This window comes from Adiantum capillus-veneris, chromosome 10 (genome assembly GCF_014529385.1).
Source record: "Adiantum capillus-veneris isolate H3 chromosome 10, ASM1452938v2, whole genome shotgun sequence".
Taxonomy (NCBI): domain Eukaryota; kingdom Viridiplantae; phylum Streptophyta; class Polypodiopsida; order Polypodiales; family Pteridaceae; genus Adiantum; species Adiantum capillus-veneris.
Genome location: NC_140940.1, coordinates 37,010,718 through 37,082,806, shown reverse-complemented (window position 1 = coordinate 37,082,806; position 72,089 = coordinate 37,010,718). Strand labels below are relative to the sequence as shown.

At 40.1% G+C, this 72,089-nt stretch overlaps 2 pseudogenes; one reads left to right on the top strand and one right to left on the bottom strand.

Moving 5' to 3' along the window:
• Window positions 1-33,054: 33,054 nt before the first annotated feature.
• LOC147448699 (uncharacterized) lies at window positions 33,055-34,142 on the bottom strand (annotated as a pseudogene).
• Window positions 34,143-37,458: 3,316 nt separating this feature from the next.
• LOC147448698 (uncharacterized) lies at window positions 37,459-64,255 on the top strand (annotated as a pseudogene).
• Window positions 64,256-72,089: the final 7,834 nt, after the last annotated feature.

The window sequence follows — 72,089 nt, the reverse complement described above, 5'->3', positions numbered from 1 at the left end:
ACCTATCCTCTTGGGTTTGGTTACGCTTTAGCCTTGCCTCGTAAGCTTTCAGAATTGCGTCCAAAGGTTCAACCACCTTGTTTACTAAGACTGACCCTCTTGATGGAAGTTCCAACAGTTTCTCTGCCTCGTTGTTGCCCTTAAGATCTCTTTCCCTTTGAAGTTTCTCCTCTCTTTTCCGCAATTTGGTTCTCAATGCCGTTTTTTCCTTTTCTCTTTTGGCTTTCATCTTGTTTCATTTCGCCTTCCAAGATTTCCTAGGGGTTCGGACAGAAAGTTGTCTATCTCTGTTTGGTTGGCCGGAACATTCTTTGCTATCTCATTTGCTTGAGCTCTAGTGACCGCTTTTATTGGAATGTTCCGTTCTATTTTTGATCCACTTGAGCTTGGTACAATCCCTATTTTGTTCATGGTTGCTTTTCCTTTGTTTTCGGGGTTTTTTGGGTAGTGTGGAATAAGATGGTCGGTCGTGCATCCGTCACAGAATCCAAAAAATTTCACCCGATCTCCTTTGTTTGGACACACTCTAGCCTAGTGATCACCGCCACATTCATAGCATGGTCCTACAAGTGGTGGAGAATCTTGTGGAGCTCCCATCGATTATCTTGTTCAAGGAGGGTAGCCTCTAGGTTTGTAGCTCTGATTTTCCATAAAAATGAGCATATTCTCATTGACCAAGTAATGATTTTTGGTTGGTTGTGCTATGTATGAGGGCTCGGGCATTTCTTCCAAAATTATCCATGGATTATATACCTCTGGAGCATATGCATTCCTATCAAGCTCCCTTTCATAAGTATTGTCTGAAGCTTCTCGGTATGAGACTACCTGGGTCATACTCTGATCAAAAGATGGTTCAATGGGTTGCGAGATCCTTACCATAGCCCTATTTTTCATGGGGTAAAGGAGGTTGATGTCCCAACACCGGTTGAGCTTTTTCCTGACCCAAGATTGCATTATTTGGCCCCACTTGGTACCTGGGAGGGGGCGGAAGTGGTTGTCCCCCATGTGGTCCGTATTGTCTCTCTCTAACATAGTTCCGATTGTAAAAACATGCGTGAGTTTTGTGGTTTGTCCATTTTTGTTCTCTAGCATACCATTTCAATATCCGCTGTGCATTTGCTCTTGGCCTTTGTTGAAGGTTGCACCACTGGGTTGGATGGTCACCTCCACAAGTATCGCATTTTCGGGTGGGTGGTTGTCGTGTGTTTGAGTTCGTCCTGTTTCCTTGGTTCATCCTCCTGATCACTTCCTCGATCACTCGATCAACGTCCGGCACAGTTGGGTTTTTCCCTCCCAATTTTGTCGTGGACTCACTCATAGTTGAAGAGGTGCTACTAGTCCCCTGATATGTGTCTTCAGTCACCTCCCCATATGCTTTGCAGTTATCTACAAGATACAACGCCTCTTTTGTGATTTTCTCAAAGGTTACACAGTCACCTCCCCATATGTCTTCAGTCACCTCCCCATATGTGTAAGGTTTTCAGTTTCCGAAACCTTCAAAACTGTACTAAGCTTGAAAAACTTAATGGAAAATACTATTGCAGGACTCCAAACACTATTAATTTTGGTATTTTTAGAATTATAAGCAGAGCGTTACTATGTCTAGAAATTTTCAGAATCTGATTTCGATAAAAACAGGAACAGTTACGGGATCTGGAAAATTATCATAGAAATTTAATTAATAACAAAAATTGGATGGTTCATTATTAAACATTAGCCAAGACTTCTTTACACTAAGGTTCTAGAGTTAAATAGGAAATTCCAAATTTCATCATAGAAAATCTGCAAAAATCAAACAGGCAAATTCTGGAAGGTATGGGGTGAGTGTGGAAGCTGGGGAAACTTGCCAGGTGCAGTGATGGCTGAAAAATGCGCCATTTTCAAGTTGGGGGGCTGCTTGGACTAGGGGAAAGTTGCCAAAAGCTGCCAGATGCCCAGAAAAAGCTATAAATAGGACCATTCTCTTCATATTTTGTTAGACTCGGAGCCTTGAGAATTTCTCTCTCATCTAGGGAGAAACACTACGCAGAAATCATTAGAGTTAAATCTCTAATTGATTAACCCTAATGGTAATTAACCTAATCCTTCTTAATTAGTAAGGTTAGATTAAGATAAATGGTTAATTAATCAAAGATTAGGCCTATATATGCTTCTTAAACCTATTTAAATTAATTAATCTCTGTTGATTATTATAATTAAGCTTAGTAATACTAAGCTAATAATTTATCCTCTCATATTAGGGTTGAAATTAGCCAATTTAACCATGAATTAATGGTAAAAATATTAATTAGGATTAGATTAAGTTGAATTATTTATCAGAGATACATTAGACAGTTATTAATCTAGAAAAATTATCCTATAATTTTCTGAGAAGTTTTCCTAATTAATTAGGCCCAAGTACCCTATTTTTTGAACAATTTCAATAGGCGAAATTAGTAAATGGAATTCAAATACTTCCATATAATTATCAGTGGTTAATTAAGTGTTCAAGTACCTGTGATAATTAGGAGAAGTTCAGAAAAATAATTTAGCTAATTACTTTAGCTAAAATACCTTGTTTTTTGAGAAATTTTAATAAGGGAAATTAGTAAATGGAATCTAAACACTTCCATATAATTATCAATGGTTAATTAGGTGTTCAAAAACTCATGATAATTAGGAGAAGTTCAGGAAATTAAATTAGCTACTTACTTTAGCTAAAATACCCTGTTTTTTGAGAAATTTTAATAGGGGAAATTAGTAAATGGAATTCAAATGCTTCCATATAATTATCAGTGGTTAATTAAGTGTTCAAGTACCTGTGATAATTAGGAGAAGCTCAGAAAGTTAAATTAGCTAATTACTTTAGCTAAAATACCCTATTTTTGAGCAATTTCAATAGGGGAAATTAGTAAATGGAATTTAAACACTTCCATATAATTATCAATGGTAAATTAGGTGTTCAAAAACCCGTGATAATTAGTAGAAGTTCAAAAAATTAAATTAACTAATTAATGTAGCTAAAATACCTTGTTTTTTGAGAAATTTAAATAGAGGAAATTAGTAAATGCAATTTAAATGCTGTCATATAATTATCAGGGGTTAATTAAGTGTACAAAAGCTGTGATAATTAGGAGAAGTTCAGAAGATTAATTTAGCTAATTACTTTAGCTAAAATACCCTATTTTTGGAGCAATTTTAATAGGGGAAATTAGTAAATGGAATTCAAATGCTTCTATATAATTATCAGTGGTTAATTAGGTGTTCAAGAACCCGTGATAATTAGGATAAGTTCAAGAAATTAAATCAGTTAATTACTTTAGCTAAAATACCCTATTTTTTGAACAATTTTAATAGGGGAAATTAGTAAATGGAATTAAAATATTTCCATATAATTATCAGTGGTTAATTAGGCGTTCAAGAACCCGTGATAATTAGGAGAAAGTCACAAAATTAATCTAGCTAATTACTTTAGCTAAAATACTCTATTTTTTGAGAAATTTTAATAGGAGAAATTAGTAAATGGAATTTAAACACTTCCATATAATTTTCAGTGGTTAATTTGGTGTTTAAAAACCCATGATAATTAGGAGAAGTTTAGAACATTAAATTAGCTAATTAATTTAGCTAAAATACCCTGTTTTTTTAAAATTTTAAATAGAGGAAATTAGTAAATGCAATTCAAATACTGTCATATAATTACCAGGGGTTAATTAAGTGTTCAAAAACCTGTGATAATTAGGAGAAGTTCAAAAGATTAATTTAGCTAATTACTTTAGTTAAAATACCCTATTTTTTAGCAATTTTAATAGGGGAAATTAGTAAATGGAATTCAAATGATTCCATATAATTATAAGTGGTTAATTAGGTGTTCAAAAACCCGTGATAATTAGGAGAAGTTCAAAAAATTAAATTAGCTAATTAATGTAGCTAAAATACCCTGTTTTTTGAGAAATTTAAATAGAGGAAATTAGTAAATGCAATTCAAATGCTGTCATATAATTATCAGGGGTTAATTGAGTGTACAAAAGCTGTGATAATTAGGAGAAGTTCAGAAGATTAATTTAGCTAATTACTTTAGCTAAAATACCCTTTTTTGGAGCAATTTTAATAGGGGAAATTAGTAAATGGAATTCAAATGCTTCTATATAATTATCAGTGGTTAATTAGATGTTCAAGAACCCGTGATAATTAGGATAAGTTCAGGAAATTAAATTAGTTAATTACTTTAGCTAAAATACCCTATTTTTGAACAATTTTAATAGGGGAAATTAGTAAATGGAATTAAAATACTTCCATATAATTATCAGTGGTTAATTAGGTGTTCAAGAACCCGTGATAATTAGGAGAAAGTCATAAAATTAATCTAGCTAATTACTTTAGCTAAAATACCCTTTTTTGAGAAATTTAAATAGGGGAAATTAGTAAATAGATTTAAATTGAATTGAGATCTTTATCAAAGGTTTATTAGACCTCAAGGAACCTGTGGTAATTATGCTACCATTAGAAAATTAGTTTAATTATATATCCCAGTAAAATTACTCCAATTTTTGGGAAGAATAAAAAAGGGAAATATAGTAAAGTAAATAGAAACCCTTTGATATCAATACCAGAGAAGGAATATACCTTGGGAAATCTATTATAATTATCCTAACCTTAGATAAATAGTTTAGGTACGTATTTTGGTCAAAAGTAACCAATTTTTGTATATAATGGATAAGAAAAATTAAGAAATAAAATTATCTAAGTGCCAAAGAATTAACCGAGGTCCAAAACCCTTATTTTTGGGTAAACAAGGAAAAATAAATGTTATTCAATAAATCCTCTAATGGATTAAGTCTTTTTATAAGGCTGTCGAAATGGCTCCCAAGAGAACCAAGGGGAACCCTTTGACGGAAGATGAAGATGTTAGTAACAAACGCAACACAGCAACTAACGACCATGAAGCAGGGCCTAGCCATAGGCCAATAGAGGAGAGTTTACGGGCACCTGCCCCACAGCAGATGGACGACCAGTCCCAGGTGGATTTCAATTATGCCATTAATAAGCTTTTAGATTTCATTTTAAATTAAGCATTGCATACGTAAGATTAGTAGGAAGGAAAAAAACTGGCTGTAAATGGAAGGTAACTTCCACGAAACCCGCGAGCAATGATTGTAATTAGGAAAGGACTATTTGGGTTATGACTGGTTGAAATAGGAAAGAAATGTTTGGCCATCCTTAAGACAGCTTGTCTCAAGACACCTCTGATTCCTTGGAAATATTTTACTCCAGGTAATGAGTAATGATGGAGATACCATCATGGAGGAGTCGGTTACCTCGGCACGTGTGGAGTCTTTACCCCATGCTTGTTTATGTTTATGGATAGTACTTTTAAGTTTATCCTAGAGGAACCGCCCGGTTGTATGGGCAATTGGTTTTGGCGTATGGGCGCCCGGACTTTGGGTGAAGACCTTCCACCCCGGTTATATAAATAAGGAATGGGTGCCATTTTTCACCCTTGTATAGGTGGTCTTGAGACAAGTTAGTACTGGTCAGTGATACTTAGAAATGACAGTACCTTGTCTTAAGTTTAAAGATGTCTGTTTTTTGAAAGAATGCTTTCAATACTGTTTTTCAAAGATTGTCTTAAGGAAATGCAATTTGAAAAATTAAGAAAGAATCATTATTTTAACTGTGAAAGAATGTGGTAGTAATTAAACAACAATAGAATCATGTGTGAGTGCGGGGTGGTAAGTGGGGATTGACTAAGGTTGTCAATCATGGACGGGTGGACCTGATTAGTCAGGTAACTATCCATTCCCGTGCACTAAAACGATTAGAAACGTCTTCACTTGGACAAGGAATCCATCGGCGGTTGTGCCCTCACATATGCTAGAGGGAAAAAAAGCGTTGGCTAAGGAAACCTTAATCTAAAGGATGAAGATTTAGGGCCAAAATTTTTCTTTTCTAGGGTCCCGTTTCCACTGCGAGACAGGACTAGGTCTCTTCTAGGGCTATAAACCTAAACCATTGTCAATGGTAAGGGTGAATTCCCAGGAACTTTTTAAAAAAAATACTTTGACCTTAGTAGGCCTAGAGACCTATCAAAGGTTCCATCCCGCTTTTGGAGCTGTTACAATATGCTTTGCAGTTATCTACAAGATACAACGCCTCTTTCGTGATTTTCTCAAAGGTTACACAGGCTTTCAGGTGCAAGTCCTTTTTGAGCGTGTCATTTCGTAGTCCTTCTATGAAGATGATTGATAGTCTTTCATCCTAAGGTAGTTCTTGAGCAGGGAATCTTTCTATGTACTGCTTGAAACAAAGCGATGCTTCCTTCACTTTTTCCTTTTCCTTTTGCCTAAATGCATAGATCTGGGAGACAGTGTTATGCTTGATCCCTCTTTTTAAGAACTCCTCAGTGAATTCTCGGAGAAGTTGCTCAATACTTGGGAATTCTAAGTTGTTTATTGGTTGAAACCAAGTCACGGCAGCAACTTCCAATGTCAACCCAAATCCTTCATATTGAGTGTGGAAATGAGTTACCTGTTCCGCTCTCAATACTTGTTTGAAGATTGAAACATGGGCATATGGATCTCCAGATCCATTATACTTTTTGGGCAAGCATTTTTCCACTTGAGATGGTCGCATACGCCTGGCCTCTGCAACCATTCTAGCAAATCCTGGTCCCCCTGGGATGGCTTCTCTTGGTTCGTAATTTCCTCTTGGTACTAATAGTGTTATCCTATCCACCCGTCATTCATCAAGTCGATATCGTGTGATAGTCGGAGGGATTCCAGTGGTGTAAGTGAATTCAGGAACAGAGCTGCCCCTATGTGTGTTCACGGAAGCCCTAGTCGCCGTCAACCCTAAGGGTTCTGTTCTCGGAACTCGTTCATGTCCATAAGAATCCTCCACTCTGGTTCTCAAGGGGTTCTCAAGTACAGTCTCAAGTCTGATGTGAGTAGTCGTGGTTTTTTCAGCTTTCGGATTTACATAGTATTGGTGGAGTGGCCCTCCAAAATATGTATATCTCTCTAACTCCTTCTGATCCATTGGGGAGTACTTTCGGCCATACTTATCCATGATGACCACCTGAATACTTCTACCCTCCATGTACGTGTAAACATACAAGTTTTTCTGGTCTGTTAATTCTTTGATGCGGAGCTCGTCACATTTATAATAGAGTGTTTGATCTCCTTATTGAACTTATAAAGCCCCACATATGTGTTGTCCGTGTTAAGGCGCTCTGTCTCATTGGTTCATCTGAGTACTGCGTTTTGTTTCTCCATTTTGGGTGGTGCATTGGCTGGTTCATTATCTACTTTGTCCTTGGTGCCGGTCATTCCCCATTTATCCACAATATAAGGGATATGAACCACTAGGTACATCATTCCCTCTCGATCGAAATATCTATCCTTGTCATAATCAACATCTACAAGGTCTCTGAACTCGCTCGGCTTGTTTTCCAACTTAACACACTAGCGGTCCATTCCATCCTTATAGATTTTGGCTTTAAGCACATTTTCAAATTGAAACTTCAAATACAACAACTTCACATCAGATGTAGGCTAAGAAGGACCTGCACCCATCGAAGCTGTTCCCTTAGGGTTTGACTTGTTAGAATCTTTAGTCATGAGACCGTATGATCTCTCAGACGAAGTGTCAGAGAAACTCTCCTCTTAAATGGGTTCCAAAGGCGGCAATGGTCTCTGATTCACACTTTCTTCCATTGAGTGATTACTCCCTTGATCAAAGATGTTGTGGTTCCTATTCTGGTACAATCTTCCCGATCGCACATTCATGAAGAATTGGTAACAAGAAAAATCCAAACCGAGTTACCTCATTAAAAAGTTTGAATCTCCCGTTTGCTCTTGCTTGCTGGGTAGTATCTTCTAGTACCTGCAACCCGTCAAAAATGTGCTTGATAGCTGTAAGCTTATAGTTGTTCTTGTTAGTTCTTGCTTTTGTTCGACAAAACTTAGCACACAATTCCCTACACCACATCAACAATTTTGATCCAATTTCAATTATGAAAGAAGCACTTGGTTTCTATGGCCTAGTAGCTTGAAGTCAGAGTCATTGTTGTTGAGCAAACGCTTATGAAACCTGTTATCGCTTTGTCATCGTCATTTTTTTGTGTAAGTGCATGGGTGGAACACAAATCGTGTCAAATGCAAATGTCCAATGATGGGACATTATATATGCTTGCACAGATAGATGCATTGGAAACAATATGTTGTGCGAGAGGAGTTTGAATGGGTGCTTCCAGGAGTGAACGTAGCTATAGAAGCAAAAATATATTTGACTTCAAGAGCTGCCATTAGTCACAAGAAGGGTTGTTGATGCTCGAGGTTTTTTTCACTCTCCTCACTATGTACATGTGCGTGAGTGTTTTGTGGATTACTCCGCCTCTCCACCAAATAAAATTGTTAGACTTTGACTCTTCTGCTCACCTATCCAGCATGAGCGACTCAATTTTACAATATGCTCAACTCTTCCAGCTTGAGCTATAATCTAAATATCTAAACTCATAGAACACAAAAAATATTAAGACATGAAGCTTGGGTCTGTTTCTTGCTCATTTAGTGGCTCAGCTGCCCGACTCTTGACTCTTATGCCATGATTTTTATGGCGACTTGACTTACTCTTGGGAGCTTTCGACCAAGAATAGGTTTTGAAATTCAAAACTCTCATCCTTGAAGAGAGGATTTGTAAAGGACCATACTGGCAATATTGGTTTCTTTTGCCATACCTGGGTGACCTTGGTTGTCAAAATTTCTTTTTGTTGTTGTTGGTCCCTTGGTTGAGAAGATTGGCTCGCTCCATTCTCTGTAACACTTTGTCTATCATGTCTTGACATTTCTTGAGAGCTAGAGATGACTTCAATCTTCTTCGGTATGTGTTGTTCTTTTGGCACCCATTTGTATCTGCATCGTGTGATTAGCGCGTCTTTGCAGATATCCTTTGCCTTGATTGTGACATTGTCCTTGATTTTGCCTTCCGTAAAAATTGCGATTATTTCAAGCTGAAGTCGTTTGATTGAAGAATGTTTACCTGGCATCTTTGGTACCCAGATTCTCCGATTTCCTTGATAGTAACCCTGTGCTTGAAGAATTGTAGATGGCACTTCCCATGATGTTTTTGATGTCGTATTGAGATGTACAAGAGTTCCAGTTTTGGGATTATTTACCGATGAAGTCCTATGTTGGTATGAAGGCCAACTGGATTTGAAATTTCCTATGTACCTTTGGCGAGCCTTGTTGGTTGGTCTCCTTTGGCGATATAAATATGAGATTTGTTGCTTTTGGGGACGCTTTTTGAAACCTTTATCCACCGCATAAGCCGACGTCTGTGGTTTTGGTAACCAAAGTTTCTTTTGACCCTCATAATAGCCTTGCTCTGCTTAGCTGTAGTGGGAGGCTATCCATCCCATGTGTTTACCTTTCACCAATTGGCTAGGATCATTTAACCATATTGGGTCCTTGACCTTTATTTCTTCAGCTTTAATGTAGACCTTTGAAAACCTTTGGCGGTGGTGATCTCGCAGTGTAGTTTGATTGAAAGATTTTCTTTAGAGTCTACCTTTCATGTATAAGCATGTGGTCAATTGATATAGAATCTCTGTCTTGAACTTTTCTGGGTTGGATTGAAGACTCTGATTTAAGGGGCTGGTTCTATTGGTAGGACATTTGTGCGCTCATTTTGGCTTTGCCTTTGTTGGCAGCCGATAATCTTGGAGCGGTAGTAGGCTGGCTTTCTTGAGAGCTAGTCGTGATGACCATCATTGAAGATTCAGATTCTTCTTCAAGTGTTTTTGCCCATAGCTTGGACAAAATCAAATGTGTACTCATTTTGGAAGAATCCACTACTAGGAAGTTGTCTTTAACTATCTTTGACCGTAGTTTAAGGGTAGCTTCTGCAATCCGCAAACGTGTGACCTTAACTCCATTTGATAGGGATACATGTACCTGAATTTGATACAGTTCTAGCTTATCTAGAAGTAACCATAGCCCATAAGACATGACATTAGTCGTGGCAGTGCAATCTATCTCTGCTGTAAAATTGAATTTCAGTTTCTCATGCGCATCCAAGAAGAATTTAATCTTCTTGTTGGCTGCCAAGTAACTGATGTCCTCTTTGCTTTTGGTACTTGTCTTGGACTTTTCTACCGTGGAAGCTTTGTCATCCTCTTGTATGTTAAACTTCTTTGTCATTTGACTGGTTGTAGCATGTCCCAAGTTCTTACTATCTTCTGATATATAGCTTTGGGAAAGGTATATAGCCTGAGCTGCTTGTTGGTCTTCATTGCTAGTTTCTGACTGTGACGCCTTGATTCTTGATTTCAGAAGCTCTCTGTCACTATTTACTTCTTCTAGCACTTGAAGGTCATTCAATGGTGACTTTTCTTCTTGGAAATCTTTTGAAGCTCGTGTAGCAGGATGTTGAGGTTGACTCTCTTCTTCTGATGCAAGGGTCGCCGTGGCCTTTGGTTCCCATTGTTCCATGGGTTTTTGTAGAGTCTCTTCTCAAAAATATTCATTCATATCCTACATTGTTTGTCCTTGGTAGTCAATTTTGGAGTTGCTCATTTCCCTTTCTTCTGTGGGTTCTAAAACTTCAACTACATCTTCTTTTAGCTTCTTTTGCTCTTTGATTTCTTCAATCATCCTTGTAGAGTCTACAGTAAAGGAATTCTCTTGTAGAATTTCAGCTTCATCCATTGATTCAACTTGCATGTCTTTGTCTCATGAGGTGACACTAAGTTTTATTGTTACCTCTGCCACCCTTTCTTGGGTTTGCTTACCATCTTCAGAATCTTGGCTTCTTTTGCTCTCAAACCTTGAACTATGAGCTTCATCTTCATCACCTTGTGGATGCTTTGACTTGTCCTTACTTAGATTCTTCAAGCGATCTTGAATCAGCTGATTCACTTGATCTTTTTTGAAAGCCTGATTCTCTATGATAATGTCGTTGACACCCTTGACTTCAAGCAACTGTGTCTTGAGCCTATCTTTTGTGCTTTGCGACAAGATCTTCTCCTTGTTGTCACTGTCTGAACTTTGCTTTTGGCTTGTTGCCTCTTCTTTTCCATGTAGTGCTTTGCTGGGCAGTCCTTCACTAAATAACCAATGGCACATTGGTTGCAATATGTCACTATCTCAACATGTGCATCCTTTGGACGAGGCATCTCTCCATAATATTGTTGATACTGGTATCCTGTGGTATCTAGATACAGATATGACCTCTTCTTTGCATGCATGAACCTGTAGATTACGATTGACTTAGGTGTATCCACTGGCTTCATCTCTTTATCCTCCATCGTCTTGTCCTTGAGAAGATGAAAATAGCTTCCATTATTGCTTGCATACACGATCAAATCACTATCCGTGCTTTCTAGGAGTCGTAATGCTAATTCTTCCATCAGCATATGGTCTTTGACGTGGGGATTCTGCATAGCCTTAGGGCTATGTTTCAGAGTTGATTTTGGCGAGGTCTGCACCGAGGGTGAAGATCGAACTGAATCTTTGTTGTCCGTTTCCCTGGATTGTGCTTTTAGACGGGGTCCAAGTATGTGACTTACAGGTTGCCCACAAATGCTAAACTCATCCATATTTTTCACATCGGCTATTTCATAGTGCCTACCGTATTTGTCGACCACAATGACATCTTGACCTGTTGGGTTCACAGATTCAAACCAATATAACTTTTTCATTTTACTTAATTCTCTAGGTTTGGGATCTAAGCATATGTAGTATGTAGTAGACTTAGTCTCAGAATTCCAAAAATTGTATAATCCCAGATCCTCTTGATCTAAGTCAACCATATATAGATCGCTTGACCTTCGACATTTGGCATTGTGAATTTCCGGTGGTCTCTCCTTCGGCTCGGCATCTTCCAATGCTTCTTGAAATTCCACTTGGGCTCCTGAAAAGGACACTGCTTCTTGTAAAACTAGACTTCTTAATCCCACTCTTGAAGAGATAGGGTCTCTTTGTTGAGTTTGAACTCCCCCCATCTGAGAGGGTTCCATATCTGATGTTGGCATCTGTTGAATGCCTGATGATATGACTTCTTGTGCTTTGTTAAGTAGCTCTTGAGACCAAGCTAGTTCTTTTTGAAGTTGTGCTATCTTCATAGCTGGTACTTCCGACGTATTCCCTGTTTGTGCAATTTGTTGTGTTTGTGCTTTGTCTTGTGCTCGTGCGGTTCACGAGACTTGTGCCGTGTCTTTCCATGTTGTGCCTTGTGTTGTGCCACTCATTTGTGCAGTGACAACTATAGTTGTTAACTCTTCTAGTTGCGTATCAAGAGGTAAAGCCATGACTAGATGATAAACATTGCCACCTTCAGATTTGTAGTCTTCCCCTCTTGATCCAAATATTTTAGTTGCAAAATATTGGTTACTCTTTGCAAGAACTTCATGATTTGTGGCAGCTTTGTAGTAGCGACCGTCCTCATCTACATAGAGGGTACCAATTTGCCGTTTCCCATCTTGAGCTTTGTACAAAAAAATATTTGGAGGATATGCGTAGAGTTCTGTAAGTTGATCCTTGTACAACATTTCTATCTCATTGTCGATGTATTTTCCGTGCCTCATGTAAATTGATCCCAGAAAGTCTTCCATGAAATCTGGATGTGGGTGTAGTACATTCTTCGCCGTTTCAACTTCCACATATTGAGATGTCCGAGTTTCCTCTGTATCTTTCTTTGTCTTGATATACAAATTCCGATTGACATCCTCATAGCATGGCAATTTTTTGTAATTGCCAATTAAATAGAGCCCACTTTGCTCTCTTGTGATTCCTGTGGATGTACGGCTCACTAGCCCCTCTCCTAGGGAAAAGTCAAAACTATGTTCAAAACCGTGACCGTTTTCTCACAATTCTTTCGAACTGTTGGTTTTAGACACTCCTGACTTCCGGATCCATTTTGAGGCCTTAAACGAATTTTTTTTTTCAAAGTTGACCTAAATGGTTGCCAAAGTCGTACATTTAGTTCAAGTTTTGTAAGGTTTCCAATTTCTGAAACCTTAAAGGTTGTATAAAGCTTAATCAAACTGATATGATTATTGAAAAAGAAATGTAGAATTGTCCGACCATGGAAAATATTGGTAGTTTTGGAATCTTAAGCACAGCAAACCCCGGGCTAGAAATTTTCAGAATTGAATTCCGATAAAAATTGGCATAGTTATGACGCCTGGAAGTTTACACTGTGAATTGAGTAAAATAGGTAAAATTGAAGGGTTGCAGTAATCATTTAAGCATAGACTTTATTAAAGGCCTCCTATATATTTACAAGATATTCACCAATTAAGCAAAAATAGGTCAAAATATAGAAGAATTGATATTTTAAAAGCTCGCAGGTAATGGGAGGGTCATCACTGACCTGCCAGGGACTCATTTAGCAGAAGGGGGTGTTTTTTGACCCGTAGGGGACTGCTTGAACTACAAGCAACTGCCTTTTTCAGCCGGTGAGAGCTTATGAGTGCCCGAAAACTATAAATAGGACCCCTAGCTTCACATTTTACACAGACTCGGAGCCTTGATACTCTCTCTCTCATCTAGAGAGGACACTACGCAAAAGTCATTAGAGATTAATCTCTAATTGATTAACCTAAACGGTAATTAGTCTAATCCTTCTTAATTAGCAAGGTTAGATTAAGCTATTTTGCTAATAAATCAAAGATTAGACCTATGTATGCTCATAAAACCTCTCTTAATTAATTAATCTTTGTTAATTATTGTAATTAAGCTTAGTAATATTAAGCTAATTAATTATCCTATCATATTAGGACTGAAATTAGCCAAATTGACCATGAATTAATGGTAAAAATATTAATTAAGCTTAGATTAAGTTGAGGTAATTATCAGCATTGTATTAGACAATCATTAAGCTAGAAAATTATCCTATAATTTTCTAAGTAATTTTTATAATTAATTAGGTAGAATTACTCTGTTTTTTTAGCAAATTAAATAGGGAAAATTAGTAAATTGATTTCAAATTTGGTGATATATTTATCAGTGGTTAATTAGGTGTTAAGAAACCCGTGATAATTAGGAGAAGCTAAGAAAGTTAATCTAGCTAATTATTTTAGAAAAAATACCCTATTTTTTGAGCAATTTAAATAGGGGAAATTAGTAAATGGATTTTAAATGCTGTGATATATTTATCAGTGGTTCATTAGGTGTCTAAGAACCCGTGATAACTAGGAGAAGTTCAGAAAATTAATCTAGCTAATTATTTTAGCAGAAATACCTTCTTTTTTGAGCAATTTAAATAGGGGAAATTAGTAAATGGATTTTCAATGCTGTGATATATTTATCAGTGGTTAATTAGGTGTTTAAGAACCCGTGATAATTAGGTAAATCTCAGAAAAATAATCTAGCTAATTATTTTAGCAGAAATATGCTTTTTTGAGCAATTTAAACAAGGGAAATTATTAAATGGATTTCAAATGTTATGATATATTTATCAGTGGTTAATTATGTGTTCAAGAACTTGTGATAATTAGGAGAAGCTCACAAAGATTAATTTAGCTAATTACTTTAGTAGAAATACCCTATTTTTTGAGTAATTTAAAAAGGAGAAATTAGTAAATGGATTTCAAATAATTTGATATATTTATCAGTGGTTAATTAGGTGTTTAAGAACCCATGATAATTTGGAGAAGCTTAGAAAATTAATCTAGCTAATTACTTTAGCTGAAATACCCAGTTTGTTTAGTAATTTAAATAGGGAAAATTAGTAAATGGATTTCAAATGTTGTGATATATTTATCAGTAGTTAATTAGGTGTTCAAAAACCCGTGATAATTAGGAAAAGCTCAGAAAATTAATCTAGCTAATTAATTTAGCAGAAATACTCTGTTTTTTGAGTAATTTAAATAGGAGAAATTAGTAAATGGAATTCAAATGTTGTGATATATTTATCAGTGGTTAACTAGGTGTTTAATAACTTGTGATAATTAGGAGAAGCTCATAAAATAAATTTAGCTAATAAATTTAGTAAAAAAATTCTATTTTTTGAGTAATTGAAATGGGGGAAATTAGTAAATGGGTTTCAAATGTTCTGATATATTTATCAATGGTTAATTAGGTGTTTTGATATATTTATCAGTGGTTAATTAGGTGTTTAAGAACTCATGATAATTGGGAGAAGATCAAAAAATTAATCTAGAAATTACTTTAGCTGAAATACCCTGTTTTTTGAGTAATTTAAATAGGGGAAATTAGTAAATGGGTTTCAAATGTTCTGATATATTTATCAATGGTTAATTAGGTGTTTAAAAACCTTTGATAATTAGGAGAAGCTCAGAAACGTAATCTAGCTAATTAAGTTAGCAGAAATACTCTATTATTTGAGTAATTTAAATACAGAAAATTAGTAAATTATGTGCTTTAAATACATGCTATTTACCAGAGATGTATTATAGGATAACAAGGCTGTGATATTTATGCCAAGGTTAGAGAAGTAGTATAGATGTTTATCTAAGTCAAATTACACTATTTTTAGCTAAAAACTAAAGAGGGAAATTAGTAAATCATGCTATATGATTACATGCTATTTATCAGAGCTATATTATAAGGTAAAGAGGCTGTGATAATTATTACAAGGTTAAAAAAGTAGTATAGATATTTATCTAAGTCAAATTATACTATTTTTAGCTAAAAACTAAAGAGGGAATTTAGTAAATCATATGCTATAATTACATGCTATTTATTAGAGTTGTATTATAGGATAAAGAGGCGATGAAAATTATACCAAGTTTAGAAAAGTAGTATAGATATTTATCTAAGTCAAATTATACTATTTCTAGCTAAAAACTAAAGAGCGAATTTAGTAAATCATGTGCTCTAATTACATGCTATTTATCAGAGCTATATTATAGGGTAAAGAGGCCATGATAATTATGCCAAGGTTAGAAAAGTAGTATAGATATTTATCTAAGTTAAATTATCCTAATTTTAGCTGAAAACTGAAGATGGAAATTATATAATTAATTTGGAAAATAATAAGATAATTATAAGAGGTCAAAAATATCCTTATCTACTTGTGGTAATTATACCATAGTTAATTAGTGAGGTTAGTAAATTATAATTGACCAAAAAACATATTTCTAGCAAATGATTAATTAAAATAAATAGACTGTGGTTAAAAGTTTTTAGAAAAATTATAGTAAGTATAAACCTATGATATCAAGTTTATGAAATTAAATCTTTAAGAGAAATTAAATACAGTAAATACTAAGCCCAAAATAAGTAGATTATTAGCTTAAAAGTTGATGGGAAAATTAGGAAAAGGATATAGAAAATTATAAGAAAGTTAGGAGAGCTTAGAAAACCCTTAGGAAAGTGGTGGAAAAAGTTAGCATGCCTATATAGACAAATGAGAAATTACTAGGTCAAGAATTTATCAATTAAGACTATAAATTTAACCTTGGATGTGGGTTACAGTTGAATACAAAGGTTAAGTCTAGATTTTGAATTATTTACCTAATGATTAGACAACCTTTTTATAAAGATAAGAAGTTATGGCACAAGAAAAAAGAACCCGAGCAAATCCTACATCTGATGATGAGAACGTAGCTTCAAAACGAACTAGAGCGTCGCACGACGACGAAGTCGGGCCTAGTAGTAGGCCTACGGAGGAGAGTTTTCAGGCGCCAACGCAGCAACAGATGGCCAATCAATCCGAGGTGGGTGTCCCATTATCCAATTAAGTCTTTAATTAGTTTAAGTTCTTTTATAAGTTAGCATTGCATACGTAAGAAGGATAAACTTGTTGAAAACGGAAGGTAACTTCCAACGTGGAATTGTTTATAATGTAGGAAAGAATTGTTTGGGTTAAAACTGGTTGAATTAGGAAAGATATGTTTGATCATCCTTAAGACAGCTTGTCTCAAGACACCTCCGACTCCTTGGAATATTTTGATGATAATGATTGGCTTTCTAGCCACGGATAAGTCGGTTACCCCCATGAACGTTGAGTTTCTACTCCGTGGCATATCTTGATGTTTTTACATAAGTTAGGATACCATTTTTTTTTATCCTAGGGGAGCCGCCCGGTTGTATGGGCAACTGGTTTGGTGTATGGGCACCCGGAACTTTGGGTGGGGGTTTATCCACTCCGGATTTGAATAAGGAAGGGGTGCCGTTTTTCACCCTTAGGTGGTCTTGAGACAAGAAGAGTACTGGTCATGGTTATTATGGACAATGTTTTGATTGACAGTACCCTGTCTTATGTTTAAAGATGTCTGTTTTCTAAAGGAATGCTTTCAATGTTGTCTTCAAGGATTTACTGTGATGGAACGTTAAAAGAAACCAGTATTTTAAATGTTAAAACAATGTGATAATAAGATAAATGAATCTGTGTGAGTGCGGGGTGGCAAGTGGGGATTGACTAAGGTTGTCAGTCAAGGATGGGTGGACCTGGTTAGTCAGGTAACTATCCATCCCTGCACGCTAAAACGTTTAGGAAACTTCTTCACTTGGAGAGGAGTCCACCAACGGCTGTGCCCTCACATCTGTTAGAGGGAAAAAAGTGTTGGTTGGGGATACCTTAGCCCAATATGTGGAAGTTATAAGGCCGAAAGACTTTTGGGATTGTTAATATGTTATCCCGTTTCCGCTGTGAGAGAGGACTAGGTCTTCTTCTAAGGCTATAGACCCAAGCCATTGTCAATGGTAAAGGTCTATTCCTTGGATTTTTCTTGTTTAGAGGCTCTGATTTTTAACAGACCTAGAGACTTGTCAAGGATCCCATCTCGATCTCGGTGTAGGCAAGCTGGGGACTTTACAAGTGGTATCAGAGCATAGGTTTCAGAGCCTGGGTTAAAATTTCGTACTGTCTAAAAATATAAAAAGAAAATATATATGTATATATATATATATATATAGAAAAATAACTAAATTTGGTTAACCAACCAAAGGCTTATGCGTCGACAATTCAGGAAGATCCTGTGATTGAATATCGCAAATTCCAAGTCTTTGAGCTCATTTATGAGAGTGCTTGTCGTTCTCCAAACTATTTTTTTCGACGGAGCGTGATAGAGCTACTGATGAAGGCTCACACTCCTCATTCGACTCGGATAGATAAAGGCTCGGAGCTTGAATGGAGCAATGAAGGCAGGACATATTACATCAATGTTCGGAAGCTGGGATGTCTTACCACGGATGTAAAGACACTACGATGGGCTGAGGAACTGAGAGTGGTTCAGTTGTACTACTTCTTGGGTACAAACTCGAGTATCACTGTTCCCACTTATCCAGGAGGCATGGGGAAACCCCTGAACGAATGGGTATGGGATAAAGTGGTGGAGATAATTCCATATCAAAGAATCAGAACTTTTTCTCAAAAAACCCCTAAGAATTTGGACCTTATAATTTACTTTACGATTTCCAATGAGTATAAGAACTATTATACCAATCAGTTAGAAGATTGTAGAAATCTGACTACAAACACCCATCGTTTGTATCACCATATTCCAAATCAGCCAGCTATGCGGATCCTTTAAAGGTCGCAAAAATTTACAACAAGTTAGGATGAGATACCTAAGGCTCTTTTGTAAGGTTATCCTTGTAAATATTCACCTTATAAATAAAGAACCAAGTCTTTTGAATTGAATATCTTGATCTTGTGTCTATTCTAAAGTTAAATCCTAGCTGTGCCATAAGTCTTTAAACTGTTAGTCCATCGATCTTACGAAACCATGTAGATACTTGCTTCTATTCTTTGCACCATGCTTGTTTCTTCTCAAACAAGTGCAACCCCCCAACTTCAAAGGTAAAGGGGTCAACGTGGAACCAGATGCAGAGATATGGATCAAAGCCATGAGGCATACATCAATACAGGATGCCCTTCTCATGGCTAAGCCTCTTGCAGCTGAAGGAACCAACTCTACAAAGAACTATAATGGATTTAGTAACTTTAGGGGAAGATCCATGGAAAATTCCAACTAGGGATATCAACAACGTGGAGCATAAGCTGCAGTAGTGAACTAAGAACAGATCTTTCCAAACATTAGGTGCTATGGATGCAATCAAATGGGACACTATAGAAATAACTGTCCAGAAGAACAAAACCCTCGAATTACTGCTAGAGCCATTCCTCAAAATCTAGGAGATAATCTAAGAGGAAGTATAAATGGAGGACGAGGTAGAGGAAGAGCAAGAGGAGCCAGATCTTATGCAATCATAGGAGAACCAGCCTTATGAATAAGAAAGATAAAAGAGCCACTCGCTTGGCCATAGTTAGCAATCTTAGAGCTTTGTAAACCACTATAAATCAATAATGTAAAAACTTGAGTTACTTATATATTATAAGGGTCTACATGATTTTCTTCTCCAAAATTACTAAATGAATCCAAAGTATTCAATCAATAAATTAAGGGTAGATCTAGCAAATGATAAAGAGGTTCTCGTTAGAAAGGAAAAATTCGAATCTTAGAAATGAGGTAGTTATCAAGAAACCAACTCACATTCTTGTGCACACGATAACCTTCCTTGGAAAATGACCTAGATATGAAAGTATTAAGGTAACGAGACTAATAGGAAGACGAAAAGAATTCTTGGTATGATACTTCTTAAATCCCTTTACATAGTGTTGGTTAACCAGGTTAGAGCACAGAGGGGGTACCTCTGGTGCAATGGTGGAAGCTTGTGCCGAACGCAAATTGCTCAGAATGGCAAGAACACGCCGAGCGCGTTCAGATTGGCAAAGCTGAAATACATGATACTTGTCGAACGCTGATTGCTCTGAATGGTCAGTTAGACCGAGCGCGTTCATGTTAACAAGGTGCATATATGGATCTTTTATGGAATTTATTTAACCTGGTTTTTAAGATGATACAAATGGTTTGTAAAGGTTTTTAAGATGGGCTCAACACTAAGAGTTTCTCGAGGAAAAATTGGCTAGCAAGTAACTCCAACCAGAAACTGTAAAGAACTCTTAGAGTAATCAGTAACATTTGGTAAAGTGGAAAGGTTATCCCTTCGAAGATGCCACTTGGGGAGGATGAATTTCTCTCTCAAAGATTTTCCCAATTTCGGTTGAGATGAGGACATCTCAAATTCTTAAGTTGGGGTGATTGTAAGGTTTCCAGTTTCTGAAACCTTAAAGGTTGTATAAAGCTTAATCAACCTGATATGATTATTGAAAAAGCAATGTAGAATTGTTCGACCATGGAAAATATTGGTATTTTTGGAATCTTAAGCACAGCAAACCCCGGGCTAGAAATTTTTAGAATTGAATTCCGATAAAAATTGGCATAGTTATGACCCGTGGAAGTTTACACTGTGAATTGAGTAAAATAGGTAAAATTGAAGGGTTGCAGTAATCATTTAAGCATAGACTTTATTAAAGGCCTCCTAGATATTTACAAGATATTTACCAATTAAGCAAAAATAGGTCAAAATATAGAAGAATTGATATTCTAAAAGCTCGCAGGTAATGGGAGGGTCATCATTGACCTGCCAAGGACTCATTTAGCAGCAGAGGGCGTTTTCTGACCTGTAGGGGACTGCTTGAACTACAAGCAACTGCCTTTTTCAGTCGATGAGAGCTTATGAGTGCTTGAAAACTATAAATAGGATCCCTAGCTTCGCATTTTACACAGACTCGGAGCCTTGATACTCTCTCTCTCTCTCATCTAGAGAGGACACTACGCAGAAATCATTAGAGATTAATCTCTAATTGATTAACCTAAACGGTAATTTGTCTAATCCTTCTTAATTAGCAAGGTTAGATTAAGCTATTTTGCTAATAAATCAAAGATTAAACCTATGTATGCTCATAAAACCTCTCTTAATTAATTAATCTCTGCTGATTATTGTAATTAAGCTTAGTAATATTAAGCTTATTAATTACCCTATCATATTAGGGCTGAAATTAGCCAAATTAACTATGAATTAATAATAAAAATATTAATTAATCTTAGATTAAGTTGAGGTAATTAGTAGAGTTGCATTAGATAGTCATTAAGCTAGAAAAATTATCCTATAAGTTTCTGAGTAATTTTCCTAATTAATTAGGTAAAATTACTCTAATTTTTGAGAAAATCAAATAAGGAAAATTAGTAAATTGATTTCAAATTTGGTGATATATTTATTAGTGGTTAATTAGGTGTTAAGAAACCTGTGATAATTAGGATAAGCTCAGAAAGTTAATCTAGCTAATTATTTTAGAAAAAATACCCTATTTTTTGAGCAATTTAAATAGGGGAAATTAGTAAATGGATTTTAAATGCTATGATATATTTATCAGTGGTTAATTAGGTGTCTAAGAACCCGTGATAACTATGAGAAGTTCAGAAAATTAATCTAGCTAAATATTTTAGCAGAAATACCTTGTTTTTTGAGCAATTTAAATAGGGGAAATTAGTAAATGGATTTTTAATGCTGTGATATATTTATCAGTGGTTAATTAGGTGTTTAAGAACCCATGATAATTAGGTAAATCTCAAAAAAATAATCTAGCTAATTATTTTAGCAGAAATGTGCTTTTTTGAGCAATTTAAACAAGGGAAATTATTAAATGGATTTCAAATGTTATGATATATTTATCAGTGGTTAATTATGTGTTCAAGAACCTGTGATAATTAGGATAAGCTCACAAAGATTAATTTAGCTAATTACTTTAGCAGAAATACCCTGTTTTTTTAGTAATTTAAAAAGGAGAAATTAGTAAATGGATTTCAAATAATTTGATATATTTATCAGTGGTTAATTAGGTGTTTAAGAACCCCTGATAATTCGGAGAAGCTTAGAAAATTAATCTAGCTAATTACTTTAGCTGAAATACCCTGTTTTTTTAGTAATTTAAATAGGGCAAAATAGTAAATGGATTTCAAATGTTGTGATATATTTATCAGCAGTTAATTAGGTGTTCAAAAACCCGTGATAATTAGGAAAATGTTAGAAAAGTAATCTAGCTAATTAATTTAGCAAAAATACTCTATTTTTTGAGTAATTTAAATAGGAGAAATTAGTAAATGGAATTCAAATGTTGTGATATATTTATCAGTGGTTAACTAGGTGTTCAAGAACCCGTGATAATTATGAGAAGCTCAAAAAATTAATCTAGCTATTTAATTTAGTAGAAAAACTCTGTTTTTTGAGTAATTGAAATAGGGGAAATTAGTAAATGGATTTCAAATGTTCTGATATATTTATCAATGGTTAATTAGGTGTTTTGATATATTTATCAGTGGTTAATTAGGTGTTTAAGAACTCATGATAATTAGAAGAAGTTCATAAAATTAATCTAGCTAATTACTTTAGCTAAAATACCCTGTTTTTTGAGTAATTTAAATAGGGGAAATTAGTAAATTATGTGCTATAATTACATGCTATTTATCAAAGTTGTATTATAAGATAAAGAGGCCGTGATAATTATGCCAAGGTTAGAAAAGTAGTATAGATATTTATCTAAGTCAAATTACACTATTTTTAGCTAAAAACTAAAGAGGGAATATAGTAAATCATGCTATATGATTACATGCTATTTATCAGAGCTATATTATAAGGTAAAGAGGCCGTGATAATTATTCCAAGGTTAGCAAAGTATTATAGATATTTATCTAAGTCAAATTATACTATTTCTAGCTAAAAACTAAAGAGGGACTTTAGTAAATCATATGCTATAATTACATGCTATTTATCAGAGCTGTATTATAGTGTAAAGAGGTGGTGATAATTTTGCCAAGGTTAGAAAAGTAGTATAGATATTTATCTGAGTCAAATTATACTTTTTCTAGCTAAACACTAAAGAGGAAATTTAGTAAATCATGTGCTCTAATTACATGCTATTTATCAGAGCTGTATTATAGAGTAAAGAGGCTGTGATAATTATGCCAATGTTAGAAAAGTAGTATAGATATTTATCTAAGTTAAATTATTCTAATTTTAGCTGAAAATTGACGATGGAAATTATATAATTAAGTTGGAAAATAATAAGATAAATAGTAGAGGTCAAATATATCCTTATCTACTTGTGGTAATTATACCATAGTTAATTAGTGAGGTTAGTAAATTATAATTGACCAAAAGTCATATTTTTAGCAAATGATTAATTAAAATAAATAGACTTTGTGGTTAAAAGTTTTTAGAAAAATTATAGTAAGTATAAACCTATGATATCAAGTTTATGAAATTAAATCTTTAAGAGAAATTAAATACAATAAATATTAAGCCCAAAATAAGTAGATTATTAGCTTAAAAGTTGATGGAAAAATTAGGAAAAAGATATAGAAAATTATAAGAAAGTTAGGAGAGCTTAGAAAACCCTTAGGAAAGCGGTGGAAAAAGTTATCATGCCTATATAGACAAATGAGAAATTACTAGGTTAAGAATTTATCAATTAAGACTATAAATTTAACTTTGGATGTGGGTTACAGTTGAATACAAAGGTTAAGTCTAGATTTTGAATTATTTACCTAATGATTAGACGACCTTTTTATAAGGATAAGAAGTTATGGCACAAGAAAAAGAACCTGAGCAAATCCTACATCTGATGATGAGAACGTAGCTTCAAAACGAACTAGAGAGTCGCACGACGACGAAGTCGGGGCTAGTAGTAGGCCTACGGAGGAGAGTTTTTAGGCGCGAGCGCAGCAGCAGATGGCCAATCAATCCTAGGTGGGTGTCCCATTATCCAATTAAGTCTTTAATTAGTTTAAGTTCTTTTATAAGTTAGCATTGCATACGTAAGAAGGATAAACCTACTGAAAACGGAAGGTAACTTTCAACGTGGAATTGTTTATAATGTAGGAAAGAATTGCTTGGGTTAAAACTGGTTGAATTAGGAAAGATATGTTTGATCATCCTTAAGACAGCTTGTCTCAAGACACCTCCGACTCCTTGGAATATTTTGATGATAATGATTGGCTTTCTAGCCACGGATAAGTCGGTTACCCCCATGAACGTTGAGTTTCTACTCCGTGTCATGTCTTGATGTTTCTACATAAGTTAGGATACCATTTTTTTAATCCTAGGGGAGCCGCCCGGTTGTATGGGCAACTTGTTTGGTGTATGGGCACCCGGAACCTTGGGTGGGGGTTTATCCACTCTGGATTTGAATAAGGAAGGGGTGTCGTTTTTCACCCTTAGGTGGTCTTGAGACAAGAAGAGTACTGGTCATGGTTATTATGGACAATGTTTTGATTGACAGTACCCTGTCTTAAGTTTAAAGATGTCTGTTTTCGAAAGGAATGCTTTCAATGCCGTCTTCAAGGATTTACTGTGATGGAACGTTAAAAGAAACCAGTATTTTAAATGTTAAAACAATGTGATAATAAGATAAATGAATCTTGTGTGAGTGCGGGGTGGCAAGTGGGGATTGACTAAGGTTGTCAATCAAGGACGGGTGGACCTGATTAGTCAAGTCCACCCGATAGTTACCTGATTAGTCAGGTAACTATCCATCCCTTCGCGCAAAAACGTTTAGGAAACTTCTTCACTTGGAGAGGAGTCCACCAACGGCTTTGCCCTCACATCTGTTAGAGGGAAAAAAGCGTTGGTTGGGGATACCTTAGCCCAATATGTGGAAGTTATAGGGCCGAAAGACTTTTGGGATTGTTAATATGTTATCCCGTTTTCGCTGCGAGACCGGACTAGGTCTTCTTCTAAGGCTATAGACCCAAGCCATTGTCAATGGCAAAGGTTTATTCCTTGGATTTTTCTGGTCTAGAGACTCCGATTTTTATAAGGCCTAGAGACCTGTCAAGGATCCCATCCCGATCTCGGTGTAGACGGGTTGGGAACCTTACAAGTTTTGCTCTAAGATCTGTAGTGGCGCTCGTAGGCTATGTTTTGATATAAAAACTTTTCCAATCCAATACGTTTGTGAAAGTGATGGCCAAAATAGTGAAATGCAATTTAGAATGGTCAAAATGAGTCCAGATTCAATTTTAAAAGAAGATTTGGGATCATTGTGACACTGTGAACACCCCTGTATGGTCAAAATTATAGTTGGACCCCAAAACTAGCCTAGAGACATCCTACGGGTATGATGGCTTTTTGCTCGGAATTGAATAAAATTTGGTCTAGAGACTTCCCTTGGTGTGTTGAACCCATAGGTATCCTCTCTTTTTTGTTTCTGACACCTCTAGGCTGGTCAACTGCTCAAGAATCTGTTTCAGAAGCTAGATGTCTGATCTTGTGAATTTTCAAGTCAAATCAGCTCCAAATTGGATCAAACTTGACTAGCAGGCTTATATAAGGCTATACAACACTATGGTATGGTCATAGTAGGGTTTTGGCCTCAAAATCATGCAAGAGACATCCTACGGGTAGGATGTCTATTTACTCAGAATTGGCCCAAATTTGAACCTAAGACTCTCCCAGTGTCAAGCAACCCACTGGTATACTCAGATTTGGGTTTGGATGCCAAAAGCTGGCTATTCTTGCCTTTGTCTTGTACAAAACGCTAAAATCCGCTTAATCTTCAATTTTACTCATCGAATTGAGATGAAACTTGTCACATACACTCACCTTTTGAGTTTTGGACATCAAAAACATGGGAAAACACTCAACTCAACACGTACTTAGGGTAAAACCTACCCTCTGAACACACTGGTGGTCTTAGAATTCCCAAATTCCTGCCCAAAAACCCACTGGAGACATACTACGCTCAAATTATTTTCTGCTCAAAATGAAGCAAGATTTGGCTCAAAGGTTCCCCTTGAGTCTAGCAACACCTTGGTATGCTCAGAATTTCAATTGGATGTCAAAATCATCCAAAACGAGCAATTTATGAGTTTTTCGCTTTCTGACTTCGTTTTTTGACTTTTGGACATCAAAAACATGGAAAAACACTCAAGTCAACATGATCCTAGGGTAAAACCTACCCTCTGAACACACTGGTGGTCTCAAAACTCCCAAATTCTTGCCCAAAAACCCCCTGGAGACATACTACGCCCTAATTTGTTTCTGCTTAGAATGAAGCAAGATCTACTCCAGAGATTCTCCTCAAGTTTAGCAACACCTTGGTATGCTGAGAATTTCATTTGAATGTCAAAATCATCCAAAACAGCTCTTTCGGACTCAAATCTTGCCAAAAACAGCTCTTCACTCCAACTTAAGTGTCCAAATGAGATGAAACTTGGTAGACACCCTTAGAAACACTTTTAGAACATGTGTACGAAGTTAGCTTATGGTTTAGGTCTCTCAATCACTCCCCAAAATCAAATGGGTAGGATGTCTGGTATTCACCATCTTTTGCCTTTTTGAAGCCGAAATAAGGTCAAACTCCTCGTTTCAAGGTGTACCTAGGGTAAAACCCACCTAATAAACACTATGGTAGCGTCAAAATTTCCAAATTCCTGCCCCAAATGGCCCTAGAGACATACTACGCGTAGGATGTCTCTTGCATAATTTTCCTGACTCAAGTATTTCTGATGCTTCTTTATGGTCTCTACACTTGATATCATTCACCAACGACACTCAAAAGCACAACAATCACTCAAAACAAGCACTTTATGAATTTTTCTCTCTTTCTAGCTTCGCCTTTTGACTTTTGGACACCAAAAACATGTAAAAACACTCAACTCAACATGTTCTTAGGGTAAAACATACCCACCACTGAACACACTGGTGACCTCAAAATTTTCAAAATCTTCATAGTTTTACCTCTAGAAACATCCTACACGTAGGATGTCCCCAATGACAGAATTGTGATTTTTTCAGTTCTTTCTCTTAAGCTCTGCCAACCCCTTTGGACTACTCACAGCAATTATCAATCATCAAGCAAGCATCCAAATGCAATTTTACTTTTTCCTTGATTTTATGATTTCACAACCTTGATGAGCCTAGTAGCAAATATGACATGCATGATATGCTCAAGATCAAAATCAGTACGTCCTACTTACTCTACTCCTACTCATATCATGGGATGGTGAAACTTTTGATGCTCAAGTTGCTTTCTAGCCTCACAAGGACTCTCTAGCTGATTTTTCACCTCTTCCACCTCACCAACTCCCTATCAATCCACACCTATCTCCTACCTAATACTACCTAAGTCGAAGGATCTAGGCCAGACACACGCTCCCTAAACTCCCTCTAAGACCAAAAGAGTCCACCACTCTCCAATCCTATCTAAAAGAATGAATATACTCTGGCAAGACAGAGGGACCTCTATCCTCAAGGACTAGTCTCGGTCACCTACTTAGGGCCCTCGTCCCCGGCAACGGCGCCAATGTTGGCGGATACGCCGCGACGGACGTTAGCATAGCGAGAACTCACCTAACATATAATGTCAATTGAGGACGAAGCTCGACCCGCAGGCGCGTGGAAGCAAGAAAAGGGTGTCAACCTCTACTCGACCGACTAATGACTACTTCCTACAAGGATATCAAATCTACATGCCATCGGTTTTGTGAATGTGAGAGTCTCCTATGATGCTACCGTAAGCCAAAAGCCCATCAAATGATCTCGAAACTTCACAAAACTGAAGGGAAGTCCTACACACACTGGAAGGCCGCTATCCCTTAGGTCTTTGATCACAAATCCTAACCCAATACCCTCCGTGCAAAAAACGCGTAGTATGTCTCGTCGGATTTTACAGGTCACTATTTCTAAAATCTAACATGCCTAATGCGTAGCTCTACTCGCTATGATTGCCTGGATATGCTGAAATGCAAAAACTGACAACGTTTACTCACCGAAACTCCAAAAGTAGCTCACGGGTGAATCTGCCAAAACACAGACGAACGCGCGTGATGTAAGCATCAATGCGTAGCTCTCCTTGTGGGCAACATCTGCTGCTCTCCGTTCGCGATTCCGACCACCATAGCTCTTGTAGCACACACACACACTCTCTCACTCTCTCGCAGTCTCCCAATCTCAACACCGAAGATAAGATTATTAGAAGTCCCTTTACAAAGCTTTAGGTTTGGTTTATATACTAAGCCTTAGAAAACCTAATGTCCGGCCAAAATGACCTGATTTGTCCCTAGGCTTCTATAGAGCTTAATTACAACACCATGAGCTGGCTTTGCTCATCCAACAAGCATCTGCGGCCAAAATACAATTGCCGACTTAAAATATGAAGTTCCTGTAAACATTACAAAAGTGGCCGTAATGGCTCAAAATAATAATAACGGGATGTTCGATGATGTCCATGAGCTTGTATCTTCACATTACAGCATCCATCTTCATCTTCATCACTTCATCAACATCTTTATATGGAATCTTTAGAGAATCTTTGAGGAATCTTCATGGAATCTTTGTGGAAGCGTTGTTGAAAGGTTGACATGTCAACATCTAGCTATGGTACTTGTTTGGTGTCAATTTTGTGCCAGGGGAACATGGATCGCAATCTATGTTCCTTTGTGTCAAAATACACTGAATTTTGTCCCACAGCTAGTCCTTGGCCTAGTGATCTTGACTATATGGTTTTTGAATGCTTTGAAGCTTTTTAGGATAGACAAAAGTCAGTTTTAGGGTTTATGTCAGTGGTTTCCCCCCTTGACCTGATTTTTGCCACCTTTTGCCCTCTTTTTGAAATTTTCTGATAAGGGTCCTTTAGGAGAAAGTGCTCCAATTGTTATCAATTCCGTGCTTGTCTTTTATCAGCTCAAACTTCCAAAAAGATATATGGATCGCGATCCATGTTTGGCAAGATTTTGGACTGACAGTTTGTGAGCTGATCACACAAGGTATGATGATGTTATTCCCCAAGTCTTTTTGGATTTGGTCAGTTTTTTCCAAGTGAGAAGCAGAGTTTTGTGTCTGTTTTACAGTTTTTTGCAAACCACTTCTTTTCTGGTATTTTGACCAGCTTTTTTCACTTTTTGTCTATGGCTCCTTTTGGAAAAGTTGTTCAACTAATAATCAGGAGTGCACTGGTCAAATGTTGATGTCAGATGTCTACCTGGAACATGGATCACGATCCATGTTGGGAAGCACTTGGGCATAAAATTTGGTTATGTGGATTCCTTGCTTCTAGTTGGTCCCAATTCTCCTCCCTTTTTGGATTTGGACAAATAAAAGTTCTGTTTTTTCTTGTTTTTTCCTTTCTTTGAAGGTTTTTGGTATGCTCACCCCAATATTTTGATTTTTATGATCTTCTAGCCCTCTTTTTCTCACCAAACTCAAGGTTCTGATGCTTGAGAGCGTGTTCTTAGCAAAGGAAATAATTTTAGCACATTTTGCCAAAAAGGTACATGGATCGCGATCCATGTTTGACAAGATTTTTGACAGGTTTTTGCACAGTCTTTTTCAACAAGTGTTTTTATCCCCTTCTTAAAATTTTACTGGGTTTGGTCCAGTTTTGAAGCTCTGACCATTACTTCTTCAATTTTTCCGAGTTATGGTTTTCAACACCAAAATAAGGTTTTTGACAGTTTTTCCCTCAATCCTTTTGGCCACAAATGATGGTGTAATTTGTTACCTAACCTACTCCTAAAACTGAAATGAAAATGCAAACATAATTGAACTCAACAGTATAGAAATAACAACAATGTGTGTGGTGGAACAGCCCTAATTTCCAAGCATGTGAAAAATCAAAGAACGAAATACTAGCTTGTACTTCACTCACAATTTTCTTTGCTCTTAAGGAATAGCACTGGCTCGTCTCGGACTCCAGTCTCTATTAAGCACTAAACCTATGTCTAGCTGCTTCACTGTCTATGGGTATGCGGAACGATTATCAAAAGCTTGAAGGGAGATTTTTTGTTTTTTCGTTTTTGTGTTTTGTACACTGAGTCACTCACCTCCTAAGGATCCGTCTCCCCGGCAGCGGCGCCAATGTTAGCGGGTCGCCACGACGAACGTTTGCAGCATAGCTCTTTTGTACTAACATAATGTCAATATGCAAGGAAGCGACTCGGGGTGGGGCACGGAGACTTAATGAGAGTGTCAATCTCACCAAAGTGAACTTAAGGACTACTTGTTCGTACGACAAAAGCAAATCAACCACTTCCTAGTCATACAATCAGTATGCGTCCATTCTCACTACTCAACGTAATCACGCCTTTTCGGTATCCAAACGAATCTAGGATCTCACGAAACTTAAGGAGAGGTATCACAACACTTATGGGCCTAATCGTACCAAGTTATGTCACCATCTGGGAAGGTACATAAATCACGATCCATCACAAAAAATGTGCAAAAAACTGAAACAAAAGTACTTGGAAAGATCCACCTTAAGCATAGAAACACTTATCCATGGTCAAAACATCAAAAAACAACCATATTAACTCCCAAATCAATGCATTTAGCTCACAAACAGTACGTCGCGAACCATAGCAGGATTGGAAATGATTACATTTAGATTGTAGAGCAAGAGACAAGGAACGCAATGTGCTATTCAGAATAGGATTCTGATTACCCGTTCACGAGAAAAGATGATTACAAGTTGTAGTCACAAGAAGCCTCCAGAGTGCATGTTTTATTCTTTTTGCTAATGATAATCTCCCGTTCAAAACTAAGGGTTTTGACTTTAAACGTTAGGGGGCTTTTCCATGGCCATCCGGCCTCTTACAAAAGGTAGACTCAAAAAAAATAAAAAGGGGATGGTGTAATCTCATCATGATTACAACTCATCTTAGGCTGAATTATAGGGTTTTTTCTGAAAAACTAGAGTGTCCACCGGGTTTGGTGTGCATATGCCTGTGTCCGTATCCACCCAACAACTTGAAAACCGCTCGTGGACATATAAACAACATAATGGTGATCCGTTCGTCAGTATGGAAAGCCATAGAGCTTGCCCACAATGCATATGCATTGTGGGTAAGATTTATGGCTTGCCGTACTGACGAACGGATCGCCATTGTGTTGTTTTTAACATGCAGTGTAGGTAAGCTCTATGGCTTGCCGTATTGCCGAATGTAGCTTAGCCTAACGTAGCTTAAGTTAACCTAACCTAACGTAGCTTAAATTAACTTAACTTAACCTAACCTAATGTAGCTTAGCTTAACCTAACCTAACGTATAAGATAACTTAACCTAACCTAACATAGCTTAACTTAACCTAACCTAACGTATAAGATAACATAACCTAATCTAACATAACTTAACTTATAACCTAAACTTAACCTAAAACATAAACAAAATTTCTTCAAAACAAGGATTTTCATAAACCTAAACAAATTTTTTGCATAATGCAAAATGAAATTTCACATCACAAACCATAATTTCTTTTAAAGCATTCAAAGTTTAAAGCATGAAATTTTATTTTCTTAACATAGAAATTAATTTAAATAAATTTAATATGCATTTAGAGGTTTGAGCACTCACATTCATCCTATTTGAGCAATAAAAGAAGTTGTAAATGTCCTGGAACCTACAAAAATGCACACACAAACACAAAGTTAAACCCTAAACCCTAATCTACAAATAATCATGAAAACAATCTCACCTTACCCACAATCAAGATTAGCACGTCTGACAGCTTGTTTCGCTCCAGATCTGCTAGAGGTGAGGAAGGAGAGAGCTTGAGAAAAGGTGCAAGAAGAAGAGAAATGCACAGAAAAAGCCCGTGATTTTGTTTTTTGTAGGTACCATCAATACAGAAATCGGTATAGGCGTTGAAAAACGTACCGGAGCGAGTGTTGAAAAGTGCAGGCGTGCTGACGTCAGAATAGGCGACGGAACAGCCGCCATCGGAATTTGTAAATCAAAATTTTTAAAAACTTTAGCTCCCTCCATACATACCTACACATATACCGATGCCTGCGAGTGACTCTAGTAATATGGCCAGAATTTAGTCGACCTCTTGTAGTGCCAGCTTCATACAAAACCTCTTTAGTCATTTTACCCTTCATAGAAGATTCTATTGCACATGACCATAGATCTCCAATCCCATAAGATTCCTCTTCTCCAGCCTTTAATGATCCATTTTGCTTAATAGGCTCCACCTTCAGCCCATAGGCAGCAACCTCAACCATTGAATGGCATGGCTAGTAGCCATGTCCTCAACTAGCTTCTTCATCCCACCTTTGCCAAAGTTTGTTCCCAAGAGCTTACCTGTTTCACTTAAGTGAATCTTTCCATCTTTAAAGAAAACAAGCTCCTTTGTCAAAAGAATTTGGAACTTTCACAATTCCTCCTTCCATGGTCGGTACTATCACACATATGCATCTATTTACAAATCCTTCTCTGTTTTGAGGTCTTTTCCCTATAGATTGTCTTGATGGTTGCCACTTTCCTTCTAGCCTTGCAAGCTTTAACTTCAATTCTTGCATTCCCTTAACAATATCATCAAGGATGGATTTTTCACTCTTTGGAACCACAATCATAGGCTTCATGGGACTCTCGGGAACACTTGGGGCTTGAGTAGGGTTGATGATCATCATGTCTCTTCATCATTGTCGCTTGGCTAGCAGTGAAATTGCATCTTCGACCTCATTCCAATCAGTCTTTAAGCCATGTTCTGCATTCTTATCCTCAAGCAGTAACTCTAACTTCTCTTGAATCTCTTTGCCTGCAGCTTGCAAAAAGAGCTTTGTGTTTTGTGAGTTTAGGGTAGCCTTCTCAGTCCTTGAAAGTTGATCATAGCGGCGTTCAAATTCCCTTAGCAATTTGTAGGCAAAAGTCCCTCTTTTGGTCAAACTACCCACTCTAGAAAAGTCCTCTTTGTCACCCTTTCGGAGTCTTCCATGAAACACTCTTCTTTCAAGGCTAATTTGAATGCTTCCCAAGTTGCCCCATGCTCATTTCTAATTCCCCTTACATGCTCTCTGATCTCGGGAACCACAACTAGTTCAAAACTTTGCACCATCTTTGCTTTGGGCACTCGATGAAGCTCCATCTCCTTTACATATCCACAAAGATACTTTGTTACAAACAACAAGTCATGAAAAATGACAAAAAAATCATGCAAACGACAAATCAAGTCCAATTTTCCAAGAAACATGATAAAAGGGCCACATTTTGAAGATTATTTGAAAATATACCATATTATTTTATGACTTACTTCATTTTTTTAAAAAAAAATACCCATGTTTAGACATTATAAAATTCACTTAAGCACTAGAATTAAAAGAAATTTTAAAAAATCACTTCATTTAAGGGATTGCAAAACCTTCACACTTCATTAATGATTCCAAGACAAAATAAACTACAATAGAAAAGGAGAAAAATTCCCCTTGTAATGTCTAGGAGAGATCTTTGACCTTTTGCTTCAACATCTCAATGGTTGTTCTGCGTAAGTGACCAAATTTCTTTAAGTCAAACCCATACACAAGGATTTCCACATCCTCTAGATTAAGTGTGTCCATAGGACGAGTACTTCCTGATTCTTTCCCCTTTTTGCTTGGTTTCACCATCTCAGGATCATATTTTCCTTCCAATGGATCTTCTACAGTTGTTCGGTACCAATGCACTTCCATGCCATTCGATACATCGTGCTCTCTGAAAACTTTTGTGACTTTTGCAAGCCAAAAGGGATGATCATTTTCATCATTTGTGGCAAGAATTGCAATCATTGTGCCCTCTTTTATCTCATTTACATCTCCTTCCCACATTTCTCTCTCTTGTTGTCGACGTTTTGTGCTCTTCCTTAGGACAACATACATCTCCCCGATTTCTCCATGAATGAGAGATAACAAATCTGCTGAAATTTGCAAATTGTTTACACCACTAGCCACAACATTACCACTCCTTTTGCAAAGACCACCATGATACCACGCAAATGCATGTTCAAGCTGAAACGTGTCATCCTTGACCTCTTCAACCAGCTTCACTTTCTGTGTAAAAAAACTCTCCCACCATTCTAGAGAGCTTGCTAGGAAATAAACATTTGCACCATGTATTGTCTCTTGATCTCATTAGGCATTGTAGATGATCAATAGGGCAGTTTTCCCTCTCAGCTTTTTGTGTCCCACTTGTTGTAAAGAGCAACATGTACTTTGCTCGTTGAATTTCACAATCAGGAACAAACAATAAGAACTTCAAGCCCTCCGCCGGCAACCAATCTTTAGAGTTTGAGTATTTTTTACACCACATAAGAGTCTGTTCCTCTACCTACTTTGATTCTAAATTGATGTTGAAAACTATGATCATTAAGATGTGCAAATGATGGCATGTTTGTCACGGCACCAATCAAAAAATACCTAAAATCATATGTTTCTTCCACAATTTTAATGGAGGGCTTGGGAACATAGGCATCTTCCAGCAAGACACAGATTTGTGGAAGGCCAAATGCACTTTTCTTTGCCAACTTGATCGAGAACCTACTAAACATTTGGTCAATCTGGTCATGTGTGTGTCCCATTAGTAAAAACCCAAGCTTCACTTTTTTGAATATCTTCCTTTGCACGAGCATATTCAAGTATGAAAGGAGAACTTGGTTTTTATTTTCTCTACTAGTGCTATCAAGTTGTAAGTAGAGGACAGGTGGTAGTTCACCTTGCCATTCTTCAATGATGTTCTAAATGATGGTGATTGTCAAATTAGGATCATTATGAATATTTGGAAAATTAATAAAGATCCTTGATGACATGACACCATTGAAAACTAAGGCTCCAAGACATGGAGATCGATGAAGTTTTCCTCTTTGAGATTTAAAATGTGGCAACATTGTTTTTTTCTGATCCATGCCATTGATGAATAGGACTAGATATTTTTCTTTCTTCTCTAAACACTTTTTCCTGTGCTTTGCTAGCTTTTGGAGCTCTGTACTTTGTTGCTCCCTGTGAATTTTCAATGCTGGTAGAATGGGCACTGTAAAAGAGTTTGAAGAGTGTTAGATTTTTGAAATTTTGGAGAGAAGTAATTTAATTTCACTAACCAAAATAGAATAACTTACATTTCTCCTCCATAGTCTTTGTTGTGTCTCGCTTTCCTTTCAACTCTGCGCATATATGGCAAACACCCATCCTGCTCTTCTTGGGAATTTTAACATTATTAAATTCTTATCTCCAAATTTTCCAGAAAGATGGTAGCAAAAGAGTGGAGCTTAGACTATCTTTTTGTGACTCCACATGTAAATTGTATACCTCTTGCTTATTAAAGTTGCCGGGTAGACGTGTGAAGTTTGAGTTAGGTAGCACTTCTCCATTAAAGTTGATGCAATTTCCCAACCATTGTTTGAGGAAACAATATTGGGGGGTTTCATGTGTGCTAAATGCTAAAGAAACACTCTCTTGGCTCACATTCGATATGATTTTTTGAATTCTTAACTTGCTTATGCCAAATACCTTTAGGAAACTCGCTCTATAAACAACAACATCCGACACAGCCTATTTTGTTGAGGAGGTGAAGCAACGTATACATGACCTCAAGAATACATTCTGTGGACCCCTCTTTAAGTTGAAAAAAATGCTACGCTCTTGTTGGATTTTCTGAAACCCTAAGCTTCTCAAATAGTTTTTGGCACAACAAAACTCTCTAGATGTTGCTCGAACTTCTCACCTTGAAAGAAATTGTTGTTTTCTCTGACCTCTTACCCCTTGAGTCCGTCATTGCTCATGGTATGTGTTGTTAACTGCTTTATTCCCATGAAGATGTTGTAGTTCTTCTTCCACCACATCAAAAGAAACTCTTCTTGAGCATCATTTAGAAATTGGAGTTTCCTCACTAGCAAGAAAAGTATAGAAGGTGTTAGTGACATAGAAGGACAAAAAGGTTCTACGTTACTAGGACTAATTAGAAGCTCCATTTGGTAGAGTGTGACAAACAAAATGAAGCAACGTGCATGATTATAGCTCTAAAGGGAGACTTAACAGGGGGTTTTTAATAAAATTTATTAGTAAAAATATATTATATTAAAAAATAAGAGGCTTTAAAAGGGGATGAAGGTCTCATTTCTCATTTTTCACATGTAGAAGTTGTATTCCAAGCTCTACAGCACTCATCGCACGTGCTTGCAATTGCGCTTCTTTTTAACAATTCCTTTTTCAAGGTAAGCAATAATTTTTGGATTATTCAATATTTGGAGCAATAATTCAAAGGTTTTAGTATTTTTAAGTCTTTAAAATTCTTGAATTTTATGTATTGACGTTTTTAGGCTAAATTGTAGAAAATTTGAAGAACAACTAGGTCACTTAAAAAATTTTAGGGCTAAAACAAACTGTGTTTTTTAATAAGTAATTTTTTCAAAAAGTGAAGCACAATATAATGACTAAAATCTAAAGTGGAACAAAGATTTGAATTCTAGAATCCTTTTGTTTATTTTCATAAAACAACAAACTTTTAAAATATTTTCAATTAAAAAAACTAAATTGTACAAAAAGACATGTCTTACTGGTTCAATTTTTTCAAGAAAGACAAGAGTAGTATAACTTCTTCTATAATCAAAGCCTATGATAAAGTTGGATTCTAGAATCCAACTTTTAAGGCCAATATTGCATTTGAAATGCAACTTGTCAATCAACGTGGATTCTGGAATCCAAGTTTGTGCAATCTTTGGTGTTATTGGATTTTAGAATCCAATTTTGTTAAAAAGGTAGATTTCGGAAGCCAATGTGGTGAAAATTTGGATTCTGGAATCCAACTAACAGGATTCTAGAATTTAAGTCCAAGAAAAAGTGGATTCTGGAATCCAAATTTTTGTAAAACTAGATTCCAAAATCCGTTTTTATGGAGATTGTGGATTCTAGAATCCATTTCTACGTAGATTGTGGATTTCAAAATCCGTTTTTACCTAGACTTTGGTCTCCAAATTTAATTTTTACAAAAATTGTGGATTTCAAAATCCATTTTTATAGAGACTGTGGATTCCAGAATCCAATTTTTTTTAAAAAAAAGGATTCTGGAATCCAAAAACTAGAACGTTTAAGGCAAAGAATGTACACAGACACACCCCTCTAGCAAATGTGAGAAGACAAGAGAAGCAGTAGTGTCTAGAGACACAATCAGGAAAAAAGGTACGCAATTGGTTTTTTTCAGTAAATGCCATGCACAGATCATGAAAAAGAGAGCACCTTAGTGGTGCGCAGAGGGCAAAAACGACAACAGGACAACAACGAGTGCATGTTGTCTCAAATTTTTTTCAGAACGAACATGCACATGTCAGATCCATCATGCCATCAAAACAATGTCGGCCTCGACACACGCGGCTTTGCGGCTGCAGTGTGCGTCGAGGCCGAGAGTGTTTTGATGGTATGATGGATCTGACATGTGCATGTTCGTTATCAAAAACAAATTTGAGACAGCATGCACTCGCCGTCTTCCTATTGTCATTTTTTCTCTTCTAACATTGACCAATATGCTCGATTGTTATGTCCCCTTCGTGCTTCTTTGGTATTCCAAATGGATTCTAGAATCCACTTGAGTATAGACGTGTTTGTAAAAATATTTGTTTCTTTATCCTTACCATAGATACTCTGAAGTTCCAAAGCATCGTTTTTTTTAACGTTCTACTAAGATCTAGATAGCACACAACACTTTCCTGTATAGGGAGATTCCACAATCCTAAACTATGAAGTCTACAAGAGGCTCTTTACAAACCCAGATTCTACATCTTTTATTTCAATGTTTGGCATCATGATGCATTCTTATACTTTATTTTGTCTATATGCTAATATTTCTTTGTCATGATTGTGTCTTTTTTGAAGGTCATGGTATCTCACTCGCAACAATTTCAAGCAAGTAAAAGGCTTAAAGTGACTTCAAAGCAATAAACTTTTGGTCAACCTCAACTAGGTTCAAGCTCAGGGGGGCACTCAGGTACACTAATGTCTTCTCAGCAATTTCCTGCACCACGAATCCCATGCCTTCAAGAAACACGGCTTTTTAGAAGTCCTCTTCGTTCTTCTCGTTGGGAGCTTCTTGTTGCAGAACAATTTCCTTGTGAGCCGTCGACTGAGCTCACTAGAGAGCATCACCAAAAGGAGCCAAAGGACAAGAGTGTAGAACCCACACCTACAGGAAAAGCAATAACCCTTCAAACCTCAAAAGAAACAAATATTTGTGGTAATGTTCCTGCAAAACCCAAATATGAGCATGATTGTGCGTTTTGCATTGGGCGTCCTGGGGATCAAAATCAATTGATTGATTCGACAACTTCTTTTTTAATTGCTACGAAACATAAAGGACCTTCAAGTGATGTCAATAAGTTTACTCTTGCTGGGTGCATCGATAAAGTACAAGAGCACAAAGGAAAAAACATAAAGGACCTTCAAGTGATGTCAATAAGTTTACTCTTGTTGGGTGCATCGATAAAGTACAAGAGCACAAAGGAAAAAACAGGACACATTTTCTTGTTCAACATAATGACTCAAGTCTCCTTGCCGTTCTTGTTCTACTGAAAGACTTTGAGATCACTGAAGTGAATCCTATAAGCACAAGAGACTTGATGATTGATGCCATGCAAACACAAGGCTTGGTAAGAATTCAATTTTTATTGTCCTTTTTTATATTTTGTGTTTTAGCTTGAAATATTCAAGGAACTTCATTGTTTATGGTTGTAGACATTTGGGAGAGCCTTCATTGAAGTGATGGAGAGCTTTTTTGGCTCAGAGAAGACATCTTCAAGCGACTACATGGAAGAAGAAGGAGAGGAGGAAGAAGATTCAAGTTCTTCTAGTGATGAAGAGGTTCAAAGGGACATGCCCCCCTCCACAATGATGCAAACCCTTCTACAAGCAAGAAACAAAGCAAAAAGTCAGGTAAACCAAAAGAGTCTAAGTTTCTTCTTGAATCAGAGATTGTTTCATCTGGTCCTGGTGCCCCTTTACCTGATAGAAGAGATTCAATCATGTTATGAGAGAAAGGGTTAAACAAAATAACATGGTAGATCCCTTGCCCATATTTTTGCCCATAAGTGTAATTGAACGTCCACATATGGATCCTTACACAATAAAATGACCCTTAGAGGTTCGTGCAGTTATTCAACAGCATGTTCATAACCTAAAGTTCATAATGAAAAACAATTGAAATGCCATTGTGTTACCTTTGCTTGTTTTGGTGGATAGACAACAGTGTCCTACAAAATACTCTTAGGTAAAGGCCAATGCTGAGTCCTATACATATTGGGTTCTTGGGGGCACTCACTCATTGATTGCAAAGCAAGAGCTTACTGCAGAGTATGAGCATGTGGACACATACAAAATGGCCATGTGCTGGGTGTATGCTAGCTTAACAGATAAGGAGGCAAAGGTTCTTGCCCTTGACCATAAGGACTTTTGTTTTAAGATGTCTTTCATTCAAAAGATAAGAATGAGTGGGTTGATACCATAAAGCATGGTGGAAAAGTCGATGAAAATTTTCAAGTAGCACTTTGTGAAAAGTGTGGCCTTGAAGTGAAAAAGAAAGGTGGTTGTGGAGCAAGTCAAAAGCCTAATACTGAATAGTATGACAACTATTTTCAACTTGCCTTTCGAGATGGAGAAGTTTGGGACTTACAAGAGGACATCTTCAAGCTACATGAGCAGGGAAATCTAAAGGGTCAAAAGCTAAGCAAGTCCCATGCATATTTCAAAGGAAAAGGTGTCTCAAAAGAGGATTCACCAAAGCCCATCCTCGAAGATATGAAAATAGCACCATGGAGACAATTGCAAGGAATACGTGAAAAATCATTGATTATTGCTCTACTCTCACTTGTGAAGGGTGGAAGCATCTCTCTAGAGCAAATGGGAGAAGAATTTGAAAGGTTTGTAATTATAATGATCTGTGTCATAATAATCAATATCTAATTCTCCTAAATGATTTTCTCATATTAAACTGATCATTTAATGTGGGGAAGTGCCAAGGGAGAAAAAGCTAGAATATTGGTTAAGTTAGCAGACCGGCCACAGTAGGGATCCAAAGGAGGGAAAATAGGGATCCAAAGGGGGGGCCATCTGCAAAAGAGCCATGTGAAACAATGGGCCAAAAAGACCCTAAGGTTCAGCCCATTAAGACTTCCAAAATGCTAAGGTTCCAAAATTCAAACGTTGTGTCCAAAGGTCAACCCTAGGAAAAAATTGGATGCTTTGTGTGTGCCCTAAAAGTCTTTCTACATCCCTACATGGGAGGGGGCGAGCCCCAAAGCTAGGGGATGAGAGAGAAAGCCACACACACACACACAGGCTCCCTTTACACAAAGGGAATGAGGGACACATGTCAGCTCCCTAGGCCAGATGCCCACAAGGTGTGCCCAATTCCTATTGGAAGACCCTTGAAGTGGACCAATGAGAATTAAGCTAGAGTAAATCTAGTTTAATTAATTTAAAAACATTTAATAAAAGAAACCAATAAGAATTAAGTGTCCTAGAAGACTATTGGGCAGTCTCCCAAAGGGTCCAATGAGCATTCACGAGCCCCATGGCTTGCTTGATTCCTATTGGCCAGGAGGCAAAGGGGTCCAATGAGAGTTTAGTTTAATTATTTAATTACCTAAAGCTCTCACAAAAGGGGAAAGGGGGACACATGTCAGAAGGCTATCACTTATGCTGCTTAATCCCTATTGGCTTGACCTGGGGAGGTCCAATGAGGCAAAGGCCAGACTTATTTAGCAGCTAGGGCTCGCCCAAGAGAGAGAGGGGGCTGATTTTTGCTTGGCATTGACACACACACTCTCACACTTGACCATGTGTGAAGGGAAAATACTCTATCTCCTCCCAAGCTTTAATGGAGAGCTCATCACCTACTCCAAGCTTGTGAGATAGAAGCCTACATCAACACTCTCTTGGCATGTGGATGCAAATCCAACCAAGAGCCAAGCTTCAATGCATGCTCATCTTCTCTACCAAGCTAATTACTAAGCTAAGCTATGCTAATATGAGTGATTATGTGAGGAGATGTACTTCTTTCTCGTAAGATACTTTTTTTTCCTCTCAATCTACTCTCATACCCTGCTAGCTCTCACCATCTTCGAAGGTGTGTGAGGTCTTGGGTCTGAGAACGGGGATAATTCAAGTTGTGTTTGATTAAGTGTTTTGCTTGGTGTATGAAGCTTCCATCTTCATTGCACTAGCTAGTCTTGAAGGAACACAAAGAATTGTATTGTACAATGTCTCTCTTGATGGGAGAAACCATAATACAAAGCCTTTTGGAGGGGGGACCGGCTCCATGCAAATCCGGTCCTCAACTGTTGTCAATAGCTTAATTGCTCTCTCTTTTGAAAGTATTGCCGATGCTATCTAACTAGGTGTTATGCTTTTTGTTGCTCTCTCCACCCAAGCACTCTTGTAAATCTCATTAGGAATCAACTCTAATGAAATGCCCACTATGTTCATGCTAAATTCCGCTACACAAAAGATTTTAGGCCATTAAATGTTACATTGGTATCAGAGCTCAAGGTTTCTCTTTTCTTGCTCAAGAAGGGAGGTCCTCAAGCTAGCTACAAATGGTTGGTATTATTAATTGCCTGTGAGTAAGTAGAATAGGGATTTTTCAGCCTTTCAGTGCGCCTGCCTTTGTGCAGTTAACGGGGCATCACCGTCGAGAGCTATGGTCTTAATAGTGGAGTCCTACGGGGCTTGCCTACGGCTTAACCACTATTGAGCTATTAGAAGCTTGACAGGAGCCGGTGCTGTTTTGGTGTCGAAAGACCCTCTCTTCTATTCCTTGCAATTAATGGTATTCGAGCCGCGGGTACATTAGCTTGAGTGCTTTTTCTAAAGGGGTAAAGAGGAGTAGCAACTAGGGCTTGAAGTGCCAAAGTACACCTAAAAAGTTTACACCTAAAAGTTGTTAGAATGGCTGACAATATTAAAGAGAGTGAAATTAATGTTGATAACTTTGATTTTGCTCATGAGCAAGCTACTAATGATGCTTCAATGCTTGTTAATTATCTTGTTTCTAGGCTTCAACAAGCCATGGGCAATCCATCTCTCCAAAGTGAAGTGCAACGGCAGCTCCGTGCTCACGGGATTCTCCAAGCTCATCACCATGACGAGAGAACACCTAGGAAGCCTCCTTGTGAGACTACCAAAAGAGGTCTCTCTCCGATTCGGGAAGAAGAAGAGAATCCATATGAAGGGCTCAAGAACTTACTTCTTGATGATGCATCTCCTTCCCAAAGGAGAACTCAAGAGCCTCCACCAAAGGAACGAGAAAGAAGCGAGTCTCCCGCCACCTCGGCGGAGATGGCTCCACGAAGACGGCGGGCTAAACGCTCTCCATCACCACCAAAGCGGAGAAGACCATCACACTCTTCTCCATGCCATAATTCAAAGAGGGATGATAAAAAGCAAGAGAAGAAAAAGGCGAGAAAGAGGACACCCTCTTCTCCATCTTCTTCATCCTCTTCCTCTTATGAAAGCTATGGTGAAGACGACAAAGATCAAGACAAGAAAAAGGCGAGAAAGAGGTCACCCTCTTCTCCACCTTCTTCAAATTCTTCATCTTCTGAAGAAAGTGATGGTGCAACTTTTGAACCATCAAAAAGAAGAGGCCATAGGAAATCCTATGCCGCATGGAAGAGGTCGTCCAAGCTGAAGAAATTCAAAGAGGGAGGGAAGAGCATCTCTTTCCTTACCTATGATGGCACCTTCGGTGCTACAGACAAAGTTTTGGCCTTTATCCAGCAATTCGATGCGGCGTTTGGAGATGAGGGCTTCACGGAGTCCTCTAAGCTACGCCATGTAGCTATGCACTTTCAAAAGTCCGCCAGACAATGGTGGTCTAGCCTACGAGCCAACGGTGAAGCTCCACGAACATGGAAGGCTTTAAGAGCTTCCATTATGAAGCAGTTTTTGGCCACCGATGCCAAAGACAAAGTACTCACCGAATGGCGAAGCTTAAAGCTCTCTCCCAATGAATCCATCCACAAATATGTAGACAAGTTTTGGGACCTACAACTCAAAGCCACTGTCTTCAAAAAGTTGGATTTTGGAGAGCAAAAGCAACAATTTTGTGCGGGCTTAACCGAAGAAATGGCAGAGTATGTCAACTCCCAAAGGCCACGTACCATATCGGCGGTAATACACCATACTATGGTGGCCTTGCGAATCAATTTCCAAACGGGGGGTAAAAGAAATAATAAGCCCCCGGAAAACAAGGGTTCCAATGAGCCTAAGGGGAAGGACAATGTCCAAAAGTCTCCTAAGGGCAATTCCAACAAAGCTAAAGAGAAGGGAGTTTACAAAGGAAAGAATAAACTCTCTCCTGAAGAGCTTGAGCGTTATCGTAAAGATAACCGGTGTTTCAAGTGCGGCGAACAAGGGCATGCGTACCGCGCTTGTCCCCAAAAGAACAACCGCCAAGATCCTCCTAGAGCTTCTTTGGTTGAAATCCAAGAGGAGGAGATTCACCAAACTCACCACAAAGGATCTCCTCTATGCCATGCTTGGGGAAAGGTAAGAGAACATGATGCTTTTATTCTCTTTGACCCTGGTTCTACTCACAATTTTATATCTATGGAGTTAGCCACCAAGCTAGGCATACAATCCTACGAGATGGGAGATATCCTACCCGCAGACAGTGCCTTCAAGGGGCAAGAAGCTTCAGTCACTCCCTTAATCGGGAAATTGAGGCTTCATGTCCAAGGCTATGTGGACAAAGAGGACTTCTTTATCTCTCCTCTCAAGCATGAGGATGTAATCCTAGGGGCACCATGGTTTGACCGTCTGGCTGCCCATGTTAAATTTCCTGAAAGGAGAATCTCCTTTAAGTTCAGGGAAAAGGACATGTATATAGATGCTAGGGAGATGGGTAACACCATCCCCATTGTACATACACCAGCTTTCAACAAGTCAATAAAGAGCTCTATTTCCATGTACATGATTTTTGTTAAAGATTCTCAAAATGAACCTAATGCTTTAGCAAAAGAAAATAAAAGCAACCAAAAGGAATTAGAGTTATCCAATTTTCTCAAGGGGTTTTAAGATGTCTTTATTGACGACATCCCTTGTGAGCTACCTCCTAAACGAGGTAATGACGACCATGCAATTGAACTTCTTCCAGGAAGTTCACCGCCTAACAAACCTCCTTATAGAGTTTCTCAAGCTCAACAAGATGAGATTATGCGGCAAGTGCATGAGTTAATTGAGAAGGGCATGGTTAGGCCTAGCTCATCTCCATTTTGCTCACCTGTGCTATTAGTGCAAAAGAAAGACGGCACATATCGTATGTGTGTCGACTATAGAGCACTAAATAGGATCACTATCAAGAATAGGTTTCCCGTTCCACGGGTAGAAGACCTATTTGATAAGCTACAAGGATCGACCTACTTCAGTAGGATTGACCTAAAAAGTGGCTATCATCAAATAAGGATAGTTGATCAAGACATTGTAAAGACCGCATTTCGTACTACATTTGGTCTTTACGAATACATTGTCATGCCTTTTGGCTTGACTAATGCACCAGCCACATTTAACCGCTTGATGGAAAAGCTGTTCAGACCTCATCGAACCTTCACTGGAGTGTTCTTTGATGATATTATCATCTACTCTAATTCATTAGAGGAACACAAGCAACACCTCCAGGTAATATTTCAAGTTTTAAGAGAGAATAAACTTTATGTTAATCGAAAGAAAAGTGAATTTTTCTTGCAAGAGATTCAATATTTAGGTCACATTATCTCTCAAGATGGAATCCAAATGGATCCATCCAAGTTAGAGGTAATAAAAGGATGGCCTAAACCAAGGAATCTTCATGAACTAAGAAGCTTTATAGGTATGTGTGCATACTATAGACGCTTCATAGAAAAGTTCTCACAAATTGCGGGACCATTACATGACCTAACAAAGAAAAATGTTAGGTATACATGGTCTGCTAAGGAGAACAATGCTTTCGAAAAGCTTATCTCTCAACCTGTGCTTACACTACCGGATCTCTCAAAACCATTTGAGGTCCAATGTGATGCTTGTGGTGATTGCCTTGGGGCTGTTCTACTCCAAGAAGGGCACGCCATAGGCTATGAGAGTCGAAGGCTCGATCCTGTTGAGCAAGCTCTAGGCATATACGAAAAAGAACTCCTTGCAGTTCTACATGCCTTAGACTCATGGAAGCACTATTTATTGGGGACTCCTTTCATTCTGCGAACGGATCACCAAAGTCTTAAGTACTTCATGACGCAGACCAAGCTCTCCGACAAACAAATGAGGTGGGCAAATTTCCTTTCGCAATTTCATTTTCATATTGCTCACATTGCTGGCAAGCATAATCAAGTAGCCGATGCACTCTCAAGACGACCGAGAGTGAATGCGGTTTCCATAGCAACTCACAATGATCTATCTTTAATGATAGATGAGTATGCTATTGATCCCGATTTTAGAGATGTGATTTCAGCCCTTGCATTAGGGAAGAAAGAAGAACCATTTACTTTACAAGATGGTTATCTTCTCTATGGAAATAGACTATGCGTTACTAACTCACTACGTGAGAAAGTAATGTATGAATCTCATGCTCCCCCATATGCGGGGCATAGAGGGATTCAATCTACCCTAAAGGGAATTGAAACATATTTCTATTGGCCTACCATGAAAGTGAACATACATGAGTATGTTTCCAAATGTGTGGTATGTCAAAAGACAAAATTTGATAGAGGAAAGAAACTTGGATTGCTTCAACCCTTGCCAATCCCTAATTCACCGTGGGAGAGCATATCCATGGATTTTATCTTTGGATTGCCTAAGTCTATCCATGGGAATACGGGAATATGGACGATAGTAGACAGGTTCAGTAAACAAGCTCATTTTATACCTGTCAAAAATACTATCAAAGCCCATCAAATGGCAACCCTCTTCATTTCACAAATTTTCAAGTACCATGGCTTGCCAATGTCCATAGTGTCGGATAGAGATCCTAGAATGACCAGTAATTTCTGGAAGGGTCTCTTTGAGAATTTAGGAACAAGGCTAAACTTCTCTTCGGCCTATCATCCACAAACTGATGGCCAAAGTGAAATAGCTAACCTAACCATTCTCGATCTACTAAAAGCCTATGTAACGGAAGTAGATCAAAGATCCCAATGGGAGAAGTGCTTACCCTTAGTGGAGTATGCTTACAATAACACTGTACATACTTCCATGGGAAAAGCACCTTTCGAGGTAATTGAGGGAAGATCAAAAAGTCCCTTGCTACTTAAGGTACATGGGAAGATTTCACTGCAGATGAGTATAGCCGAGACCTACAAGAATCTTTTCAAAAGATTAAGGATGCTATCTCTATCTCACAGCAAAGGCAAAAGGCTGCTGCTGACAAGCACAGAAGAGCCCAAGCCTTTAAAGAAAACGATTGGGTCTTGTTAAAGTTTCCCAAGGCTCGATTAAGGCACACTACGGGCAAGAATCCTACGGGCCACCAAAAGTACTATGCTAAACTAGCAAAAAGGTACTATGGTCCCTTCCAGATTCTTAGGCCAATCAATGAGATGGCCTATCAACTTAAGTTGCCCAATCATTGGCTCATACACAATGCTTTTCATGTGAGCCTCTTAAAGCCTTACAAAGGAGAGCCACCTCAAGAACCAATTATTGAAGACCCACCGGAGATCGAGGACCACGAGGAGGTGCTGCAGCCCGAGTCCATTCTCCGACATGAAGACAAGGTATTAAGAGGCGGTAAGACTATCAGATGATATCTTATTAAGTTTAAGAATTATCCTTTTGAAGATGCTAGATGGATGCAAGGCATACAATTAAAGGATAACCTAAACCTTGTCAATGCTTACAATGCTTCCCAAGAGTAAGCAAATGTACAAAATGTTAAAAATGAACAAAATTTTTTTTGTCTTATAAGACTCTCTTTTTCTTTATTTGTGCACAAAAATGAAGTAGTATGCATGCTTAGATCAAGTTTGCGGAGACGACGTCTCCCGAACACCAAGTAGAGCTTGTCACTCTACTATGGAAGACTGATAGGACTAATGTGCAGACATGCTTGCGGCAGCCTCAGGCTCTCAAGCGCCAAATGGACTAGTCATCCATTATGGAATGATGTCGTAGGGTAACATAGGGATCCTCTACCCGCTAAGAAAAGGACTCATGCATATGCTTTATCTTCTCTACACCATAGTCGAGGACGACTATGATTTCAAGAGAGAGGTAATGTCATAATAATCAATATCTAATTCTCCTAAATGATTTTCTCATATTAAACTCATCATTTAATGTGGGGAAGTGCCAAGGGAGAAAAAGCTAGAATATTGGTTAAGTTAGCAGACCGGCCACAGTAGGGATCCAAAGGAGGGAAAATAGGGATCCAAAGGGGGGGCCATCTGCAAAAGAGCCATGTGAAACAATGGGCCAAAAAGACCCTAAGGTTCAGCCCATTAAGACTTCCAAAATGCTAAGGTTCCAAAATTCAAAGGTTGTGTCCAAAGGTCAACCCTAGGAAAAAATTGGATGCTTTGTGTGTGCCCTAAAAGTCTTTCTACATCCCTACATGGGAGGGGGCGAGCCCCAAAGCTAGGGGATGAGAGAGAAAGCCACACACACACACACAGGCTCCCTTTACACAAAGGGAATGAGGGACACATGTCAGCTCCCTAGGCCAGATGCCCACAAGGTGTGCCCAATTCCTATTGGAAGACCCTTGAAGTGGACCAATGAGAATTAAGCTAGAGTAAATCTAGTTTAATTAATTTAAAAACATTTAATAAAAGAAACCAATAAGAATTAAGTGTCCTAGAAGACTATTGGGCAGTCTCCCAAAGGGTCCAATGAGCATTCAGGAGCCCCATGGCTTGCCTGATTCCTATTGGCCAGGAGGCAAAGGGGTCCAATGAGAGTTTAGTTTAATTATTTAATTACCTAAAGCTCTCACAAAAGGGGAAAGGGGGACACATGTCAGAAGGCTATCACTTATGCTGCTTAATCCCTATTGGCTTGACCTGGGGAGGTCCAATGAGGCAAAGGCCAGACTTATTTAGCAGCTAGGGCTCGCCCAAGAGAGAGAGGGGGCTGATTTTTGCTTGGCATTGACACACACACTCTCACACTTGACCATGTGTGAAGGGAAAATACTCTATCTCCTCCCAAGCTTTAATGGAGAGCTCATCACCTACTCCAAGCTTGTGAGATAGAAGCCTACATCAACACTCTCTTGGCATGTGGATGCAAATCCAACCAAGAGCCAAGCTTCAATGCATGCTCATCTTCTCTACCAAGCTAATTACTAAGCTAAGCTATGCTAATATGAGTGATTATGTGAGGAGATGTACTTCTTTCTCGTAAGATACTTTTTTTTCCTCTCAATCTACTCTCATACCCTGCTAGCTCTCACCATCTTCGAAGGTGTGTGAGGTCTTGGGTCTGAGAACGGGGATAATTCAAGTTGTGTTTGATTAAGTGTTTTGCTTGGTGTATGAAGCTTCCATCTTCATTGCACTAGCTAGTCTTGAAGGAACACAAAGAATTGTATTGTACAATGTCTCTCTTGATGGGAGAAACCATAATACAAAGCCTTTTGGAGGGGGGACCGGCTCCATGCAAATCCGGTCCTCAACTGTTGTCAATAGCTTAATTGCTCTCTCTTTTGAAAGTATTGTCGATGCTATCTAACTAGGTGTTATGCTTTTTGTTGCTCTCTCCACCCAAGCACTCTTGTAAATCTCATTAGGAATCAACTCTAATGAAATGCCCACTATGTTCATGCTAAATTCCGCTACACAAAAGATTTTAGGCCATTAAATGTTACAATCTGTAATATTCATTGATGTTTTTCTTTTTATCATGAATAATATTTCTCTTTGTCTATCATCAGGCAAAATACCATGTTGCACATGCAAAGAATAATGATTGAAAAATTGAATTGCTCTAATTGGGACGAGGTGGTGCAGTACCATCCAAACTCAAGCAAACCCCATGTGTTGGAGAAGTACATGTTGCTATTTTCTAACACGGTGAGTTGTTCCCCTTGGTTATAATTTCTTGTTATTTAAACCATGTGTAAAATACCTTGGTATTTGGCCAAAAATGACTTTGAATATCTTCTAGTATTGCTTTTAATTATTTTGGAATCTTGTGATAGCCTTCTTACATTACATTTATATGGCTTTGGATTCCAGAATCCTAAGGTGACCCTTTAGTTTTTAAAATCTTAAATCAATGTCCTATTTGCTGGTTTTGGGTTTGGTTTCGAATCCCAAGAAAACCATTTGGATTCTGAAATCCAAAGTTCAAGTCTTTTTATTTTGCATGTGGCTGGATTCTAGAATCCCATGGATTATTTAACTTGTGATTTGTTTCATGGGTTTTAAAGCTTATTCTTTGAGGATTCTACAATCCACTTACAAATTATGAAATCAACTCTAGTTAGAGTTCAAATTTATCTTTTTTTAATTAAGTCTTTTCCTTTTCTCTTATATCTTTGTTGTGTATTCTAGAACAAATATCCACGGGTTGCCATCAAGCAGATCCCTCTCGACTTTGAACAGTTCTTGTCATGGTGTCGTCTTCAGAGGCGAAGGAGACAACAACCCCAAATCTTTGAAATCACTCCTGGTCTCTCACTTTATATTCCGGATAATGTAGATGAGTCTCCATCTCATTGGTGTGTTCATGAATGTCATGTCTAGGGACTTGCTACGCGCAGTGTGCGAGCCGCAAAGGCTCCTAGCACACAGTCATACAACAGAAAAGCTCACAAGGAAGAATGGTGTGTCACTCACCCTCCTGCGTAGTTGCGAATGAAGGATTCCCGCGCCGCGAAGAAGAGGGAGACGCCGCTACGCCGCGCTCAACCGCCTCGTCGCCGTCATGCCGCCGCAATGCTCGATCACACACACACTCTCACACTCTCTCTCTCTCTCTCTCTCTCTCTCTCTCACACACACACACACACACACACACACACACATACACACACACACACACACACACACACACACACACACACACAAGGAGATGGTGAAGGAGAAGGTGGAGATGGAGCAAGAGCGGCTTCTATTGCACAATGAGAGAATGAGTAAAAATTAGGTTTAGTGGCTTTTATATGAGCTCACCCCATTCACACTTGGGCGCCCATACTTAGCCAACTAACTCCTTGAATATTCCAGTTAGAGTGCGCCTGTCATCGGCGATCACCCTTACCCTGTTCCTATTGGTCCAACAAGCCCGGTACCTGACTCTAAATAATACAACGTTTATAGATCATAGGGTGTCCGTGTGCCGTGAGGGTTAACATGCCCCCCTTCCTGATGTAGATTCCATCCTCGAAAGCTATCCAGTTGAAGCTCTTTCGTCGAGATGGAAGAGCAGTCGACATGGATGTGCGTAGCCTTCTTCAATCACTGCAAAATCAAACAACATTGCCACAGTAATTGCATTTTCATATACAATTAAAAATCATATGAAATAGACAGACAAATTGATTGGTAACAGAATTTTAGACAATTTGTCAGCAATAAACATTAAATTGCAATATAATCAAATGCATAAACAGATGTAAAGGTAAAAAATTAAACAAGTCCGAGGTCGCTAATTTAACGGTCAAAAGGCACTAGAGCTCGACTATTAATATCATGGGTAACTTCTCAATTTTCTCTGGTCAATTAAGTTGTTTAATCGCGAGAGCCAAGTATTTGATGTTCGAGGGCTGACTAGAGGCTATACCTAGAAGACCTTGTAGTTAAGCTACGATAAAAGGAATTTCTCATGAAATCATTGCCTGTCTGATTACCTTTTCTTTGTCCCCCCAAAGTCTTTTCACATTGATTCAATTTTGATGTGTGTGCTTATTTTGTATGCCTTGGGTTTTTTGCTTTTCAAGGAAAAGAGCCCACACTGGGAACCTCTAGGGCTCTAGTACCATAGGCGATACATGTGAGTGAAGTACCAATTTAAGCAGGGATTTCTCTTCCAGCTTAAAATTTTACATTGTGGCACTTTGATTTTTTGTTTGTTCATTTTCAGCATTTTAATTTTGTAACTTTGGGGGGTCATATAACACTGTTACCCTCCCTAGGCTCATCACATTAGTAAACTCCCTTTATAATACTGAAGCTAAAGGTCAATAGGGTTAAGCCCACTAGAAAGCCCTAGTACATTTCACACAATGCTGCCTAAATCGGATTAAGAACCTAAGTAACCATTGCTTATTAGGAAGGAATTCCCCATGGTATTAAGAGAAGATTTCTAATACCTAGCTTGGTCAAACTAGCTTAGTCGGACTGCTTGATTTTTAAACCTAGACAAGTGATTATGACAAAACATTACATTGAATTAAATGTTTGATACTAAGCAAATGCGCTGAATATTATGCTACCAATCACAATCAAAGCAGACAAACATGGATGCAAAAAGATAAGGGCAATGCTAATGGACATAAAACACCTGTTTGTGTTGATGGTCGCGCTTGATTTGAAGTGTGAACGAGAGAAAGGTTCCATGAAGGTCCAAATCCTATCAATAACAACACGCTCCTGTACACACTAGGAAACAAAAGGAATACCTCCAGGAGTCACATTAGTGGGAAAAGGTACCAACACTTATTGAACACAACAAAAAACATAAGGAACCCTAACGTAATTATTTGCACTCCCCCTAAAGAGTCAAGGTAATAGGATATTGTAGAGGTTGGGGGGAAACCCTAAGGCTAAACCCCTATCCTCGTCGTCGAGATAAACAAAGTCATCATCCATGAGACCATATGTGCCATCCGTGTAGTCATGTAAATTTTCTTCTTCGTCATAGGTGCCCATGTTTACTAAGAAGGTCACTAGACGCCTATAGTCATCTTGGTCAAAAGGGTAGGCTTGTGCAATGGGAGAAACGCTCTCTACTAAGTATGGATCAGACGTGGTCAAGAGACGTATCAGCCATTCTAACTCCTCAAAGTTCCTCTCACATGCTAGCGTACCTATCAAATCCCATTCACATGCAAGCACTGGAAAGACCATGTGAAACATTTGTGAAAAGTAACGAGGGTACCTCTCACCCAAGGCAGGAGTGGATGACTCTAGCGTACTAGCCATATCTGTACACGCAAATAGATGATGGTTAGAGTGCAAATATTACAAGGGTCGTGTTCTTGTGCATAATTTGTTTTTATTATTTTGTGTTATGGCTCTTGCTCTTTTACTTTTTTATCTTGTTTTTGTGAGTATAAGGCTTTATATATACATTCCCTAAGATTGGAGATTGAGAGGTCAGGGAGGAAGGTTGAGAGGGAAGCAAGTGAATGACGGATGTCAGCAAACACTCCCCCCTTCCTTGGGTAGATCATACCTTTTGGAATGATGTCGTCACCTTTTGAAACCAAGTGTTCCAAGTTGTTATGGGTAAAGGCTTTAACCAATAGTTTTCGATCACCCTATGTGTTTCATCTAGTTGCAAGGGTGGTAAGGTACTCTCCCATGATTTTATTTGCAACATTGTTGGAGGTGGTGAATCTACAACGGGAGGTGCAAACTCTTTCTTGCTTGTATGGATATGTACAATGTTAGGTGGAGGTTGTGTCGAAGCTTCTATTTCCATATAGGAACTACATGAAGAGCAAGAAGCTTCATTTGCTTTTCCTGTTCCTGAGCTAGGTGGAACAAATCGTTCTTTCTTTGGTACCCAAACTAGCTCTGGAGCAGGTGTGTCACAATCCATGATTTTTTCCTTTCCACGATTTTCAATTTGTTTTGGAGCCACAGGATTGGGTTTACATGGTCCAGGTGACAGGTAAGAGTACAATTTACGTTTGGGCACCCAGATTTGATCATTTCCTTTATAGTATCCTTGGGCTTTTAATAGTCGTTTAGGAATCCAACGCCACATTTTCTTACATTTCTTGGAGCGAGTGGGACGTTTCTTACGAGGCTTCCTTTTTTTAGCATCAGCCATGGTTACTAAAGAAGCTTTAGGGACCCACTTGTATGCTTTCTTTGTTATATTAGGATGGTTCTTGTGTGTCTCAAGCTTTCTTTCAACTACATCAGTTGAAGATCTATAGAGTTGGGCTATGGGGACGTATGGTTCAACCTCCTGGACATGCAATGTGTTGGGTTTTATTTCCTTAGGCAATATCTCAGGGACTATGGCTTGAGTGGTAGGGATAAGAGTTGGTTTTTGCGTTGTGACACCCCCAGTCCCCCAATCAATAGTGCATTTGGTGGCTATCATCCACGTGCGTCCGAGGTTTATATTACCCTCCATAGTTCCAGTAGGCATGACCAAAAAGTCTTGAACTACAATTCCATTGTCATAACTGACAGAAGTGTGCCAGATTCCAAAAACCGTAGTTTTTTTCTTGTTGACACCCTTGACTTGGATAATACTCTCAGATAGAGGTGGCTTCCCTAACTGACACCACACCCCATAGGATAGCAGATTATAATTAGCACCCGTGTCCAATAAGGCGTTATATAGCACTTTTCCATAGGCACTATTTAACTCAATAGGGTATCGTAGAGGTGTGTCAGAGTCCAACCAATCCTCTTCGATTTCCACGTGGAATGCATTTGTGACTCCAAGGTTAGCCTCTCGTTTTTGTCTTATACGTTGTTGTCGCTCCTTAGCCTCAGCTTGAGCTTGTATCTTCTTTAACTCGGTTTGTGCTTTGGCGGCCTTCTTTTGATGAATGGCCCGTAGTTCTTCTTGGCTTAAAGGATCATAATATCTTTTGAATTTACTCCCATTGAGGAATCCAATGGTTTCAACTCCATCAAGAGTTTCCACACGAAGGGTACCTTGTGGGGTAATTTCACATACTCTATATGGTCCTTTACCAGCATATTTCAACTTTTTCTTCTCTTTACGTCTCCATACATAAGGACTTTATCACCAACTTTGATGTCCTTGTCCTTCACATGGCGATCAAACCACTTCTTTCTCCTATCCTTTTCCACAAGAGCATTTTGCACAGCCAACTGTCTCTCTTCGTCTAGTTTTTCTAAGATATACAAACACTCGGTTAAGGGGTTACCATTCCATCCTTCTTGCGAAGCTACCCTAAGACTAGGAATGACAAACTCCCAAGGCATAACCGCTTCTTGGCCGTATACCATTTTGAATGGCGTACAATTAATAGCCACTTTATAAGCAGTACGATAAGCCCATAGAGCAGATGTCAACTTCAAATCCCAATCAGTGCGATGAGCTTCTACCGTCTTGGTTAAAATAGAGATTAGAGTCTTGTTGGTGCTCTCGGCTTGTCCATTAGCTTGCGGGTAATAAGGTGTAGACTTATGGTGGGATATCATAAAGGTCGTGGTAAGCTCTCTTATTACCTCATTTATAAAATGGGTATCATTATCACTAACAATTTCAAAAGGGCAACCAAATCTTGTGATAATGTTCTCAAAAAGAAACTTAGCTGTTGTCCTCGCGTCAGCTTTTTGTGAAGCCTTAGCTTCAACCCACTTTGTTACATAGTCCATAGCAACTAGAATATATCGAGATTGAGTGTTGCGAGCTGCGGGACTAATTGGACCTACAAAGTCTAAGCCCCATTTTTCAAATGGTTGGGTTACTTTAATAGGATGTAAGGGCATTCTGTCTTTGCGCTGTGTGGTCTTGTAACGTTGGCACTCATCACACCCTTTTGTAAAAAGTGATGCATCCTTAAAAAAAGTTGGCCACCAATAGCCTGATTGCAGCGCCTTTCTAGCAGTCAGGTCTCCTGAAAAATGTCCTCCTGCTATGCCCATATGTGCTTCTTGCAAGATATACAAATATTCATCCTCGCGGGCACAACGCCTAAGAATATCGTCCTTGCCTAGTCTATACAGAGTTCCGGCAATCAAACAATAGGGTTCACATTCTTTTACTAGCCTTCGAGCGATATCCTTACGAAGTTCCTTGGGTGGAAAACCATTAACTAAAAAGTTAACAATGTTCTCACTCCATTCAGGCATAGTCTCAACTATGAATAGGGAAGTATCGGGTAATTCATCATCAACTCCTGTAGGGGCTTCACCATTGGGTATGCGAGACAAATGATCAGCCATGACATGCCTTTTATCGTGTTTCACTACAATCGTGAAATCAAACTCCATAAGAATTAACAACCATCGTGTGATTCTTCCTGTGGAGCATGGCTTGTTTACCAGATACAACAACGCTTGATGATCCACATAAAATACAAACTTGTTTGCCAGAAGGTAGTAGCGAAATTTCTTTACTGCATAAACCATTGCTAAACCTTCTCGCTCTGTAGTGGTGTAGTTCCTTTCAGCATCGTTCAATTGACGGCCTGCAAAGCTAATGGGATAGTCCAATTTATGTTCTCTTGGTTGAGTGAGAACACACCCAATAGCAAAGTTTGATGCATCAATATGCACATGGAAAATGACATCCCAGTTAGGTGTCCTTAAAATCGGAGCACTTGCTAGTGTTTTCTTCAATTGTTCATAGGCCTGGTCACACTCTTCAGTCCATTTAAATTCAATGAGAAGCTTGTACAAAGGACGTGCTATCTCAGCGAAAAATAAAATAAACCATCGATAATAACCCACGTGTCCCATGAACCTTTGAACTCCCTTGTAATTGGTTGGTGGTGGTAACTCTAGAAGCACTTTAATTTTGCTCTCATCGGTTGAGATACCATTTTTAGATACTATATGCCCTAAAATAACTCCATGCTTGACCCAAAATTGGCATTTGAACAGGTTCAATGAGATACGATATAACCTACACTTTTCAAACACCTTCAGCAAACATGATAGATGTTCTTTCCAAGAAGAGTAAACACAAAGTTCGTCTAAGAAAGCTTCACAAAACTCTCTCAAATATTCTTTAAAAGCAGTGTTTATTAATCGTTGGAATGTAGCGGGGGCATTTGTTAAGACAAAAGCCATCACACGAAATGCAAACACGCCAAATTCTGTGATGAAGGCAGTTTTAGCTTGGTCCTCTAGCGCTATCGTGATTTGGTTGTAGCCTGAGTACCCATCTAGAAATCTATAAGCTTCCTTGCCTGCAACTCTTTCGAGTACATGTTCGGAATATGGTAGGGGGTAATGGTCTCTTCTAGTAGCTGCATTAACTTTTTTGAGGTCCACGCACACCCTGAGTTTCCCATTCTTTTTTGGCACGATAACTATTGGAGACACCCATTCAGAGTGTTCAATAGGATATATGAACCCACATTTGATAAGCTTTTCTAGTTCTTCTTGAATGATCTTTGCGTACTTAGGATTCATCGGGTAGGGTCTTTGTTGTACGGGCTTCGCAGTGCTAATTATAGGGATTGTATGTTGGACCACAGAAGGTGGAACACCTTTCATATCATGGTATGTCCAAGCGAATATGTCCTTGAATTCCTTGAGAAGCTCTTTGAGGACCGCCTCTTCAACTTTTGTGAGGTCTTGGGCAATAAAAACAGGTTTTGATTCTTCACCGGGGTCGGCTAATTCTATTTCTTTAACTATTGCTGGACCATTATAGATTCCATTATTCCCATCGATAGGTATTCTTTGGGCTTTTGTGTACACAACCTTTGCTTCCCCTGTGGTGTAAGATTTGAAATGTTTTGGTGCAGGATGCAAGTCTGTGGATTCTGGTTGTGCTTTGGTCTGTGCTTCTATTTCTGCTTTCTTGTGTTGTCGAGCTAACTCTTGGTTTTGACGCCTCCTTGCAGTGCGACTCAACTTTGGCTTGTCTATGATCTCTAATTGGGCTATGTCATTGGGTCGTGGTCTACACCACATAACATTTGGAGATATTCACCCCAATCGTCTACCAATTTTCGATGAGCATCACATGATCCTATATAACTGAGCCATTCTGCTGAGGATCTCTTATTTTTTATCCTAGCATGTACATTGGCTCGATATCGACGCCTCTTAAAGTTTTTCTTTTTCTTATTTGAGACCTGCTTTTGATTTGCATTTAGATCTGGCTCACTAAAGGAGTCCTCGTTGGTGTCCTCTTCACTCTCGGAGGAGCTATCATCGGTTGATGTGCTCGGTCCTTCCGAATGTTTTGAATCTGAACTTGCTCCACTCTCTAATTCATGAGATTCAGAATCCGTTTCACTCTGGGAGTCAGTGTCTGAGTCGTGTTGGTCAAAGTCTTCTATTGAGCTATCGGTGTCACTGTCAGATTGGTCTACAATTGCCTTGCCCTTAGAAGATGCATGTATGGCACTTATCATGTTCAGAGGTGCAATTTGTGGTACCTCTTCCCCCTCTGGTGTGACCCAAGTGGTTCCTCTATTTCCCCAGGTATCTATGGTTGCAGCTAGGTGTACCCAGTCTACGTTGTCTGATTCCGTCTTACCCGGTAACACATCCATGTAAGGAGAATCTTGGCCAATGTCTGTATCCTTCTTACAAGTGTAACAATATTGTAGTGGGGCCGAGTGAACTGTGGTGTCAGAGCAATGATCAATAATGGTTTTACTCCCTAAGGGGTGTACCTTACCAGTCACCAAATCCACTCTAAGGACAGAGTCTTGGAATTGCAAATAGACATGATTTTTAGACCAATCATGAACCATTTGTGCTTCCCTCATGAATGGTCGTCCTAAAATCATTTCATGACATAAGGTGTTTAGAGAAATCCATTACAATGAACGTATGTCGTACCTTGTGTCCTAGAACTTTGATCTTAAGATCCTTGAGCATCCCCATAGGTTTGGCTATGGTACCATTTGCCATCTTTACCACAATGTTAGTAACACTGAGGCGGGGTTTTCCCATGGATTCCCAACAATCTTTTGTAACGATGCTAACTCCCACATCACCATCAAGAATTCCCTTTATAGTTAATCCCTTGGTAGTGATGGGTAGGGTCGCATTAGACTCGTCGCCTTCAAAATACTGCCCTAATTCGTTAATGGGTACCTCGATCACAGACTCGTGTCCATGTAAATCAAGTGATTGCACATGATTTTCCTCATCAATCATAATCGAGTCATGCCTATTTGGTTGCGCAAACTGCGGTAATCCCGTTTGTAGCTCTCCGTTAAGGAATGCTCGAAGTGCAAAGAATAAATCACGATCTCCATACAGCTTTGCTATGATCGTGGTTCGGACCTCAGAAGACATGAAGTCCACTAGTTTGGCAACATTCATTGGCATTTTGCAGGGTGTAGGTCCTTGACTAGGAACTGGTGAGGATGGAATCTCATATTCCTCAATGGGATTAGGTATTCCTTTGTTAAACATCCTTTCCAACAAGAAAGGTGTATGCTCACTTTCTGATGTCCCGCCCTCACTCCCTTCTTGGATGATACTAGGTATGGCTAACGGTCTATTGTTCATGTGGGGTGGATGAACTTGAGTGGGAAACATTGTGTCATGAATTTTGACATGCATGGGTTCTGGTTCTAGTTTCCTTTGAGTCTCCTCCACTAAACGTCTTAGATGTTTCACCTGCTCAATCTCGTCTACTGGGTTTGGGTACATCCCAATCTTCTTTTTATGATTCTTCCCTTTTTGCCCCTGCAGTTTATCTTGGGGGTCTTGGATTGGATTTGGAAACACTTGTGGTGTTTTCAGAGGCTCTTTATGGTTTTCTCTTATTCGGTTTTCATTTGGTTCCATGTTACGGTTTTCTTTGTCGGTCTTTCCCTTTGTGGTATTGGTTCTAGTCTCCATTGTCTCAATTGAATCTGAATCATCCTTGAGGTCATTCATATACACGGGGTCATCTCCTGTTCCTATGTTTGTTTTGGAACTTGGCTTTGAATTTCCCGTATTCTGCGACCTCTTCCTTCGTGTCTTCTTTTTCTTTGCTTGGATAACTGACGCGGTATCTCTCTCTTCGAGGATATGGCCTGGCCCTTGAAGCATGGACCGTGTAATCGCATAAGCGGGTGCGACGGGTGGTATTGGCGATGTCACACTAGCAATTTCGACCAAATTTAGGGGTGTGATTTTAGGCACATTTGGGTTATAGGGGCATTGGGAAATCAAGTGATCTATGCCACAACGATTACATGTGAGTATTGGCATTGCAGACGTGCTCCCTTGATTCATTTGCATCTGTGCAGCATTCTTTTGCAGCCTAATAGGGCACTCCGTTGCCCGATGTGGTCCACCACACTCATAGCATTGAAGAGGTGGCCTCCTAGCCTGGGTGTTGATATTTTGACCTCTGGATGCGAGAGCAGCAGCTTGATAAACCGGCTTGACTTGCCCCCAACAATCTTCCATGTAGTATATAGGACACTCTTCCAATATATCAAGTCCGTAGGTAATACTAGTGTCTATTTCCTCCTCACAGCCATCTGTATAAGCATTAGATGGCTCACAACCCACTTGGTTCATAGGGGCGACTCTTGGATGCGGGGGCTACGGTCCTGGCACAGGAGGTGGTAGCGGTGTAGCTTGTACAACATTTTGAGATGTAGGGACCATGTGTTGCGGTAGTTGCTCAACAGGTGGAGCATGCATCAATACAGGAGCTCGATGCGCATCCGTCCAGGCTACAGGTGGTCTATTTGCCATCATACGTTTGATCATTAAACAATCCTTAGCTTGGTGACCATACCTACCACATGCGTTGCAAGTTCCATTAACTTTTATTCTAAACGTAGGGCACTCACTAGTGCTATTTGGACCTAAGCAAATGGAACACCATTGTTGCTCCCTTCTTGGATACATGTGACTATTTTGAGGGGGTCGATTATCCTTAAGAGACTCTTGGATTGCCTTGGTGAGGTCTGTCAAGAATGTCTCAAATACCTTTGGCTCATTGGTAATGGGCTTTGCAGTCATGGGTTCATACTCAATGGCTTGTGAGCTAGTGGATCTCGTGTCAGTAGACACCCTCATACCTGCTATCATCAAGTTGTCCTCTAATTGGATTGCATTGGCAGTGACATCTTCCCAGGTTGTGATACCTCTAATCACTAGTCCATTATAGATTCCTTCATTCCTCAACCCTCGAATGAATCGATCAAGCAGTTGGTTATTGTTGAAGAGCTCATTTATAGGGAAGTGAGAGTTTAAGTGCTTTAGACGACTAATGAAGTCCCTTACTGACTCTCCTTCCTTACGTTCGGCCTTCTGTAGTTGAGATGCTACACCCCAAAGCACACCTTCTCGTATGTTCTCCTTTAGAAACAACCTTCGAAGGGTAGGGTAGATTGTTTTCTCGTCCACCCTTAGGGTTCTATACCAATCTCCAACCTTCCCACTTAATGTCAAGCTTAAGGCATTGCACTTATGTAGTTCGTTGCGTTCCCCTAAGGAATCACATACTTGTTCAAACACTTCAATGTGTTTTCTAGCATCTTCGTCCCCATTGAATTTTTGCGTGAGTTTGGCAATTTGTACTGCCTTACTTCTAGGCTCTCTATCAGATGCATGACGCATATTTTCCGCGATAGATCGACCTATGGTTTGAGCAAACGCTGCCAAGTCACCTATGTGAGGAGGCAGGGCCGGTGGAGGTACTCTCGGAATCATATGTGGGAGAGGGACGGGTACCGGTCTTGGCATATGTGTGGATGATGCAGGATATGGAACATAACCGGGCATAGGTCCACTCGGATACGGGCTAGGGAGCGGCACTCGAGGAGTATAAACAAGTGGTACAATTGGAGGTGTGGGGGCCATGTGTGCATAAGGGGCTAGAGGCACATACGGTCGAGGCCCCATATTAGGTACTACGACACTAGGTAGTGGCACTACGCTAACCGTAGATGTCATCGGTACATTCTCTGTCAGGCCTATCCCTGGAGTGAGCACTATGTTTTCCTTAATAGAGGGTTGAGCCAAGTTAGGGAAGCTAAAGTTGTCGCTCGGAGGCTCAGATTGCATAGAGACCCCATGTGAAATGACGTAAGATGGGTCCATGGGACTCATTAGAGGAGTCTCCATTTGTGATAGAGTAGGCTGTTGAGCCTTGCTCGTATCCAGAAATCTCATGGGGCCAATTGAGAGTATATTTACCTCTCGGTTTTGCCTTTCTGATTGAATAATGCCATGGATAACATTACAGATCATTTTCTGTTGATCTTCGATGCTCGTGGCACTAGAGGTGGATTGTACAATCTCTATCCATCCTACATGGTAGGCGTGGCCAGAGTGTAGATCCGTCAACACCTCAGTGTGGAGGTCGTATGTCCAATGATCATTAATGAACAATCCTTCTAGAGTCGACGTGTTAACGGTTTCTTGTGAGGTAGAAGCAATGTTGCTCCCCGTGGTTTTACTTGTCACCAACGGTACTCTAGAGGGAACTTCTGAAGGAGGCAGCTCAACAGGGCCTTCTTGGTAAGAAGTTGGCAGGATATCCACATGGACACTCTTTGGGGGTGTGGGGTCCACGTGCGATGTGAAAGGAGAGTCCACTTCCCCACCCCCTTCGTGTGCTTCATTTGCATCAGGTTTCGAGCGAGTAGCTCTACCTAATGTTTCCAAGAAACGGCTAAACATACTAGTACTAGGCTGTGGAGCTTCGGGAGGTGCATGGCCTTCTCTCTCAGTGTTTTGGGTAGGGTATGCTTCCATGATTTCTGAGTCGGAGGAGGAATCACTAGCGGCTATTTTAGGGTCTTGGGTGGTGCTACCTTGTGTCCCCGCTGAGGGTCTAGAGCCTATCGTGGATGGGTAATGGGTGTCCGTATGAACAGAGGCACCCTCAATATGCTCGTGTTCTAGCACCCGCCCAGAGCGTAAGTGCATGTGCTTTTGATACCCTAAGGTGTCAAAAAGCTGCTCTAGGAGGCCTTGTGACTAGTTTTTTGCGTGTTTTTTGTTTGTTTTTTTGCTAGATTTTTTAGAGCGTGTCGTGGAATGGGCCGTGTGATAGCTCGAAACGAGCGTATCGCTAGGAGGGACGCGCTGTGCTTTACAGCCCACCGTTTGGTTCTATTTTTCTCCAGAAAATCCCAAAACAGTCTTTTCCTAGCTGGGGAACTAGGCTCCAAATAGCAAGTCCTAGTGTGCAATGAAGGAGAGGAGAGTGTAGGACTTATCCCACATTCCTCACTCCCTCCTTGTGAGTCTAGCCTATATATATAGGAGTGAGACTACCCTATATCATGAGACAGAGCCTGGGCATGGGCCTGGGATTGGGATTGGGATTGGGATTGGGATTGGATCAAATGATCCCGATCCCGATCTCACTTTTATACAAACCAACCCGTCCGTTTTTATAACCTCCCCCTCACTCACGTATATATATATATATATTTTTTAAATTTTTTAATTTTTTTAACAATTTTTTATTATTTTTAAATATTATTTGGTACGCGTTTTGGTGCGCGTTGACCTCACCTAACTATTTACTGTCTCACCTACCTACTGACCTGCTAATCAGTGGTTCACCTAATTACTAACCTACTTAATTAACTAACTGTGCACAAACCAGAAAACACAGAAAATTGAAACTTGACAAAACTGTGCAGTGCAAACCAGAAAACGCAGAAATGCAAGAAATGCTAACTATGTAAGCTGAAATCTGAGCTTAATAGAACTAGCAAAACAGAGCTTAACAGAACACAGAAAACTTGAATGCACTCAACAACATTGTGTCTTTCTCTACTGTTTTTGCATAACAACAATAATCAAACTTAAGCCGCGCCTTTCCTACATAAAAAATAGCTTCAATACAATTTACAGGTCGCCATTGGAGCTTCATGCGCAGCAGCTCCCCGGCAGCGGCACCAAAAATTTCATGTCTAGGGACTTGCTACGCGCCGTGTGCGAGCCACAAAGGCTCCTAGCACACAGTCATACAACAGACAAGCTCACAAGGAAGAATGGTGTGTCACTCACCTTCCTGCGTAGTTGCGAATGAAAGATTCCCGCGCCGCGAAGAAGAGGGAGACGCCACTACGCCGCGCTCAACCGCCTTGCCGCCGTCGTGCCGCCGCAACGCTCGATCACACACACACACTCACACTCTCTCTCTCTCTCCCCGGCAGCGGCACCAAAAATGTCATGTCTAGGGACTTGCTACGCGCCGTGTGCGAGCCACAAAGGCTCCTAGCACACAGTCATACAACAGACAAGCTCACAAGGAAGAATGGTGTGTCACTCACCTTCCTACGTAGTTGCGAATGAAGGATTCCCGCGCCGCGAAGAAGAGGGAGACGCCGCTACGCCGCGCTCAACCGCCTCGCCGCCGTCGTGCCGCCGCAACGCTCGATCACACACACACTCTCACACTCTCTCTCTCTCCCCGGCAGCGGCGCCAAAAATGTCATGTCTAGGGACTTGCTACGTGCCGTGTGCGAGCCACAAAGGCTCCTAGCACACAGTCATACAACAGACAAGCTCACAAGGAAGAATGGTGTGTCACTCACCTTCCTACGTAGTTGCGAATGAAGGATTCCCGCGCCGCGAAGAAGAGGGAGACGCCGCTACGCTGCGCTCAACCGCCTCGCCGCCGTAACGCTCAATCACTCTCTCTCTCTCTCTCTCTCTCTCTCTCTCTCTCTCTCTCTCTCTCTCTCTCTCTCTCTCTCTCACACACACACACACACACACACACACACACGTACACACACACACAAGGAGATGGTGGAGATGGAGCAAGAGCGGCTCCAATTGCACAATGAGAGAATGAGTAAAAATCAGGTTTAGTGGCTTTTATATGAGCTCACCCCATTCACACTTGGGCGCCCATACTTAGCCAACTAACTCCTTGAATATTCCAGTTAGAGTGCGCCTGTCATCGGCGATCACCCTTACCCTGTTCCTATTGGTCCGACAAGCCCGGTACCTGACTCTAAATAATACAACGTTTATAGATCATAGGGTGTCCGTGTGCCGTGAGGGTTAACAATGAAGTCAGGCTTGATGAAATGAGCACATTTGTTACCCCACGGTCTTACACAACTAGCCATTGCAGATGCTCTTTATGGTTTTAGTGACCCAAACTCTGTCAATGATGATGTAAAGTATGGAGTATCTGCCTATAAAAAATTTATAGAGGCTTTTGGAAAAATAACTACTTGTGACTCTTGGTCACTAGTATTTTTCCATGCCCATGATCAAATTACTAGAGTGCAAAAATCTTTCAGTGACTCAAACATGACATGTCAAATGCTAACATGGTAAGTGAAACCTTTGAAGTTTTATACTAGTAGTAAGGTGTTATTTTCTGCTTTCTTCTTACAATTAAGCTATTTTTCTGCAGGATAAAGCCAAACATTCATGGATATAAGCTTGATCTCCTTTCTTGGGCTTGTGACTTTGCTACCATTGGATTTTACTCATCTCTAGGTGTGCAAAGTAAAGGATCATATAATTTTGGGGTGAAACCAAATTGCACAAATGTTTTTGAACGACCAGGAATCTGCAAAAGTTCAAACATACCGGTGCAGATATAGAAGGAGTCATAAATCCATATCAAAAGCCTCAACTTTTGATGATGGAATTGATTGATTTACTCTCAATGAGAGAAGAATGGGTAATGGACCTCTTTGCGGGGACACGCAATACAACTGTTAGTGCATTTAAGCGAGGCTGAAATGTGGTTGCTATGGAATGTGATCCACTTCAAGATAAATTCATTGAGCAATGAGTCACAAGTCTTAAGGAGTTACCAGATGAGTTCCAAGAGGTGGGAATGAAAAGCATGTCATCTGATCCTCGCTTCTTTGATGCATCTGGAGAGCCACAACCTCCAATTGGTAGTGAGAAAGTTGGGGAGATAGTTGATCTTGTGGATTTTGAACCAGATAATGTAGAGGTTGAGGAACAAGCTAGTGACACTCCTCTTCAAATAACTTCAATGGGAGAGGAGAGAAGGAATGAGGAGGAAGAAGATCTTCCCATTCAAGCATAGTTTTTATGACTTTAAACTCATCGAGCTATGTTTATGTTCAAAAAATTGACATTTTGATGTGAAGATATTTATTTTGATTTGTGTTTTTTACTATTTGCTTAAATTCTCAATGTTTTCAAGTTTATATGGCATGTGATGGAGTTTTATTGTAAGAATAAAGCTTTTTTGAGCTTGCTTGGAGAAAATCCATGCGTGCAAGCCCAATATCTTCACTTTTTTTTTTAATGTTCTTTGTATATCTATTGCTTATGTAGTTCTGAAAGCACCATGTCTGTGAAATTTGATATGTAGAGTGACAATGTTGGTTAAGGACTACATTAAGATTAAAAAGTTTGTTTTTATGGCCAATTTTAGAAACTAGAGAATTGTAGTTTGTGTCTATGTTGTCTTTTTATTAAAATAATTAGCTACTTTTTAAGATCAAGAATCCATCAAGTAGTGCTATAATATAATAATATGACAAACTAGCTTTTTTATTAAAATAAAAAAACTCTTTTCTGTAATGATTTTTTCTACTTAAAAAGTGCTCTTTCTTATGTTGTTGTGAAATTTTGGATGCACCCTTGCAAATGACAACTCACGACTCCTACTACTTTTTTATGACTCGCTGTTTGCATCTTTACCTTTAAATTGGTCCATTTTCTTCACCACATATTGAAGCGGTTTAGTTGAGGAAAGCTCCCTTCTTTTTGCAGCTTGTTGTTGCTACATAAACACCGCAAAATCTTTGAAACATTTGCATTATGACTGGATCAAACCAAACCCCCTATTGCTCTTGCTGCTCCATAGCTTTAAACCTTTGTTTTGATACCTTCAATGAAGCTTTTGAACCCTCACCCTAGCCTACTTCATATCAGTTTCACCAAACTTGTGTCAAGAAGTGTGGAGTGCGGCTAGGAAAGCGTCGGGCCTCTGACTGTGAGAGTTCGCAGCAAAATCAAGCAAGTCGTAGAAGATTTGAGCTAAAAACACACTAAAAGAGAACAAAATTCCAACCATGAAAGATTCTCTTATAAAAAGAACCAAGATCAACTCAAAACATCCTACAAGAACGCGCTCGTTGCTGCTGCCGCACCCCCCGTCTCGCCATCGCTGCTCCCCGCCCCACACGTTGCCACCGAGCCCAACCCGCCCGTTGCCCGCTACCCACCCTACCCCTGCCCCTGCCCACCCGTTCTTCGTTGCTGCCCCACTCGCCTGCCGCCCCGCCATTCGCCTCAGCCTGCCAGCCCCGCCTCCCAATACCTCCTATCTCGCCATCTGGGCCTCACATCCCCGGTTTTCTGCGCTTGTCTTCTTCCTTGACGTACTCAGGCGCAGAAGGCCTCATCTCGTCAACGACTCTTCACCTTCTCTTCACAGCAGTAGACACAGATGGAGGCTCAAGCTCCACCAGAGAGGGACTCCTCCGAAGTCCCTTGCCTGACCCCCCTAGGCTCACCAATTGACTTGCTCTCTCGCCGACAGAGCGAGCGAGCGAGCCTAGCCGCAGAGGTAGAGCGCTTGCAAGCGACTTCTGTCATCTGCAAGTTTCTCGACACCAAACCTAGCAGAGGAGAGCTACGTGACCTTCTCCAGGCCCGCCTTTCTTGCAGAGGTGGGCAAGATCGAGTTTGAGACCTCCAAGATGGCATCCAAGGTCATCGTCATGAGCCCCTTGACCATCCAAGCAGTTCGAGCCCACTTTCGACAGTGGAGACATGGTTTTGACCCTGCTTCAGATGTGTTGGTAGAGGAGGCAGACATTCCCATCTCCGTCTGCTTTTCTGGCTTGTGGAGGGAGAACCTACCACTTTTGTCTAGGATAGGCTCAGTGATGGGGACTATCCTGGAGACACCTCGCACGGCAGCCTCAGTAGCTGCCAAGGTGGCCGACATTCCCTCAGTTTGCGTCTTGGCTCGGGTGAGTGGGGGTTAGTTTAGACAGATCGTGGACTATTCGGGCCTCCCAAACCAATCCTTCATTTTTCGATAGATGGGCCATCTTGGGAAGGCTTGTCCATGGAGGAGGCCTTGACCTACACCACAGACTCAACCCCAACCTGCAAAGGCTGGCCAGCAGCCACAGGCAGAGCCACCCTCCCAGCCTGGGGCTCCAATGGAGAAGGGATTGCAGCAGGTTTGTGGTCGAAGCCACCAGGGGCCACAGTGACAGCCTGGCACTCAGAATGGTCCTCAGGCGCCTACCCAACAACAATGGGTTTCCATGGGGAATCGATTCGGTTCTCTTGAGCAGGACAAGGTCCCTGCTCCAGCCCCTCCTCCCCCCTAGTTCCCCCCTTCCTCTTGTTCCCACCACCACTCCCCCTCGCCCCTCTACCTTTGTCGGTCCCTCCAGCCCCTCTTCTCCCCTATCTCCCCCTTCTCCATCACCCCCCCCCCCCCCCCCCCCCCCCCCCCCCCCCCCCCTCCCGCTCGAGTTCCACAGTCGACTCAGAGGGTAGGGCCATCTCTGGCTGCTAGGAGATCTCTTGGCAGCACCTTTTCCACAAGTCGCTTGGCAAGAGAGGGAAAGTCTTTCTTGCAAGCCCCTCTACAGGTATAGACGTCTCCCTTTGCAGCAGTCCCTTGAAGTCTGACGAGCTTTGACATTCGGCGCCGATGGGACTTCTTTGCGTACAACTTTACACTCTTTCTGGGCGACTCCTCATCAGAGCTTGAGGTAGCCTGCTTCAGGGTTCATGTTCAGTTCCTTGCAACCATGGGAATAGAGGCCTTGGACTCAATAGTAGGCTTCTCTTTCCCCCTTTGCAGTAGGGACCAAACTGAGTGGACCCTCGACTCAGCATTGGAGTGGCTGCATACACAGGCCATAGAGTTCTCTCACCACATGGGAGACCTAGGAGTTACAAACATGCTTTTGACTCTATGGCCATTGGCCAAGTTTGCGTGACTCCTCTAGATGCAGCAGGATGTAGACACATTGTGGTTCACTTCTTTGCTGATACTTAGTGCTCGCCATGCTATATGCATAAATTCATGAGGACTCCTAGACAAAGGAGGTTTCTTTATGTACAGCTCAGGCTACTTGGGCTTGGGCCAGACACTCTTTGCAGTCAGGCCTATCTAGAGGACGCTCGGAGTAATCTGGATTACTCCCCATCCAAGCCAACCTCGAAGATAGAACATTTAGCTGTTGCGGAAGCATCTGTTCTTTATCGCTCCCCATGAGGATCGTCTCATGGAACGTGCAAGGACTAGGTTGGCCCTAGTTTCAGTGTCAGAGGGGACGACTCTGTCAGGAGCTTCAGCATTGCCTTGTGCGAGGAGAGATTAGTCTCTTTATGCTACAGGAGGGTCATCTGTGTGAGATTCGCATTAGACGTTGTGGTCAACTCTTGCGTGGACAATATGATACTTTTTGGTAGCTGCTTTTTGACCTAGAAGCATCTAGGGTGGGGTATGTATGACTATTACGGATTCTTTGCAGTAGGCCATTGTGGACAGAGGGATTATTGTGCCAGGCAAGGCTCAATGGATCACTATGCAGGTTCAAGGTTGCCTTGTGGGCTTCCTAAACATATATGCGCCCAATGTAGCGAGCACATGAGCAGAGTTTTGGTCATATATTGTTGAGTCTCTACCGTAGGCAGAGCAGTGGTGCATAGGGGGTGACTTCAACATGTTGGAGGACCCTTTTGATAGAAGCACTTACAGCAGGCTCGCCAGGAGATCATTAGCACAGAGGAGCGGCGCCGTGAGCTCTGAGTTTGAGGATCCAGCCACTTCTATACAACCTTATACATGGGACTCATAAGGTTTTGTCAAGGAACGCAATATCCTTGACAACATCTTTACTGTTTGGGAGGATTTTGCCCTAGCGTAGCTCCGTGGTGAGGATCTGGTGATTCTTCTTCTCAATTTTGAGAAGGCTTACGACAGAGTTGACTGGGACTTTTTGGAGGGAACTCTACGCAAGATGGGCTTCTTAGATGCTTGGATTAGAGGGGTGTTAGCTTTGTACAAACAGGCACACAGTTAGGTACTTTTTTCAGGAGGTAGAGGTGATTGTTTCATGCTCACACATTGGGTCAGACAGGGCTGCCCTCTTTCCCTTTTCCTCTTTCTGTTCTATGTTGAGGCGATGAGCAGGTTTTTGATGTTGCAGCAGGTTGATTTACATGGCTTAGCACTTCCTATTCGGGGAGATGAGCTATTGGACACTGAGTTTGCTGACAACTCAGTCTTGTACTTGGATGGCCAGGAGGCCAACCTTCACAGCTGTGAGCAGGCTCTTGAGACCTTCTATTGTGCATCTGGTGCACTGATCAACTGGAGAAAGACAGTGGCTTTCTCGGTTGGTAGTGCTACTGTACCCGATTGGATGCCAGGGGAGGATTTCAGGTGGATTCCCCCAGGGACTGTAGTTCGGTACTTGGGTTGTCAGGCTGGTTTAGACTTGTCTCTCAAGAAGCAGATTTCTCCCCTCCTCCTGTCTATCAGGAGGAAGTTGCTACATTGGAGCTCCGCACGACTTTCTTTGGCTGGTAGAGTTGTAGTGGCCAACCAGGTGTTGTTGGCTACTATGTGGTACATCACTTCTTGCTAGATCTTCTCAAGTTATTGTATCAGCCAGGTAGAGAGGCTGATCAAGAACTTCCTTTGGTCAGGGTGTTGGTCAGGGTTTGACACTCAGACAGCCCGGGCCAAAGTGGCTTGTTAGGTCATCACTCTTCCTTGTTCACAGGGAGGGCTTGGGAACATAGACCCAGCATTGTAGAGTAGAGCCGTTCTTGGGAAGTTCATCATCCGAGGACTTCTTCCAGGTGAGGAGCCCTAGAAGGAGTTCTTGCTATAGCGGCTTTGTGTTAGGGTGCCTCAGGCAGAAGGCCCCTGGCAACCTTCGACCAGATGGATCTTCACAAAGATGCGCAGAGTTGGTTTGAGCAGGAGACTGGAGGACCGCTTCATTGTGGGTTTGCTTCAATCTTGGGAGCACTTGCGGTGAGGTCTACAGCAGCGGCAACCTACTTGAATGGAGAAGCACCTGTGAAGCGACGGCCCCTTGTTTGGAACCCCATGGTTAGCACTCAGAGAGGCCACCTAGTTGGTATTCGGCCTCATGTTTCCTGGGGTCCCATGGCAGCAGGTCCAATACGCTCTCTAGATGATTGGCTACAGTTTTTAGGCTTGTCAGAGGAGCTGCAGGGCTTGCAGATACAGGGCATGAGAGGGGTGCAGAGCATGTGCCAAGACATCTCAGAGGTAGTACCAGCTGAGTGGCTCAAACCTCTCGAGTTAGCAGCATCCAGATGGATGGGAGCCTTCACGCGACGTAGAGGTTCTCATCTCAGTTTGGTCTTGTTCAGAGGCTATTCCCTCCCTGTTTTTTGAGTTATAGGGTGAGGGACGCTTACAGCGAGTTGTAGTGGAGGCCCCGTAGGTGGCTGAGTGCTGTTATCAGAGGATCCAAGTAGTGGGAATATGTGGGAGGACTTGTGTCATCGATCCTGACCCACCTGATCTTGAGCCTCGGCCTGCTGCAGCACCTCATTGGCGGGAGGAGGGTCTCACAGCTAAGTTCTTGGCAGCTTTTTGGAAGAGGTTGTGGGGCTCCAGACAGTCGAGGCGAGTCACTTTGTTCCAGTGGATGGTCGCACACAGAGCTACAACAGTTGGGAGCTGGCTTGTGCATAGTGGTGTCTCGACCGCATGCGCAGCTTGTGACAATCTTGTGGAGAGTCGGTGCCATTGTCTTTGAGACGATCCCTTGGCACAACAGGTGTGGCTGCATGTTCTTTGGCTGATGCCTGCTCTCTCCACAGCTCGGCATCTCACTTAGGGGCAGCTACTTGGTCCACTTTCATGGGCCTATCACTTCAATTTGAGCTATCTTCCACCAACAGGATGATAGTGATGTAGGTGGGGCAACCTACGCTCCAGCCTGCCACATAGAGCTTACTCCACAAGAGCAGTGGAATGAGAGAGAGGAGTGTTGGGAGCTCATAAGTGGCCTGACACTCTTGTTCATCTGGCAGCTCTGTTGCTTCCGCATCTTTGAGGATCGCCCTGTACCACCAGCAGAGATTGTTTGTGATCTTTGGTTAGAGCTGATCCACACTCTCAGAGGACAACTTCTAGAGACTTCAGGGCAGCTCCGACTGCATGGGAGCGCAGAGAGGCCTTCCTCCGACTTTGGCATCCTGGGCCTTTTTTCACCATGGTTCAGGGTGTACTCAGATGGCCACCGTCCACTTGTGTGGCTTTTCCCTCCTCCCTTTTCTTGATTTAGCCTTATTGTACATATGTTGTTTTTTCATTGGTAGAGTCTCCCCATCATGGTTGTTGTAGCCCTCTCTCCAAGAGGTGGTTGCAGCCCTATGGGCAGTTTCATTAACTAATATAAGGATATTTTTCTTTGAAAGAAAAAAGATCAAGTCAAAACACTTGTTCTTGTGATGATTTGGTGTAGCCTCGCTGCCAATAACACAGTTGCAGAGCTCTTTCGCCTTGATAAAAACCCTACACAAACGGTTCAATTCTCCATCGTAGCCATTTCATGGAAGCTTCAAAACTTCATTATTCATTTCCAAGTAAGTATTTGAAAAGGGGGAACCCTAATTGGTGGCCTCACAGCCTCGAATACAGTGTTGGAACATCACGGGACTGCACTAGCATACCTTAGGTGCAGGCTTTGTCTCCCTTCACAGAGGAGCTCAAAGTGCTGATATTGTACTTCTAAAATGTTTCCTCACTCCTCATAGTCACGCCATCCTGACTGATGTGGCATTTTGAGCCCAGTTTTGGGTCATTTTTGACTAGTTTTTGCCATTTTTAGCCCAAAAGTGTCCTTTTTTGCTGTAAAAAGCCCAAACGAGCTAGGACAAAACCCTACAATTGTGGAAAAATCCCATTTTGATTATATTTCATCTTGAAACTCATTTTTTCACTTAGCAAGAACTCTGGATGCCTCTCTTATGCCTGCACATGAAACCTGCTATTTTTGGCCGAGATCGCCCGCATTGAACTTTCTAGGCCAAACGAGCGTGCCACTCGGTGAATTATTCTATATAAATCCTAGTGTAGGTCCAAAATCTCTAGGAGCTGTCTTGATGCAAAAAGACCCAAAGACATCTCTCATGAGACCAGTCTACTTCTCTAGTAGAGTGATGATAGCTGCTGAAAAGGGTTTCAGCGCAACTGAGCAATTGGTGCTAGCTCTTAAGTTTGCAGTGGAGAAGTTTCGGGCTTACTTACTTCCGAGACAATTTGTGGTGATCACAAGTGAGGAGGTTTTTCCATATGCCCTACAAGACATGGAATTGTCTCAAAGAATAGCAAAGTGGGTGGTGCAGCTTCAAGAGTTTGACTACACACTACAAGTAGAGGATTCCACCCATGCTTGTTTGGCAGATGTCCTCACACAAAGGTGTTATAAGAAGGCCAAAAAAGAGGCACCTAGTAAGGTACCGCCTATCCCGGAGCCTGAAGTTCTACTAGGAGCACACAGTCTGTATTTTGATGGGGCTTACAAGAGGATCAAAGACAAGGCATCAGCAGGCATAGTAATATTAGGTCCAGAGAAGGAGAAGATCTTTGAAAAAGGGTTTCATCTAAAAGAGGTTCATTCTAACAATGAGGCAGAGTACCATGCCCTTGTTTTAGGGTTGCAATGTTGTCTTTCTCAGGGCATCACAAAGCTAAATGTTTTTGGTGACTCCATGTTGATTGTTAAGCAAATGGTTGGTGTATGGGTCTATAAA